General features: G+C 43.7%; 1 pseudogene; it reads right to left on the bottom strand.

The window, feature by feature from the left end:
* Positions 1 to 30,164: 30,164 nt before the first annotated feature.
* Positions 30,165 to 45,576, bottom strand: LOC139241423 (zinc finger protein 345-like; annotated as a pseudogene).
* Positions 45,577 to 68,770: the final 23,194 nt, after the last annotated feature.

Raw genomic sequence — 68,770 nt, 5'->3', positions numbered from 1 at the left:
TTACCCTATATCTGGCGCTCCTACTTTCCCTGATTATGATGCCCTCTCCTAACTTCCCAGTATTTGGAGCTAAGAATTCCATTGTAACTGTAGCTGTCTCGTAATATTCCTGTTTATGGAGCTCTCTAGTAATTTTCAGGTTTCTGTTACGGTCTCCTAATTCACCCGTACCTGGAGGTGCTAATTCCCCTGTTTCTGTTGATCCTAATTCTCCGTGTTTCTGGAGATCCTAATTCAACTGTATCTTGATCCTATTTCCCATCATTCTAGGGCACTCTCATTCCGTTGTTTCTGGAGATCAACCAATGCTGATGTTTCTGGAGCTCCTAATTACCTTGTTTCCGGAGCTCCGAATTCCTGTGATTCCGGAGCTCCTAGTTCCCCTTTTCTGCTGCCCCATCCCAATTCTTTCATTTTATGAATATCCTAACTCCGCTGTTTCAGCAGCTCCGACTTCTACTGTATCTGGTGCATTTAATTCCAGGAATGTACACAACCTGAAGTAATGAAAGCCGTTTGCTTTAACAAGCTGATGGCACATTTTCAACATTGTCGATCTGCTTGCATAGGCAGGACAAGCGGTGAAGTGGACATTCTTGCAGAATATTTTTGTTTGGATGCAGAAAGCAGGACTTTGAATGCCTAGCGTTGCTTCAAACGGGAGAGGAGGTGGCCCAGAGTTTAATGCGAATAACTGCTAATCCATTGTGATCGGCATGCGTGGCTCCGAATCCCATACTCGTCCTTATTGTGCAAAACGTTTGAAGCCTCTTGTTGTTTTGTCAATCACATAAAACCTCATGGGCAAATTTGCATTTTACTGTCAAGGATGCTGTACTTTGGTCATGTCATGTCTCAAATGAATATAGGGCCTGTAATTCCAGCCTCACTGGGCCTGCACGGTGTAAGTACGCAACCGGCAAGGACCCACAAAAGCCCTTCTTTGGCGTGCGATGCACATGCACTGAAAACCAGGTTTTCCAATGTCAACTTCTTGCTTGTCAGACCCAACGTTTCTTCAGGAGAAGGACAATCGCGTGAGTACGTACTATTCGCCCATCAATTGCCCAGCGAATGTCCTTAAATTGCTTGCGCCTGGGAAAAGCAGGTGCATAGCCTGCTTTTATCAGCGTAAGTGTTTTATAACATGTAAAAAATATAAAAACATAAAAACCACTAAGGAAGGTTTATTTTAAACCCTAAATATCAACATTTAAAAAAATCTGAATAATATATTTTTTTCCAACACATTTGTTAACTTAAATTTAAATTAATATTACATACATGAGGTCTTTTTTTTTACTTTTATGTGTGTTTGGGTGATGGGGGCGTTTTCATTCGTCATGCTGAGAATCCCGACTTCCGGAGATGCTATTATTACGAATGATAATACTGTACCTTCATTGGCTGTCCAGAGCCACGTGAATCCAGCTTCTCCCTCCGCAGCACCAAGACGTGAATGCACTGCGAAGCGCGGGAAGAGAAGGTCTCAGATGCGGAGGCTGCAGGAGCAAAAGGTAGGTGTGGAACGTTATCACTATTTGCAGCCGAGCGCCTGGGGTAAGCCGAGCACAATGACTTCAGGCCCAATATATTCATCAAAGGTAAAATTTACGTTCTTATGTTGTTATTCGCAGGACTATGGAGAGGGGAACTAATTTGTCGGCTCTCTCAGAGACACAGCACAGCCACGTTGGGCCGAATAGTTTTCTTTACTACCGTCAGAATATGCCGCTTTAATATAGAATGGGTTACGCACTTTACTGTCGGCTGCTCGTTGGTCGAGGGATATGAACCTCTCTTTGTGATATTCACAGTGGAAATGCGAGAGGTCACCGATCAGTTTGTGTCTGTCTAAACCGATTTGCTGTCAGTCCAGGATCAATCTGTGTCTGTTTTCAAAGCGATTTGCTCTCAGTCCAGGGTCATTCTGGGCCGGTTTAAAATTAAAGAACTCTCAGTCCAAGAACATTCTATATCTGATTCACAGGGATTTGCTTTCAGTCCCACAAATGTCTGTGTCTGTTTAAAAGGGATATGCTATCAGTCCCAGATCATTATGTGTCTGGTTAAAAGGGATGTGCTGTCTATTCCAGATTTCAAATTTCAAATTTCAAAAACTGCCTTTGGAGGGTGTAGGAATTTTAGTTTGTTTGTGAGTTTGTGTAAGAGAGAGAGGGAGAGAGTGCAAACAAATTGTGCGATCGTGCATGGCATTTAATATCATGTGTGAAAAAAGGCATTACATGGAATTTGAACCCATGCCGATTTGCTTGAACACTCCTTCGTGGAAAATCTTACAGGAGAAGAATCTGCTGTGGGATCTTGCCATTCCACATCTGAAAAAAGGCAAAAAACACAAGTTAGAAACAAATGGATTTCAGCCAGGGCTTGCGTGTGGGTTTTGTGACATGATGAGTTTAACCACCTTATTTTCAAATTCAAATCAAATCAAAACAGGACAATACAAGACATGACTGACTGACTGACTTTGTTTTTATATATATATATATTTATAAGTATATAAGTGTGTGTGTGTGTGTGTTTGTGTGTGTGAGTGTATACTTATGTGCAATGTATACCTCTCCGCTTTTTAACTTTCACAATAAATGTGCTTTTTCTGATCTGCCTGCACTGGACTCGATTGCTTTTGTCCACTTTCACAGCACAAGCAGCTGCTGTCGGATCCTGACATTGCACATCTGAAAAACAGCAGACAGACACACGTCACTTTAAAAGTTCGCCGTTGCCTCCCACATCTTCCCTCGAGGCTTGTCTTCCACCATGGGCTGACGGTGCCTGTTGGTATTTACTGCGTGCACACACTTATCTCCAATGGTAAACATCTAGACACAGACGGCCTTCGTTCAAAAAATAAATAAATGATTAATTAATGATATATTTATTGAAATCAAATCAATTTCAATTTTTGTTAACTAAAATTCTTATCAATACATTTCTTAAAAAATTAAGCAGATAAATGTTATTAAATTGTTTTTTTTTCTGGAGGGTTTTACTTCCCTCCGTCCTTCCTGCCTGTCTATCACCTGGGGCTTCAATCACCTTCCCAGCCCCGCGTGGTCCTGAGCCCCACGCTCATTCACGCACAGCACAGTTGCCTTCAGCGATCATAGAAATCCCACTTTATTCTTTTAAAAGAGAACTGCTATCAGTGAAGGGTCATTCTACACCGGTGTAAAAGGGATGTGCTTGCAGTCCCGGATCATTCTGTGTCTGTTTAAACGGGATGGTTGTAAGTTTCGGTTCACAATCTTTCTCTTCAAGACAGATTTTCGCACAGTCCCGGATCTCTATGTATATTTTGAAAAGGAGTCTGATTTCAGTTGTGATGACCGAATTGTTAAGCTGTTGTGTTCCAAGTTCGAAGCCCAGCTAAAGTGCGCACCCAGATCGCAGCGCTTCTGTTCATTTACTTGAAATATGCTCATCTTTTCCAAAACCCACTCCTTTGTACAGCTATTGCCCCGAATTTGCTCCTAATATAAAAAAACAAAATTGTTTTCCCTCATGGCAGCAGCCGCGTGGCGTAATGGATAAGGCATCTGACTTCGATTGTAACCGCGACGTTATCGGAAATTTTCAGATTTGAGTCGTGCCGCGGTAAATTATCTCACTGCACGAAATGTTATATTCTTTGTTGTCATGCTGCCGCAAAAGCAGCCATCTCGTACAGTCACTGACCTGAAGGAAAGGAAGGCTGTTTGCTTTAAGAAGGTAATGGCACATTTTCAATATCGATCCTGTTGCACGGGCAGAACCAGCGGTGAAGTAGACTTTCTTTTACATTATTTCTGTTTGAATGCAAAAAAGAAGCAAATTCAATTGCTGACGTAGCTGTTAATAGGAAACGAGGTGGCTGCGAACGACAGGCGATGGATGTCTATTCCAGTATGCTGTGCAGGTTAAACAATTGACTCCTTCGTTTACTTTTTCAATCATATTTAATGTCATGGCCAAATTCAACATTTCATGACAAGGATGCTGCACCTTGATAATGTAGTGATTCAAATTAATAATATATTGATCAAAGGGAAACATAAGCAGGGCGATGGACATGGGGACGAATTAGATAGGTCTCTGAGAGACAGCACATGAAGGATGGGCCTAATAGTGAACTACCATCAGAGTCTGAGTCATACGCTTCTCGCTGTCGGTGGCTTTTTGGTCTTGGGGTAGGATTGTTTCAAGATTTTCACAATTGAAACATCGGTTGCATTCCTTCTGCATCTAACTCGTCCAGTCCCCTCAGAATCTTCTATCTTTCTATGAGATCGCCTCTCATCCTTCGAAACTCCAGTGTATAAATGCCCAGTTGATCCAGTCTCTCCTCATATGTCAGTCCAGCCATCCCTGGAATCAGTCTGGTGAACCTTCGCTGCACTCCCTCAATTACAAGTAACTCCTTCCTCAGATCAGGAGACCAAAACTGAACACAATATTCAAGGTGAGGCCTCACCAAGGCCCTGTACAACTGCAGTAAGACCTCCTTGCTCCTCTTCTCAAAATCCCTAGCTATGAAGGCCAACATACCATTTGCCTTCTTCACTGCCTGCTATATCTGCATGCAAAATTTCAATGACTGATGTACCATGACACCCATGTCTCATTGCACCTCCCCTTTTCCTAATCTGCCGCCATTCAGATAATATTCTGCGTTCATTTTTTTGTCACCAAAGTGGATAACCTCCCATTTATCCACATTATACTGCATCTGCCATGCATTTGACAACTCACCGAACCTGTCCAAATCAACCTGCAGCCTCTTAGCGTCCTCTTCACAGCGCACAACGCCAGCCAGTTTAGCTTCATCTGTAAACTGAGAAATACTACACGCAATTCTTTCATCAAAATGATTAATTTATGTAGTAAAGAGCTTGTGTCCCAGCACTGAGCGCTGCGGCACTCCAGTAGTCACTGCCTGCCATTCTGAAATGGACCAGTTTATCCGACTCTCTGGTTCCTGTCTGCCAAACAATTCTCTATCCACGTCAGTATGTTACCACCAATATCATGTGCTTTTATTTTGCAGACCGATCTCTTATGTGGGACATTGTCAAAAGGCTTTTGGAAGTCCAAATACACCACATCCACTGGCTCTCCCTTGTCCACTCTACTAGTTACATCCTCAAAAAATTCCAGAAGATTGGTGAAGCATGATTCTCTTTCATAAATCCATGCTGACTTGGAACGATCTTGTCACTGCTGTCCAAATGTGCTCCTATTTCATCCTTAATAATTGATTCCGACATTTTCCCCACGAGTGATGTCAGGCTAACCGGTCTATAATTATCCGTTTTCTCTCTCCCTCCCTTTTTAAAAAGTGGTGTTACATTTGCTACCCTCCAGTCCATAGAAACTGAACCAGATTCGATAGACTGTTGGAAAATTATCACCAATGCATCCATTATTTCGAGGGCCACTTCCTTAAGTACTCTGGGATGCAGAGTATCAGGCCCTGGGGATTTATCGGCCTTTCATCCCATCAATTTCCCGAACACAATTTCCCGCTTAATAAGGATATCCTTTAGTTCCTCCTTCTCACTAGACCCTCTGTCCCCTAGTACCTCTGGAAGGTTATTTGTGTCTTCCTTCATGAAGACTGAACCAAAGTATTTGTTCAATTGGTCTGCCATTTCTTTGTTCCCCATTATGAATTGACCTGAATCCGACTGCAAGGGACCTACGTTTGTCTTCACTAATCTTTTTCTCTTCACATATATATAGAAACTTTTGCAGTCAGTTTTTATGTTCCTGGCATGTTTCCTCTCATACTCTATTTTCCCACTCTTAATTAAACCCTTTGGTCTCCTCTGCTGAATTCTAAATTCCTCCGAGTCCTCTGGTTTGCTGATTTTGCTCACTAATTTATGTTCCTCCTCCTTGGATTTAACACTATCATTAATTTCCCGCGTTAGTCACGGTTGAGCCACCCTCCGAGTTTAATTTTTACTCCAGGCAGTGATGTTCAATTGCTGAAGTTCATCCATGTGATGTTTATATGTTTGCAATTGCCTATCCACCGTCAGGCCGTTAAGTATCATTTGCCAGTCTATTCTAGCCAGTTCACGCCTCAGACCTCGAAGTTACCTTTCCTTAATTTACTGATTTTCACTGCACGGCGAAAAAGTCAGATTCTCGCACCTGAGATCATGAGATCTTTAACTCACACCACTGACGTTGTTAGGACACTGTAATTGCAAATAAAGCTACCGCTTTCAAGTCAGAACTTCAGCCAGTGTGCTGTGTGCAACTGTTACAGTCAATGTGACTTGCGATGTAGGATCCTCATCAGTCTATTTAAATACGCCGCAAATACTGCCTGCTGCACCCTGCGAATGTCTGGTTTTTCAGCCGTTTCCAGGGGAGGGCGTATAATGAGGCGTTAGGGCCTAATTTTCCATCCGGGGTGCTGGCAGAGCACTGCATGGCGATTGACATCATAATTACAGTGAAACTAGAAGGCGGGCCGGTAAGCTTTTGCACCGCCGCAAATCATGAGCTGAATTTTCCGACCTAGTGGTAAAAGCTGGATAAAACATAGCGATTTTAGCGAGAGATTGCGTGCGGGGTGTGTGACACGTTGAACTCCTTCCCCCTTATTTTCAAATACAAATCAAATCAAGACAAGATAAGACAAGGCTGACTGACTGAATTTGTTTATGTATATGCATGTGCAAATATTTATATATAAGTATATTTACATACATTCCCTACTTTTTAACTTTGACTACAAATGTGCTTTTTCTGATCTGCCTGCACCGGGCTCTATTACATTTGACATCTTTCACAGCACACGCAGCTGCTGTCAGATCCAGCAGAAAGGCACTCGCGACTTTAAAAGATCGCCTTTGTTGCCCACATCTTCCCTCGTGGTTTGTCTTACACCATCGGCTTGCTGTGTTTGGGTATTGACTGACTGCACCCGCTGCTTTCTAATGGAATTTGTCCAGTCACTCAGCCTTCGTCCAACCAAAAATATACAGATTATGAAACAATTATTTATTTAGTTAAATCAAATATAATTTAATTTATTGCAAGAAAATTGTAAATTTATTTATTGTTTTATTATGATGAATATATATATATATTTTAAATTGGCTTTTTGTCGGGGTCGGTTTACTTCCCTCCCTCCGACCTGCCTGTCAATCACCTGTGGCTTCTACAACCGTCCCAGCCCCGCGTGGTCCAGAGCCCCACGCTCACTCACGCACAGCCTTCAGGAATGATAGAAATCCCGTTTTATTCTTTGAAAAGGGAACTGCTGTCCGTCAAGGGTCATTCTGAGGCATGTGCCTGCAGTCTCGGATCATTCGATGTCTGTTTAAACGCGATGGATGACAGTTCCCATTCATAATTTGCAACTTTAAGACGTATTTCCTCATAATCCGGATCATCCTGTATAGTTTTAAAAGGAGTTGATTTCACCTGCGATGACCGAATTGTTCAACTGTTATGTGTCAAGCTACATTGACGTTGCCTGTGCCCGTGCGCATCCATATCGCAGCGCATCTATTCATTGCTCGAAATATGCTAATGTTTTCCTACATCCAATCCTTGATTTCACCCTTGTCCCAAATTAGCTCTCTATATAACCAACAAAACATTTTCGGTACCTAGCAGCGGACGCGTGGCTTAATGGTTAAGCGTCTGATTTCAATTATAACCGTCGATGTTATCAAAAGATTGCAGGTTCCCTTCCTGCTGCGGTCAACTAACTCGCCTTGTCGAATTTTATATTCTTTGTTTTTTTCTGCCTCAAAACCAACCATCTCGTACTGTCACTCACCTGAAGTTAAGGAAGGCTGTATGCTTTAAGAAGCTAATGGCACATTTTCGTCACTGTCGATCTGGTTGCACGTGCAGAACAAGCAGTGAAGTCGACTTTCATGCACATTATTTCTGTTTGCATTGCAAAAGTAAGGGATGGATATCTGACGTCGTTGTAAATAGGAGACGAGGTGGCCGAGAGGTTCAGGCGATGGACTTATGATCCAGTGTGCTCACACCCTCGTCGTTATTGTGTTAAATATTTGATCCCTCTGTTTTTTTTATCAATCACATTTAATCTCATTGCAAAATTCAACATTTACTGACAAGGATACTGCAGTTTAATTATGCAATGTAATAATACATTCATCAAAGCGAAAACCTAAGCAGGACTGTGAAGCGGGGGACTCATGAGATCGGTCTCTGAGAGTGAGCACAGGCAGGATGGGCCGATTAGTAAACTACCGTCAGAATCTGACAGCTACGCTCCTCGTTGTCAGCGGCTGGTGTAGGGGTCTGATTCTTGTTTCTGGATGTTCATATTTGAAATGCGAGAGATCCTGGACGAGCGCTGCCAACTTTTAGTCAAAGAACCGCTTCTGAGCCGGTCAAGATGTGATAAAACAGACATATTTTAAATTAAAACGTGTAATTTCGCTCCATTGTTCCCACAGCGTCCAAATTTCAATAACTGCCTTTGGAGAGTGCAGGAATTTAATTTGTTTTGTGTTTGTGTAAGCGAGAGATTGCGAGCAAACGTGCTGGGCGATCTTACTGTGCATTTCAATTCATGTGAGAAAAAAGGCATTATATGCAACTTAAAGCCAGACTGATTTGATTGAAATACGCATTCGAGGACTGCCTGACAGGAGAAGAGACTGCTGTGGGATTTTGCTATTCCAAATCTGAAAGAAGGCAAATTACAAAAGTTAGAAACATCGCGATTTTAGCGAGAGCTTGCGTATGGGCTGTGTGACATGATGACCTCCTTCCCCCTTATTTTCAAATACAAATCAAAGCAAGACAAGACAAGACATGATTGACTGACTGACTTTGTTTATATATATATATTTATATATAAATATTTATATTTACGTATATTTACAAATATTCCCCACTTTTTAACTTTCACAATAAATGTACCTGTTCTGTTCTGCCTGCACTGGGCTCTATTACATTTGACCTCTTTCACAGCACACGCATCTGCTGTCAGATCCAGCAGAAAGGCACTCGCGACTTTAAAAGATAGCCTTTGTTGCCCACATCTTCCCTCGTGGCTTGCCCTCCACCATGGGCTGACTGTGTTTGGGTATTTACTGACTGCACCACCTGATTTCAAGTGAAATTCATGCAGTCACACAACTTTCGTTCAACCAAAAGTATATAGATTATGAAACAATTATTTATTTATATAAATCAAATCAAATTCAATTTTTTGCAATAAAATTGTAAAATTATTTATTTTCTTATTATGATAAATATATATATATTTTAAATTGGCTTTTTGTCTGGGTTGGTTTTACTTCCCAATTTCCTTCCTGCCTGTCTATCCCCTGTGGCTGCAACAACCGTCGCAGCCCAGCGTGGTCTTGAGCGCTACGCTCACTCACGCACAGCAGAATTGCCTTCAAGAATGATAGAAATCCCATTTTATTCTTTTAAAAGGGAACTGCTGAGGTTAAGGGTCATTCTACATCTTTGTAATCGGGATGTGCTTGCTGTTCTGGATTATTCGGTGTCTGCTCAAACGGGATGGTTGTCAGTTCCGGTTCATAATTTGTCCATTTATTACGTATTTTCTCACGATCCGGATCATTCTGTATAGTTTTAAAAGGAGTGTGATTTCAGCTGCGATGACCAAATTGTTAAACTGTTATGTTTCAAGCTGCATTGACGTTGCCTGTGCCCGTGCGCATCCATATCGCAGCGCATCTGTTCATTACTCGAAATATGCTCATGTTTTTTGACATCCACTCCTTGATGTAACTCTTGTCCCAAATTTGCTCTCAATATAAAAAACAGCAAATTTTCTTCCTACAGTAGTGGCCGCATTGTCGAAAGGATAAAGCGTCTGACTTCGGTTATAACCAAAATGTTATCAGAAGATTGCAGGTTCGAGTCCTGTCTGTGTCAACTCACTCGCCGCGTGAATTTTTATATTCATTGCTTTGATTCTGCCTCAAAATCAACCATCTCGGACAGTCATTCACCTGATGTAAAGGAAAGCTGTTTGCTTTAAGAATCTAATGGCACATTTAATCACTGTCGATCTGGTTGCACGGGCAGAACAGGCGGTGAAGTTGACTTCCTTGCACATTATTTCTGTTCGAATGCGGAAAGTAGGGGATGGATGGCTGACGATGCTGTAAATAGCAGACGAGGTGGCCGAGAGGTTCAGGCGATGGACTGCAAATGCAGTGTGCTCCCACCCTCGTCATTGTAGTGTTAAACATTTGACCCCTCTGTTTTTTTCTCAATCAAATTTAACCTCATTGCCAAATTCACCTTTTACTGACAAGGATGCAACTCTTTGGTAATGTAATGTCTCAAATTAACAATATATTCATCAAAGGGAAAACATAAGCAAGACAATGGAGAGGTGGACTCATTTGATATGTCTTTGAGAGTCAGCACAGGCACGATCGGGCGAACAGCATACTACCGTTAGATTCAGCGCTACGTTTCACACTGTCGCGGCTCGTTGGTCAAGGGGTATGATTCTCGCTTTGGGATTTGCATAATTGAATTGCGAGAGATCCCGGACGAGCCCTTCAAAGAACCGCTTCCGAGCCGGTCGACATGGGGCAAAACTGACATATTTCAAATTAAAACGTGTGATTTCGCTGAGTTGTTCCCACAGCGTCCAAATCCTGGAGTTTCCCAGGAGCAAAGTGAAACTCACCTAACTGAGCAAAGTTAAAGTATCTCAGATGTACTCAGCTCTGTGTCTCATTGGACAACCTGAACCCGTGTTTGGTTCCTGCAAATACTTGTTCAGTATATCTTCATTTCTGCATGCATGAACTCACCTCCTTTGGGATAAGCATACATTTTGTTCCAATCTCCACTTCAACGTCAAACATACTCTGCCCTGAATCTGAGTGCGTCCTGTTTCTCTCGTGCCGAAAAGATGTGAGAAGCTGCCTTGTGAATTTGTCCCTTGGCTGCTGAATTCAAACCGTACAGGAAATCAATCCGGGGTAGCCAAGCTGCCTTGTCTGATGAAAGGGCGTTCACACCCTATATTTCAGGCATGCTATAGTCTTCTGTACTCAACATTAAGTTCAACGTGTCGGATCCTAAGCACTTTCTGGTAATGGTTCTGCTGTTCCCGCTAACACCTCCTCTGGATCATCCTTTGTTACTTTATTGCACGCTTACCACCCACTTTGCCTTTTCGCATTGTGCCATTTATTATTTAATCACTCCTAAGCTCCACTGTATCACAGACATTCCCTTTTGTCCTTCCTCGCCGCCTATTTTTTTCCAGGCGCTATTCTTGTTGAAAAAATCTGTAAACTTTACATTTTTCCTAAAATATCGGAATGATCATCTGACTGAACGTGAAACCGGATTCTTCCTCCACAGAATTTGCACGACCTCCTGAGTTTTACAGCTTTTGTTCATTCTGTTTCCGTAGCTCTGTTAAGGTGTTGTGCTGTCTGTCCGGGGTCATTCTGTGACTCTCTGAAATGATGTGCTATCAGTCCCGGATAATTCTATTTCTGTTTAACAGGGATGTGCTGTTTGTCCCGGATTTCAATTTCAAATTTCAAAAACTGCCTTTGGAGGGTGCAGGAATTTTAGTATGTTTGTTTTTTTGTAAGCGAGTGAGTGCGCGCAAACGTGCTGTGCGATCTTACTGTGCATTTCATTTAATGTGAGAATAAAGGCATTCCATGCAATTTGAAGCCATACTGATTTGATTGAACACGCATTCGAGAACTGCCTGACAAGAGAGGAAACTGCTGTTGGATTTTGCTATTCCACATCTGAAAGAAGGCAAATGACATAAGTTTGAAACAAAGCGATTTTAGCGAGAGCTTGCGTATGGGCTGTGTGACATGATGATCTCCTTCCCCCTTATTTTCAAATACAAATCAAATCAAGACAAGACAAGACATGACTGACTGACTGACTTTGTTAATATATATATGTATATAAATATTTATATGTATGTATATTTATATACATTCCCTACTTTTTAACTTTCACAATAAATTTACGTATTCCGTTCTGCCTGCACTGGGCTCTATTACATTTGACCTCTTTCACAGCACACGCAGCTGCTGTCAGATCCAGCAGAAAGGCACTCGCGATTTTAAAAGATCACCTTTGTTGCCCACATCTTCCATCGTGGCTTGTCTTCCACTGTGGGATTACTGTGTTTGGCTATTGACTGACGGCACCCTCTGATTTCCAGTGGAATTCATCCAGTCTCACAGCCTTCGTTCAATCAAAAATATATAGATTATGAAACAATTATTTATTCATTCAAATCAAATCAATTCAATTTTTTGCAATAAAATTGCAAAATTATTTATATTCTTAATATGATAAATATATAGATCTTTTAAATTATCTTTTTTTAAGGGTTATTTTTACTTCCCTCCCTGCTTCCTGCCTGTCTGTCACCTGTGGCTTCAACAACCGTCCCAGCCCCGACTGGTCCTGAGCCCCACGCTCACCCCACCCAGCACAATTGCCTTCAAGAATGACAGAAATCCCACTTTATTCTTTTAAAAGCGATCTGTGTCAGTCAAGGGTGATTCTACATTTTTTTAATAGGGATGTGCTTGCTGTTCAGGATCATTCGGTGTCTGCTTAAACGGGATGCTTGTCAGTTCCGGTTCATAATTTGCCACTTTATGACGTATTTTCTCATAATCTGGATCATTCTGTATAGTTTTGAAACGAGTGTGATTTCAGCTGCGATGACCGAATTGTTAAACTGTTGTGTTTCAAGCTACATTGAAGTTGCCTGTGCCCATGCGCATCCATATCGCAGCGCATCTATTCATTACTCGAAATATACTCATGTTTTCCGACATCCAATCGTTGAAATAACCCTTATCCCAAATTTGCTCTCAATATAAAAAACAACAAATTTTGAGCCAATGGCAGCGGCCGCGTGGCAGAATGGACAAGGCGTCTGACTTCGATAATAACACCGATGTTATCAGAAGATTACAGGTTCGAGTCCTACCGCAGTCAACTAATTCGCAGCGTGAAACTTTATATTCTTTGTTTTGATTCTGCCTCGAAATCAACCATCTCGGACAGTCACTCACCTGAAGCAAAGGAAGGTTGTTTGCTTTAAGAAGCTAATGCACATTTTCATCACTGTCGATCTGGTTGCACTGGCAGAACAGGCGGTGAAGTAGACTTCCTTGCACATTATTTCTGTTTAGATGCAAAAAGTAGGGAATGGATGTCTGATGTTGCTGTAAATAGGAGACGAGGTGTCCGAAAGGTTCAGGTGATGGATTGCTGATCCAGTGTGCTCCCACCCTCGTCGTTATTGTGTTAAAAATTTGATCCCTCTGTTTTTATTTCAATCACATTTAACCTCATTGCAAAATTCACTTGTTACTGACAAGGATGCAGCTCTTTTGTAATGTAATGTCTCAAATTAATAATATATTCATCAACGGGAAAACATAAGCAGGACGATGGAAGAGGGACTCATTCGATCGGTCTCTGAGAGTCAGCACAGGCACGATGGGCTGAATAGTAAACTACCGTCAGAATCTGAGAGTTACGCTGCTCATTTTCGGCGGCTCTTTGGTTTAAGTGTATGATTCTCGCTTTGGGATTTTCACAATTGAAATGCAAGAGAAGCCGGGTTCAAATCCCGGACGAGCCCTGTTAACTTTTAGTCAAAGAACCGCTTCTGAGCAGGTCGACATGTGAGAAAACGTACATATTTGAAATTAAAATTTGTGATTTCGTTCCGTTGTTCCCGCAGCGTCCTAATCCTGGAGTTTCCAAGGAGCAAAGTGAAACTCACCGAACTGAGTAAAGTTAAAGTATCTCAGATGGACAATGCTCTTTCTCTGATTGGACAACCTAAACCCGTGTTTGGTTCCGGCCAATACTTGATCAGTATATCTTCATTTCTCCATGTATGAGCTCACCTCCATTGGGTTAAGCATACATTCGGCGTCCATCCCCAGTTCAACGTGAAACATACTATGCCCTGAATAGGAGGGCGTCCTGTTTCTCTCTTGCCGAAAGGATGTGAGAAGCTGGCTTTTGAATTTGTCCCTTGGCTGCCGAATTCAAACCGTAGAGGAAATCAATCCGGGGTGGCCAAGCTGCCTGGTCTGATTAAAAGGCGTTCACACCCTATATGTCAGGCATGTTATAGTCTTCTGGCCTCAACATTAGCGTATCGGATCATAAGCACCGCTCCCATTGTCTGCTAATGGTTCTGCTGTTCAAACTAACACCTCCTCTTGTCCATCCTTTGTTACTTTATTGCCCGTTAACCACCCAATTTGCCTTTTCGCATTGTGCCATTCATTATTCAATCACTCCTACGCTCCACTATATCACAGACATTCCCTTTTGTCCTTTCTCGCTGCCTATTTTTTTCCAGGCACTATTTTTGTTGAAAAAATCTGTAAACTTTACATTTTTCTTAAAATATCGGAATGATCATCTGACTGAACCTGAACCCTGGATCTTCGTCCACAGAATCTGCACGAATTAGTGAGTTTTACAGAATTCTCTGTTTTTGTTCGTTCTGTTTCCGTATCCCTTTTATGGTGATGTGCTGATCGCCGGGGTCATTCTCTTTCTCTCAAACATGGAATGCTATTAGTCTTGGATCATTCTGTGTCTGTTTGAAAGTGATTGTAGTGACTCTCCCGGATTTCAATTTCAAATTTCAAAAACAGCCTTTGGAGAGTGCAGGAATTTTACTTTGTTTGTGTGTTTGTTTAAGCGAGAGAGTGTGTGCAATTGTGCTGCGCGATCTTACTGTGCATTTCATGTCATGTGAGAAAAAAGGCATCACATGTAACTTGATACCATACTGTTTTGATTGAACACGCATTCCAGAAGAAACTGCTGTGGGATTTTGCTATTCCACATCTGAAAGAAGGCAAATGACATAAGTTAGAAACATCGCGATATTAGCGAGAGCTTACTTGTGGGCTGTGTGACATGATGACCTCCTTCCGCCTTATTTTCAAATACAAATCAAATCAAGACAAGACACGACATGACTCACTGATTGACTTTGTTTATATATATATATAATTATAAACATTCCCTATTTTTTAACTTTCACAATAATGTGCTTTTTCTGTTCTGCCTGCACTGGGCTCTATTACATTTGACCTCTTTCACAACACACGCAGCTGCTGTCAGATCCAGCAGAAAGGCACTCGCGACTTTAAAAGATCGCCTTTGTTGCCCACATTTTCCATCGTGGCTTGTCTTCCACTATGGGTTTACTGTGCTTGGGTATTTCTGACTGCACCACCTGATTTCCAGTGGAATTCATCCAGTCACACAGCCTTCGTTCAATCAAAAATATATAGATTATAAAACAATTATTTATTTATTTAAATCAAATCAAATTCACTTTTTTGCAATAAAATTTTGAAATTATTTATTTTCTTATTATGATAAATATATATATCTATTAAATTGTCTTTTTGTCTGGGTTGGTTTTACTTCCCTCCCTGCTTCCTGCCTGTCTATCATCTGTGGCATTAAAACCGTCCCAGCCCCGCGTGGTTCTGAGCCCCACTCTCACTCAGGCTCAGCACAATTGCCTTCAAGAATGACAGAATTCCCATTTAATTCTTTTAAAAGTGAACTGCTGTCAGTCAAGGGTCATCCCTTTGTAATAGGGATTTGCTTGCTGTTCAGGATCATTCGATGTCTGCTTAAACTGGATGGTTGTCAGTTCTGGTTCAAAATTTGCCCCTTTATGACGTATTTTCTCATAGTCCGGATCATTCTGTATAGTTTTAAAAGGAGTGAGCTTTCAGCTGCGATGACCTAATTGTTAAACTGCTGTCTTTCAAGGTACATTGACGTTGCCTCTGTCCGTGCACATCCATATCGCAGCGCATCTATTCATTACACAAAATATGCCCATGTTTTCCTACATCCACTCCTTGATATAACCCTTGTCCCAAATTTGCTCTCAATTTAAAAAACAACAATGTTGTGCCGGTGGCAGCGGCCACGTGGCCTAATGGATAAGGCGTCTGACATCGGTTGTAACCAAGATGTTATCAGAAGATTGCAGGTTTGAGTTCTACCGCGGTCAACTAACTCGCAGCGTGAAATTTTATATTCTTTGTCTTGATTCTGCCTCAAAACCAACCATCTCGTACAGTCACTCACCTGAAGTAAAGGAAGGCTGGTTGCTTTAAGAAGATTATGCTCATTTCCATCACTTTAGATCTGGTTGCACGGGCAGAATAGGCGGTGAAATACACTTCCTTGCACATTATTTCTGTTTGGATGCAAAAATTAGGGGATGGATGTCTGACGTTGCTGTAAATAGGAGACGAGGTGGCCGAGAGGTTCAGGCAATGGACTGCTGATCCAGTATTCTCCCACCCTCGTCGTTATTGTGTTAAACATTTGAGCCCTCTGTTGTTTTTGTCAATCACATTTAACCTCATTGCCAAATTCAGCTTTTACAGACAAGAATGCAGCTCTTTGTTCTGTAATGTCTCAAATTAATAACATATTCATCAAAGGGAAAACTTTAGCAGGACTATGGAGAAGGGGACTCATTAGATCGGTTTCTGAGAGTCAGCACAGGCACTTGGAACACAACAGCTTAACAATTCGGTAATCACAACTGAAATCGCGCTCCCTTTAAAAATACACAGGATGATCCGGAAGTATAAAGAAACCCGTTTCGAAGGGACAGATTTTGAACCGGAACTGACATCCTTCTCTTTTAAACAGACACAGCATTCCAGGTGTGGAAGCAGTAACATGACATTTGGAAAAGCATAAATTGGTCAGGCAGAGACAGCACGGATTTATGAAGGGGAAATTATGTTTGACAAATGTGCTGGAATTCTTTGAGAATGTAAAGAACAAGGTGGGAAAGGAAGGAACCAGTGGCTGTGATATATTTGCACTTCCATAAGTTGCCACATAAAAGGTTACTGCACAAGTAAAAAGCTCACGGGGTTGTGGGTATTATATTAGCATGGCTAGAGGATTGGCTAACTAACAGAGAACAGATAGTCGGGATACATGGTTAATTCGCTGGTTGACAACCAGTAACCTGTGTGGTGCCGCAGAGATGAGTGCTCGGACCCCAACTATTTCCTATCTATATTAACGACGGGGAAGAATGGCCTGAGTGTAACGTAGCCAAGTTTGCTGACGATATAAAGATGGGAGGAAAAGCAATTTGCGAGGAGGACACAAAAAATCTGCAAAAGGACAAAGGCAGGCTAAGTGAGTGGGCAAAAATTTAGCAGATAGAGTATCATGTTTGAAAGTGTGAGATCATACACTTTTGCAGAAAATTTAAAGAGCAAGTTATTGTTTAAATGGGGAATGATTGCAAAGTGCTGCAGTACAGCGGGAACTGAGAGTACTTGCATGAAACACAAAAGGATAGTATGCAGGTACAGCAACTGATCAGGAAGGCCAATGGAATATTGGCATTTATTGCAAAGGGGATGGAGTATAAAAGCAGGAAGTCTTGCTCCAGCTATACAAGTTATTGGTGAGGCCACACCAGGAATATTGCGTGCAGTTTTGGTTTCCATATTAATGAAAGGATATACTTGCTTTGGAGGCAGTTCAGAGAAACTTCACTGGGTTGATTCCGGGGATGAGGGGGTTGACGTATGAGGAAAGGTTCAGCTGGCTGGGCCTCTAATTTTTGGAATTCAGAAAAATGAGAGGTGATCTTATTGAAAAGTATAAGATTATGAGGGGGCTTGACAAAGTGAATGCATAGAGGATCTTTACACTGATGGGAGAGACGAGAACTAGAAAGCATGATCGTAGAATAAGGGGCCGCCCATTTAAAACAGAGATGAGCACTGTTCGGATATAAATCCAGCCTCTCCCTTTAAAATGAAGGGAACACAAAATTATGAGAAATTGCCGAAACCCAGAATTGAACCATGGACTTTGAAATCTAACGCTCTCCAAAAGAGCTATTTCCACTCGACAGCAAACGTACGAAAACTTTCTCACACATTTCTGAAAGAAAACCTAACCCCTGGATGAATTGCACTGCCCACTCAATCCTCACTTCGGGGCAATTTGTCCCAAACAAATCTCAGAGCTCAGGTTGTGTTCATCTAAAGTAAAATGATAATGAAAATCTCTATGCTCAGGTTAAGTTATCATTGCCTATGGCGCAGGCACTCTCAGATTACAATCTTGTACACGATGCTAAGTTCAAAATGATGCATATGTCCACACTGGCAAGGAATTGCCTGACAGCCGTGCTGTAATGAGCGAGGTTGGTTAAGGTGATCCAGCACCAGAACGTACATAGAAGACTAATGAAATTGTGATTGTTCTCACACTGCAGTTAAATGTTGGCAAAACTTACAGTGTCAATCAGCAATGTTGAGAGAGGTCGATTTGTTTACTGTTGAACTTAAAACAATAGTGGGGGAAGTATTTTATATAGCTGCAACGAATGATGCGCTGCTGATGTTAGGGGCAGCAGCAGTGTGGTGAGCTGCACGTTGTTCAGGAGCGGTCACAGTGCGGCTCGGCATCTACTGAAATCTATTTCATTCTGTCCTTTTCACTGGATTTTTCACTCTTGGAGCCGGTAAGCATTTGATTTGGTTTGCCCGTCTCGGGGACAGAGCTGTTCTGTCTGTCTATTCCTGCTTATGACTATTTACGGGACCAGGCCGCTGCTTCACCTTTTATCAGCATCCCAGCAACACAAATAAACAGAAGGTTTGCCTCTCCGCCCCAGCGGCAAACAAGAAATGGATGTTATTCCAAATAATTCCCAACCCTTGGGATTCTGTGTGGATTTGTTTCTTTTGAAAGATTGGATTTTAAATGTTAGGAAGAACTGAAAAAATTATGAGAAATATTTGAACGCGTAAGGGGATATCGGCGTTATTAGTACCAACTGAGCTAACCAGTCACAAAGTGTGTTGAAGGTCGGTGCCAGCCCAACCTGAGGGGGTTGTGTTTCCGGCTCACACTGGGTGACCGAGTTACTGCAAAAAACATTGAACACATGATATCGCTTAAACATTGTTCACTGTTCATATATAAAACTGGGCAGGGTGTAAATAAGAAGTAACAGAAAAACAGCGCATGAATCCAACAATTCATTGTAGAAATTATTATCATGCAAGCGCTGAGCAGCCCATCTCTCAAGCACTGTCCAGATATAAAACTATCTTCTCCCATAAAATTAAGGGAACACAAAATAACCAACAATTGCCGAAACCCGGGACGTTGAAATCTACAGTCTAACGTTCTCCCAACTGAGCTTTTTCGGCCCGACAGCAAATGAAGAAAAATTTTCTCACAGCTTTTTGAAGGACAAGCTAACCCCGGGAGGAATTGCCCCGCCCACTCAGTCCTCATTTCGGGGCAATGGTTCCAAACACTTTTCGGAGTTCAGATTGTGCGAATGTAATATATAATGATAATGAAAATCTTAATGCTCAGAATACGTTATCAGTGCCCATAGGCTAGGCATAATCTGATTCCAATCTTGCACACGTTGCTAAGTTTAAAATGTTGAATTTTCCATACTGGAAGTGCATTGACTGAAGCCGTGCTGTGATAAGCAAGGTTGATATGGTGCAAAAAGGTACATTGAAGACTAATGATGGACATGACTGTCAACATTTACAGTGTCAATCAGCAATTCTAGTTTCAGTTGTTGAGAGAGGTCTAGTCATTGACTCCTGACTTTAAAACAGCAGGCAGAAAGTGAATGTTGTATAACTGCAACAAATAATGCGCTGCTGATGGTTGGAGCAGCAGCAGTGTGTTGAGCTGTAAATCTGTTCAGGAGTACCACTGTAAAGAGCCAAAAATACACTGTTCTCTGACCGGAAATCAAACGCAGGCTGCAGCGGTGAAAGCACCAAATCCTTATCACCAGTCCACCTGGGAAGCTGCTGCAAATATATTTGCCAGCAAACAGTCTGCTATGCATGTACGCCTACAATGTTATGATGTAATGTTATGATGTACTGTAACACTGAATGTACCTTCACCCTGTACACACCTTACCTGTACACCAGAGGCTGCTGCTGGAGACCTAAGAGTCACCTGCACACTGCAGGAAACACTGTATAAAGGGGAGATCACCTCTTGGTGTCATCACTCTAGGTGCTGCAATAAAGAACTACAGTCTTCACATTAAGTATCATACCCCTGCATCGTGGAGTCATTAACAGAATACCTACCTACACAATAACTGGCGAAGAGGTCATGAACTTCACGCACATCATTTCGAATATCATCAACTTTCAACTATTCACCGATGGGGAAGATATGGACACCTTCATGGAAAGGTTAGAACACTTCTTCATAGCCAACGACCTGGATGGGGACACACCGGCTACACTGCCGCACAAGTGCAGGGCCGTCCTGCTTAGTAGTTGTGGGCCCACTATCCATGGCCTTGTCAGGGACTTGCTAGCCCCAGCGAAGACAACAACTAAGAGCTATGGGGAACTTGTCACCTTAATACAGCAGTAACTAAAACCCAAAAACAGCATCCTCACAGCCAGGCACCGGTTCTACACTCACTGGCGACCTTAAGGCCAAGAAATTGTAAGTATGCTGCAGATTTAAGAAGATCACCATGTGATTTTGGCGACCACCTTAACGAAGCACGAAGGGACATATTTGTTATCGGAATCGGCCACAAGGGCCTCCTCCACACACTGCTTTCTGCGGACATCGCAGTCACCAAGTAGAATGCAATTAAATTGAGCCGGGCCTACGAGATTTCAGTCGGCGACTCCAAGCGAATAATGACCCACACCCAGAACTCTAAACTAACGAATGCAGTGAACTGAATGGCTACTTCTAAAGGCAGAAATGCTGCCCTGAGTCCCACAACCCTGAGTCCACCACATGGGGCAAATCGCCAGCCCCATGCTGGCGCTGTGGAGGAATCCACAGGTCCCAGCAGTGCCGCTACAAAGACTATAGATGCAAAAGCTGCAATGCGAAAGGGCACCTTCAGAGAATGTACAGAAAAATCTTTACTCAGCACGTCGCTGAAGAATTGTCTGATCACCTGGGCTCCGACATAGATGAAGACGATGATGCTCAACCCCTAATGTAACGTTGAATTGTGATGCCGGAGTAACTGATGAGAAAATGTAATGAATGCTTCTGTAAGTGATGTTGAGAACAAGTTTGTAACGCTTAATGATGATGACAGAAATTTAAAAATGACAAATACAATCATGTATGGAGAGACCAAGATACAAGAAATTGATGTAAATGCTCTAAGTGACAATATAAAGAGAGAAAGCAGTGTAGATTGGACTAGGTATGACAGGAGCCAATCTGTCATGTATACAAGAAATATACTGTTAAAGGTCACTGGGTTCAACAGGGACAATGTTTATGCCAGAGGAATCCACCAGTGGCAGACCCCCAGGTCCAGCGGGCTACCTGACCATGTTGCCTGGACTTTTGGGACGAATGTGATGCCCCAGGAAGGGCTTATACACATACAGTGTGTACAGACCCACTGCAGGGACAGGGACAGCGATCATTGGGCAGCACAGCCACCAATACTGGCAACGTGCCCCAGATCGGCCATACACCCCCGGTCACCAGGGCCAACACCAGGAACGAGAGGCCAGTACCCTCCAGCATTCCTGCCGGACCCTGGAATGAGCAGACTTTCATCACAAACGGAGGGCAAGAAGCCCACACAGCCATGTGGCCATGCCCACCACCATCATCATCCATCATCATTGGCAGTCCCTCTTATCCAGGATGACTTGCTTCCACGTCAAAAAGTTCACAGGTGTTTCAATGAAGCACCTAAAATTCCAGGTCCGAACTAAACCTTGAAATTTGGACGTTGCCTGTACGTGGAATTTTTTTTAACGTGTGGTGGCCGTTGCTAGGTCTTGACAGAGCTCGCTCTTGGTCCAGTGGCAAGGATTAACCAAGACGACTGGAGACCAGTTCTGCTGCACAAATCGCAGTGTGGGCTGATCGTTGCTGCCCCTCGGCCTGCGCATCTTCTGAGCCCCGAACTCGCGCCACTCCTGGGTCCCGATCATACCCCTCTGCAATCTCTCGCCAATCCTTCGCCGCGACATCGCCGCTCCTGCAGTAACTGCCCAAGCTCCAATCACCGACCTGGACATTGGTGACGTCACTCTGCACTGCCGTTTCTCTCCTGCTCCAGAACGTGCTGCTCCCAGGAGTGGTATTCCGCCACACTGCTCCTTCCGCTCCTCGGCCTGTTCCGCTGGTGCTCACAGGACTGGTGCCGCTCAGCCTACTAGGCCAGGCCGCCACACTGCTCCTTCCGCTCCCCGGCCTGCTCCGAAGGTACTCGCAGGCTGCGGGCCACTCAGCCTGCATTAATGCATTACAGTCGGCACAACATGCACCCTCGCTGCTTATCCCTGCCCACCATTACACACTTACCCACTCGACAGATTATGTATCCTACCCACTGCTGCACTGGCACCCCCACTGAGGGATCCCACAAATGTGACACCCAAATTGGCTGTGCGTGAGGGGGAAAATATATGAGACCAGCTTCGATCACAGGGATCACATCTGGCACCAACACAGCCCTCAACAAACGCTCCCACTGCCCACGACTGATCACATCACCACCTTCACCATGCACAGACCTTACCCGTACACCAGAGGGTGCTGCTGCTGGAGGCCTAAGGGTCACCTGCACACTGCAGGTAAACCAGTATAAAAGTGTGCTCACCTCTTAGTGTCCTCTCCCTAGGAGCTGCAACAAAGGACTACAATCTTCATAGTTTAAGTACCAGACCACTGCCTCGTGGAGTCATTAAACGGGTGCCTACATACAATACAGACCAACGCAGTCTTTCCTCGTTGCTCCTTCGAAATTCATATCACATTCGTGCAACGTAAAACTGTTTGTAGCAAATGGTATTTTTGTTGAGACATAGATGACCTGGAAGAGGGGACAGAGTGTAGTGTAACAAAATTTGCAGATGAAACAAAGATTATTGGGAAAGCAGGTTGTGCAGAGGACACAGAGAGGCTGCAAAGATATTTAGATAGGTTAAACGAATGGGCTAAGTTTGGCAGATGGAATACAATGTCGGAAAATGTGAGGTCATCCACCTTGGAAAAAAAAACAGTAAAAGGTAATATTATTTGAATGGGGAGAAATTACAACATGCTGCGGTGCAGAGGGACCTGGGCGTCCTTGTGCATGAAACCCAAAAAGTTAGTTTGCAGGTGCAGCACGTAATCAGGAAGGCGAATGGAATGTTGGCCTTCATTGCGAGAGGGATGGAGTACAAAAGCAGGGAGGTACTGCTGCAACTGTACAGAGTATTGGTGAGGCCGCACCTGGAGTACTGCATGCAGTTTTGATCACCTTACTTAAGGAAGGATATACTAGCTTTGGAGGGGGTACAGAGACGATTCACTCGGCTGATTCCGGAGATGAGAGGGTTACCTTATGATGATAGATTGAGAAGACTGGGTCTTTACTCGTTGGAGTTCAGAAGGATGAGGGGTGATCTTATAGAAACATTTAAAATAATGAAAGGTATAGATAAGATCGAGGCAGAGAGGTTGTTTCCACTGGTCGTGGAGACTCGAACGAGGGGGCACAGCCTAGGGGGAGCCAATTTAAAACCGAGTTGAGAAGGAATTTCTTATCCCAGAAGGTTGTGAATCTCTGCCCAAGGAACAGTTGAGGGTAGCTCATTGAATGTCTTCAAATCACAGATAGATAGATTTTTAACCCATAAGGGAATTATAGGTTACGGGGAGCGGGCGGGTAAGTGGAGCTGAGTCCACGGCCAGATGAGCCATGATCTTGTTGAATGGCGGAGCAGGCTCGAGGAGCTCGATGGCTTACTCCTGTTCCGAATTCTTATGTTCTTATATTCTGATGAAAGACATGTCCGCACAACCACAATATTAAGTGCGGGTAGGCATCCACTTAAATCTATTTCGCCCTGTCCTTTTCTCTGGTTTGTTCACTATCGGTGCCGTGTGAACATTTCATTTGAAGTATTTGTCCTGAACTGAAGCCATTTGCCCATCTCTGAGCGTTCTGTCTAACCGTTCCTGCTTTTGACCATTAACGGCAACAGGCCGCCAGTTCATCGTTTGTCAGCGGACCAAGAAATAGAAATAAACAGAAAGATGTGCCTCATCGCCTCAGCGGCAAGGAACCAATGGAAGTTATTCCAAATAATTCGCAACCCTTGGGATTCTGTATGAATTTGTTTCATTATAAATATTGGATGAAATTTACTCTCTGATGCCAGTCTTGCACACCTTGCTAAGTTCAAAATGTGTATTTGTCCATACTGGCAATGAATTGTCTGATCGCCGTGCTGTGATCAGCTAGGTCTGTTAGGGTGATGCCGCGCCAGAACGTACATGGAAGCCTAATGATAATTGTGATTGTTCTCACACTGCAGTTAAATTTTGGCAAAACTTACAGTGTCAATCAGTAATTCTAGTTCCATATGTTGATTTAATGTTCTGCTGAAGTGTTCATAAAGATGCAAAGCTCACCAGGCTACATCTCACAGTGTTGAAGACACAATGAAATATGCTGTTGTGTTTATTCAAATTTCAGAGTATAAAATTTACCTAAATTTCCCGTTCTTTTGATGGCACTGATAGGTTGTGAAAGGGAGATGGGCCGAAGTCACACTGAGCCGCACTGAATTCGAGCGAACGTGAAATTACAACAGGTTCAGTCCTTAGCCGTGAGATGCTGAAGAGAGATAAGAGTCGTGAAACAAGGAGAGAGTTAACGATACTGATGTTGAATCTCTTTGAGATCAAACACGCCATGAAGTTTTTGCTGGGGAATTCAGATCTGGGAAATCGCCTGTGAAACTTAAACATAGACATAGTGAGCCAATGTGCAATACAGGACGGGCCAGGCCAAATGGATATCTTAATGTTCAGGATAAGCCCATGGCCCAGGCATTCACTGATTACAGTGTTGCACAAGTTACTAAGATTACAATGTTGAAAGTTTCCACACTGGCAATGCTTTGATTAATAGCCGTGCTGTGATAAGCGAGAGTGATGTGGTGCAATAATGTACATGGAAGACTAAAGATGGACATGATTAGAAAGATTTACAGCATCGATCAGCAATTCTAGTTCCATTTGTTGAGAGACATCTAGTTATTTACTGCTGACTTTGAAATAGCAAGCACAGAAGTATTTTGTATCGTTGCAACGAATGATGCGATGCTGAAGGTTGGGGCAGCAGCACTGTGGTGAGCTGTAAATTTGTTCAGGAGCAGCCATTTACCTTGCAGTTCAAACAGCGCAAAATACACTGTTCCCTGACCGGGAAGCAAACCCTGAGCACGAACAGTGAAAGTGCAAATCCTAGCCACTAGACCACCAGGGAAGCTGCTGCAAGTGACTTTGCCAGCAAGCAGACCAACGCAGTCTTTCCTCCTTGCTCCTTCGAAATTCACATCAGATTCGTGCCAGGTAAAACCGTTGGTAGGAATGGGATTTTTGCTGAGAACACGAAAGGCATGTCAGCACAACCACAGCATTAAGTGCGGGTAGGCATCCACTGAAATCTATTTCATTCTGCCTTTTTCTCTGGGTTGTTCACTCTCGGTGCCGGGTGAACATTTCATTTGGCGTGTTTGTCCTGAACTGAAGCCTTTTGCTCATCTCGGGAGATAGGACCGTTCTGTCTGTCCATTCCTGCTTATGACCATTTACGGGAACAGGCCGCCAGTTTATTTTTATCAGCTGACCAAGAAACACAAATAAATTGAAAGATGTGCCTCTCCACCCCGGCGGCAAAGAAGCAATAGCTGTTATTCCAAATAATCCCAACCCTTGGGATACAGTATAGATTTGATTCATTATAAAGATTGGATTTTAAATGTCATAAAAAAACGAAAAAAGTATCAATTGCATTCCAATGGCCCGTACAGGAACTGAAACTACGACCTCCACGTTATGAACATCATGCGCTCAGCAACTAAGCTAACTGACTACAAAGTACAGCAAACGTTCGTGCTTCCGGCTCGACACTGGGTGACAAGGTTACAACACAACCATTGAACACATCACATCGCTTAAACATTTTTCACGATTCATATGCAAAACTGGGCAGAGTGTACATTGAAAGTAACAGAAAAAGAGCACTGCATCTAACAAAATTCATTTTGAAAATTGTCATGGAACCGCTGAACAGCCCATCCCACAAGCACTGTCCGCATCCAAAACCAGCCTCTCCCCTTCAACAAAATAATCAAAAATTGCGAAAACCCAGAATTGAACCAGATACTGTTTGAGTTTTAAAGCGAACGCTCTCCAAACTGAGCTATATCAGTCCGCCAGGAAGAAAACCATAACTTTCTCACACCTTTTTAAAAGAAAACCTAACCCCAGAAGGAATTATCTCGCCCACGCAGTCCTCACTTCGGGGCAATGGGTCCCAAACAGATCTCGGAGATCAGATTGTGTCAATGTAATGTAATGTATAATGAAAATGAAAATCTTAACGCTCAGATTAAGTTATCACTGCCCACGGCCCAGGCACTTTCTGATTCCAGTCTTGCCCAAGTTGCATAGTTCAAAATGTGCATATTTGCACACTGGCAATGAATTGCCTGATATATGTGCTGTGATGAGCTAGGTTTGTTAGCGTGATGCAGCGCCAGAACGTACATGGAAGCATAATGATAATTGTGATTGTTCTCACACTGTAGTTAAATGTTGGCAAAATTGTAGTGTCAATTAGCAATTCTAGTTCCATCTGTTGAATTAATCTTCTGCTGAAATGTTCATAAAGATACAAAGCTTGCAAACCAGGCTAGTGTTGTGAAGTGTTCAGAAAGATACAAAGCTTGTACACCAGGCTAGATCTCACTGTGCTGAAGACACAGTGAATTACATCAAAAACTGCATGAATTCAGAGCTGGCAAATGGCCTGCGAATCCTCAATATCTGAAGTTTTGCCTCGATAACGCCATATGTTGTAGTCAATAATTCCGCACATCTCTGTGGTGCAATCGGGTGGCATGCTAGTTTATTAACGAACTGTTAACTGACAGGGTGATGATTCGAGACCACCGAGGATTGTGCTTTCACTTCCTGGTCTTCAATATCTGTGGGTTTGTCTGCAAGAAAATGGGGGGAAACTGTGCCAGCTGGTCTTCAAGTCGGAAAGTGTGAGATCCTCCATTTGGATCAGCGAAAGCCATTCTGTATCACCGATGGTGCTCGCAGGGCCATGGAGTACTGGGACAGGCCTCCACGCTGCTCTTTCCACTCCCGAACCTGCTCCGTTGGCTCAGCGGCCCACAGCCTGCGAACCTTTAAAGATGTGTGTGCTAGAATACCCCAATCTCTCTCTGTCTCAACTTTCTTTCGTGCTTATCCCTGACATATGAATGACTGTTGAGCACGTGCACTTATCTAAGTTGCACATAATTTGCCAGTAATGAGACCAATCTCCCAAAATAGTAAGATCTGCCTGAAGCAGATGAGACCCGAATACTCGCACAAATCTCTATATCCTTTGCAAATTTGCAGGTTGTCCCATCACCTACATCCTGATCATTAATAAAATTAGTAAAAAGCAACGGATCATACAACCCCTGCGGGACCTCCAACCCAACCCATATCCATCTGTAACAGCTTACTGCCAGCCCCCTCAACACCAAATCCTGCAGGACCTCACTGCTGACTGGTATCCAAACCAACACAAATCCATCTGTACAGCTTGCTGCCTACACACTGCCATCCAGGTCAACACCAACTGCTACGCAACTTCACTGCTGACCGGTATCCAAACCAACCCAACTACATCTACAACAGCTTGATGCCGACACACTGCCATCCCGCTCAACAGCAACTTCTACGCAACCTCACTGCTGACTGGTATCCAAACCAACCCATTTCCATCTATAACAGCTCACTCACAATCCAGCTCACTATATTATGACTGATATCAGGAAAAAAATGGAAAAAATCTGGCTAAGATAAATGTTGGTCCCCTGGAGAATGAGACTGGGGAACTAATAATGGGGTGCAGGGAAATGTCTGAGACATTGAATAAATATTTTGTATCGGTCCTCAGATTAGAGAATACTAAAAACATCTCAATAGTAGATAATCAAGAGGCTATAGAGAGGGAGGAACTAAAAACAATCACTTTCACTAAAGAAGTAGTATTTGGTAAAATAATGGAACTAAAGGTGGACAAGTCCCCTGGAACTAAAGGTTTGCATCCTCGGGTCTTTAAATAACTGGCTGCAGAAATAGTGGATGCATTGGTTGTAATCTACTAAAATTCATTGGATTCTTGGGAGGTCCCAGAAGATTGGAAAACCACAAATATAACACCCTATTTAAAAAAAGTTGGAGACAGAAAATAGCCTAACTTTTGTCATTGGGAAAAAGCTGGAGTACATTATTAAGGAAGCAGTGACAGGACATTTGGAAAAGCATAATACAGATAAGCAGAGTCAGCATGGTTTAAAGAAAGGGAAATCATGTTTGACAAATTTGCTGGAGTTCTTTGAGGAAGTAATGTGCAAGGTAGATAAGTGGGAACCAGTGGATGTGGTGTATTTGGATTTCCAGAAGGCACTCAATAAGGTGCCACATAACAGGTTACTGCTCAAGATAAAAGTTGACGGTTTTGGGGAGTAATATATTCTCATCGATGGAGGGTGGGCTAACTAACGGAAGACAGAGAGTCAGGATAAATGTGTAAGTTTCCGGTTGTCAAATGGCAACTAGTAGGGTGTCACCGGGATTATTGCTGGGGTCCCAACTATTTCAATATATATTAATGACTTGGAAGAAGGGAACGAATGTAATGTTTCCAAGTTTGCTGATGATACAAAGATGGGTGGGAAATCAAATTGTGTGGAGGACAGAAATAATCTGCAACGGTATGTAGACAGGCTAATTGAGTGGACCAACAAATTGAGTATAATCTGGCAAAGTGTGAGGTTATCCACTTTGGCAGACACAATAAAAATACAATTTATTATTGAAATGGAGAAATATTACAAAATGCTGCAATACAGAGGGATCTCGGGGTCCTTGTGCATGAAACACAAAAAGTTAGTATGCAAATACAGCAAGTAATTATGAAGGCAAATACATGTTGGCTTTTATTGCAAAGGGAATGCAGTATAAAAGCAGGGAAGTCCTGCTACGATTGTACAGAGTATTGGTGAGACCACACCTGGAGAACTGCTTGCAATTTTGATCTCCTTATTTAAGGTGGGATATACTTGCATTGGAGACAGTTCAGAGAATCTTCACTAGTTTAATTTCTGAGATGAATGGGTTGACTTATGAAGATAGGTTGAGCAGGTTGGGCCCTATACTCATTGGAGTTTAGAAGAATAAAGATTAACTTATTGAAATATATGATGCTGAGGGGGCGCGACAAGATAGATGCAGCGAGGATGTTTCCACTCGTGGGGGAATCTAGAACTAGGGGCATAGTTTCAGAATAAGGGGTAGCCGATTTAGAACTGTGATGAGGAGAATTTTCTTCTCTCGAAATGTCGTGAATTTTTGAATTCTCTACCGCAGAGAGCTGTGGAGACTGGGTCATTGAATATATTTAAGGTGGAGATAGAAAGATTTTTGAACGATAATGGAATGAAGGCTTATGGAGCGTATGCGGGGAAGTGGAGCTATGCCCAAGGTCAGGTCAGCCATGATCTTATTAACTGGCAGAGTAGGTTTGAGTAGCCGATGGTCTACTACTGCTCCTATTTCTTACGTTTTTTAAAGTGTGAAGTATAGATGCAAACATAATCAGCATAATATTTTTATCTGACCATTTTTCCATTGATTAATTTGTCAAATATCGCGAATATTAAACTCCAGCCCAGTTATAGGGGCAATCAGTATCAGCAGAAAGAAAGCCCAACTGTCAGAATGGACACTATTCAGCCTGGGACAGCAGCAGAATCCAAACCCTGCAGTCAATTTTGAACTCGCTGGTGTCTCAGCAGGCTGGATGATTAAGTGCATCCCTTCTCACACTCGGAGCAGATGAATGGCCTCTCCCCAGTGTGAACTTGCTGGTGTGTCAGCAGGTGGGATAACTCTGTGAATCCCATCACAAACACAGAGCAGGTGATCGGCCCCTCCCCAGTGTGAACTCGCTGGTGTCTCAGCAGGATCGATGATGTAATGAATCACTTCCCACACTCGGAGCAAGTGAACGGTCTCTCCCCAGTGTGAATTCGCTGGTGTGTCAGCAAGGTCAATGATGTAGTGAATCTCTTCCCACACTCGAAGCAGATATACGGCCTCTACCCTGTGTGACATCCCTGGTGTTGCAGCAGGCGGGATGACTGAGTGAATCCCTTCTTACACTCGGAGCAGGTGAACAGCGTCTCCCCAGTGTGAACTCGCTGGTGTTTCTGCAGCTCGGATGATTAGTGAATCCCTTCCCACACTCAGAGCAGGTGAACGGCATCTCCCCAGTGTGAACTCGCTGGTGTGTCAGCAGCTCGGATGATGTAGTGAATCCCTTCTCACATTCGGAGCAGATAAATGGCCTCTCCCCAGTGTGAAATCGCAGGTCTCTCAGGAGGATCGATGAAGTAGTGAATCGCTTCTCACATTCGGAGCAGGTAAATGGCCTCTCCCCAGTGTGAAATCGGAGGCGTCTCAGGAGGATCGATGAAGTAGTGAATCGCTTCTCACATTCGGAACAGGTAAATGGCCTCTCCCCAGTGTGAAATCGCTGGTGTCTCAGCAGGATCGATGATGTAGTGAATCTCTTCCCACAGTTGGAGCAGGTGAACGTCCTCTCCCTAATGTGACTGCGCCGATGAATTTCCAGATTAGACGGGTAATTGAATCCATTCCCACAGTCCCCACATTTCCACGGTTTCTCAGTGGTGCGGATGTCCTCGTGTCTCTCCAGGTTGGACGATCAGTTGATGCCTGGTCTGCACACAGAACACGTGTACATTTTCTCCCTGCTGTCAATGGTGCAATGTTTTTTTCAGGCTGTGTAACTGGTTAAAGCTCGTTCCACAGTCAGTGCACTGGAACACTCTCACTCGGGTGTGTGTGTCTCTGTAGTTTTCCAGTATCATTGATGTTTGAAATCTGTTCCCACAGATAGAACAGACAAACTTCTTTCCTTCCATATTCAAAAAACGATGATATTCTTGTCCTGAGGAGTCGTGTGATTCTCTCAGATCTTGACGTGTTGGTTGGTTTGATTTTCCCGTCTGCAAATTCTGCTCATTGAATACTCTGGAAAAGGAGTTTACAAAAATTATTACTGCAAGTACAGGACAGAAATTCAGAACGGACAATTCTAGATTCTATGGAACATTCTTTGCTCTCTTGTTCGTCCCAAAGCAGTAAATCCCCGCCCCATACACTTCCCTCTGCCTGTCTTGAAATTCAAAACATATCGCACGTTTGAAGGCAGCATGTCTTCCGCTCCCAATTATCATCACCAACTCTGGCAGGGTTCATTTCTACACTCACTGGTTCCCCTCCCTCTCCTCCCCTGAAGGTGCTGACTGACTGGGTTCAGTTCTACACTCACTGGTTCCCCTCTCATTAAGGTGCTCACTCTGGCTGGTTGCAGTTTTACACTCACTGGTTCGCCTCCCCTGAAGGTCTGACTCTGGCTGGTTTCAGTTCTACACTAACTGGTTCCCCTCCACTAAAGGTGCTGACTCTGGTTCGGTTAAAATTCTACATTCACTGGTTCACCTCCCTCTGCTCCCCTGAGGTGCTGACTGACTGGGTTATGTTCTACACTCATTGGTTCCCCTCTCACTGAGGTGCTGACTCTGGCTGAGTTCAGTTCTACACTCACTGGTTCCGCTCCCCAAAAGGTGCTGAATCTGGCTGGGTTCATAGACACAGAGAAAATAGGTGCAGGAGTAGGCCATTTGGCCCATCGAGCCTGCACCACCATTCAATAAGATCATGGCTGACCGTGACCCCGATCGAGACTTGCTTTGAAATAAAAGTTTGCTTTGTTTAAGGCAGAAACGGTATTCGACTCAGTAATTTCGCTGAACCAGATTGAGGGAAAATAATCCATTTTTATCAATGTCTCCACAAGAATCGACAAATCCCCTGGGAGGACAGACGCACCAAAATTAGCGTCGTTGACCAGGCCAACATCCCCAGCATTGAAGCACAGACCAGACTTAATCAGCTCTGCTGGAAGGGCATATTGTTTGCCAGATACGAGACTCCCAAAGCAAGTGCTCTGCTCGGAACTCCTTCTCGACAAATGAGCCAAAGATGGGCAGAGGAAACGTTAAAAGGACACTCACAAAGCCTCCCTGATTAAGTGCAATATCCAAAGACTGCCCTAAGTGGAGGAAGTGTATCCGGGAGGGAGCTGAGCACGTCGAGTCTCGCCGCTGAGAGCATGCAGATATCAAGCGCAGGCAGCGGATGGAGCGTGCGGCAAACCAGTCCCACTCACCATTTCCCTCAATGACTATCTGTCCCACCTGTGTCAGGGTCTGTGGCTCTCATAGTGGAGTGTTCAGCTACCTAAGGACTCATTTTTAGAGTGGAAGCAAGTCTTCATCGATTCTGAGGGATTGCCTATGATGAGCAGGCCAGCATCGAGATAGCGGGCGGCACAGGAGGATAAAGGGCGGTGGCAGCGAGTGGGAGCAGCGGTGGATCGGAGAAGGCCAGCATCGCGAGAGCGGGTGGTGCAGGAGGATAAAGGGCGGTGGCAGCGAGTGGGAGCGGTGACAGATCGGAGGAGGCCAGCTGGTGCAGGGGCAGAAGGTTAACAAAGAAGCAAAAAGAAATCGAAGTGTGATGTCACAGTCAAGCGGGTAAGTGATTGGCTGGTGGATTGGTGACTATTTAATCTTTCTTTTGCTTTTTATATCCTTAGCAGTAAGAAACCTTGCCATTGTTGCCAAATTAAATTAATTCAGAGGTTAATTTACAGCAGGGGAGCCCAGACCAGTGTCATGCTCCTCCTGTGCTATGTGGACACATCCGGTGTCCCAGACTACTACGTGTGCAGGAAGAGTATCCAGCTGCAGCTCCTGACAGACCGCATTGCAGCACTGAAGCTGCAAATGGATTCACTCTGGAGCATCCGCGATGGTGAGGATGTCGTGAATAGCATGTTTAGTGAGTTGTTCATACCGCAGGTAAAGTTTTCTCAGGCAGGTAGGGAATGGGTGACCATCAGGCAGAGCAGTGGAAGGAAGGTAGTGCAGGGGTCTCCTGTGGTAATCTCCCTCCAAAACAGATACACCTTATTCGGTACGGTTGCAGGAGATGACTCATCAGGGGAGTGCAGCAGCAGCCAAGTTCATGGCACCATGGGTTGCTGTGCTGCACAGGAGGGCAGAAAAAAGAGTGGGAGAGCTATAGTGGTAGAGCATTCTATTGTAAGGGGAAGAGATTGGCGTTTCTGCGGCTGCAACCGAGACTTCAGGATGGTATGTTGCCTCCTTGTTGCAAGGGTCAAGAGTGTCTCGGAGTGGCTTCAGGGCATTTTGGAGGGGGAGGGTGAACAGCCAGTTGTCGTGGTGCATAAGTACCAACGATAAAGATAAAGAATGGGATGATGTCCTGAAGCAGAAATTAGGGAGATAGGAGTTAAATTAAAAAGTAGGACCTCCAAGGTAGTAATCTCAGGATTGCTACAAGTGCCACGTGCTAGTCAGAGTAGAAATAGCAGGAGAGTTAAGAAGAATACGTTGCTTGAGGAATGGTACAAGAGGGAGGGATTCAACTTCCTGGGACATTGGAACCAGTTCTGGGGGAGGTAGGACCAGTACAAACCAGACAGTGTGCACCTGGGCAGGACTGGAACCAATGTCCTAAGGGGAATGTTTGCTCGTGCTATTGGGGAGGTTTTAAACTAATATGGCAAGGGTATGGGAATCTATTAAGGGAGACAGATGGAAGCAACATGGGGACAGAAGCAAAAGGTAAAAAGGAGATAAGGAAAGTAGGAGGCCAGAGAAATCAAAGGTAAAAATCATAAAGGGCCACATTAGAACATAATTCTAAAAGGAAAAAGAGTGTTAAAGAATCAAGCCTGAAGGCTCTGTGTCTCAATGCGAGGAGCATTCATAATAAGGTAGATGAATTAACTGCGCAGATAGCTGTTAACGGATATATTGTAAATGGGATTACTGAGACACGGCTCCAAGGTGACCAAGACTGTGAAATCAACATCCAGGGGTAATCAATATTCAGGAAGGATAGACAGAAAGGAAAAGGAGGTGGGGTAGCATTGCTGGTTAAAGAGAAGATTAATGCAACGGTAAGGAAGGACATGAGCTTGGATGTTGAAACTGTATGGGTAGAGCTGCGGAACACCAAAGGGCAGAAAACGCCGTTGGGATTTGTGTACAGACCACCACTGTAGTAGTGAGGTTGGGGATGGCATCAACCAGGAAATTAGGGATGCTTACAATAAAGGTACAGCAGTTATCATGAGTTACTTTAATCTACATATAGATTGGGCTAACCAATCTTGTTACAACACGGTGGATTTTTTGGAGCATATAAGGGATGGTTTTCGAAACCAACATGTCGACGAATGCACGAGAGAGCCGGCCATTCTAGACTGGGTCTTGTGTAATGAGAGAGGATTAATTAGCAATCTTGTTGTGCGAGACCCCTTGGGCAAGAGTGACCATAATATGGTAGAATTCTTCATTAAACTGGAGAGTGACACAGTTAATTCAGAGACTAGGGTCCCGAACTTAAAGAAAGGTAACTTAGAAGGTATGAGACGTGAATTGGCTAGGATAGACTGGAAAAAGATACTTAAAGGGTTACCGGTAGATAAGCAATGGCAGGCATTTAAAGATCGCCTGGATGAATTTCAACAATTGTACATCTCTGTCTGGCGTAAAAATAAAACGGTGAAGTGGTTCAACTGTCATGAACAAGGGAAATTAGGGATAGTTTTAAATCCAAGGAAGAGGCATATAAAGTGGCCAGAAAAAGCAGCAAACGTGAGGACTGGGAGAAATTTAGAATTCAACAGAGGAGGACAAAGGGTTTAATTAGGAGGGGGAAAATCGAGTATGAGAGTAAGCTTGCAGAGAAGATAAAAACGGATTGCAAAAGCTTCTATAGATATGTGAAGAGAAAACGATTCAGGAAAACAAATGAAGTTCCCTCACAGCCAGTATCAGGTGAACTTATAATGGGGAACAAAGAAATGGCAGACCAATTGAACAAATACTTTGGTTCTTTCTTCACTGAGGAAGACACAAATAACCTTCCGAAAATACTATGGGACGGAGGGTCGAGCAAGAAGGAGGAACTGAAGGAAATCCTTATTAGTCTGGGAATTGAGTTAGGGAAATTGATGGGATTGAAGGCTGATAAATCCCCAGGCCCTGATAGTGTGCATGCCAGAGTACTTAAGGAAGTGGCTCTCGAAATAGTGGATTTATTAGTAGTCATTTTCCAACATTCTACAGACTCGGAATTAATTCCTATGGATTGGAGCATAGCGAATGTAACCCCACTTTTTAAAAAGTTGGGAGATAAACCTAGGAATTTTGACCCGGTTCGCCTGATAGCGGCAATGGGGTAATGTTGGAATCAATTATAAAATACTTAATAGCAGCGCATTTGGAAAGCAGTGACAGGATCGGTCCAAGTCAGCATGGATATATGAAAAGGAAATCATGCTTGACAAATATTCTAGAAGTTTTTGAGGATGTAACGAGTAGAGTGGACAAGGGAGAATCATTGGATGTGGTGTATTTGGACTTTTTCAAAAGGCTTTTGACAAGGTCCCACAGAAGAGATTAGTGTGCAAAATTAAAGCACATGGTATTGGGGCTAATGTATTGAAGTTGATAGAGAATGGGTTGGCAGACAGGAAGCAAAGACGAGGAATAAATGGGTCCTTTTCAGAATGGCAGGCAGTGACGAGTGGGGTGCCGCAAGGTTCAGTGTTGGGCCCCCAGTTATTTACAATATACTTTAATGATTTGGATGAAGGAATTGAATGTAATATCTCCAAATTTGTAGATGACACTAAGCTGGGTGGCAGTGTGACCTGTGAGGAGGATGCTAGGAGGCTGCAAGGTAACTTGGACAGGTTTGGTGAGTGGCTAAATGCATGACAGATGCAGTATAATGTGGATAAACGTGAGGTTATCCACTTTGTTGGCAAAAACAGGGAGGCAGAATATTATCTGAATGGTGAGAGATCAGGCAAAGGAGAGGTGCAACGAGACCTGGGTGTCATGGTACATCAGTCACTGAAATTTGGTATGCAGGTACAGCAGGCGGTGAAGAAGGCAAATTGCATGTTGGCCATTTTAATGAGCGGACTTGTGTATAGGAGCAGGGAGGTCTTGCTGCTGTTATACAGGGCCTTGGAGAGGCCACACCTTGAATATTGTGTAGAGTTTTGATATCCAAATCTGAAGAAGGACATTCTTGCTATTGAGGAAATGCAGCGAAGGTTCACAAGACTGACTTCCGAGATGGCAGGACTGACAGATGAGGAGAGACTGGATTGATTCGGCTTATATTCACTGGAATTTAGAAGAATGAGAGGGTATCTCATAGAAACATGAACAATTCTGATGGAATTGGACAGGTTAGATGCAGGAAGAATGTTCCCGATGTTGAGGCTGTCCCGATCCAGGGGTCACAGTCTAAAGAAAAGGGGTAGGACATTTAGGACTGCGATGAGGCGAAACTTCTTCACTCAGAGAGTTGTGAACATGTGGAATTCTCTTCAACAGAACGTCGTTGAGGTCAATTCGTTAGATTATATTCAAAAGGGAGTTAGATGTGGCTCTTATAGCTAAACGGATCAAGGGGTATGGAGAGAAAGCAGGAATGGGGTGCTGAAGTTGCATGATCAGCTATGATCATATTGTTGGTCAAGGGGACGAATGGCCTACTCCTGCACCTATTTTCTATGTTTCTTTGTTTCTATGATGATGATGGTGACCCAGAATTGGACACAATACTCCAGTTGAGGCCGAACCAGTAATTTATGCAGGTTCATCCTAATATCCACACTTCTGTATTCTATACCTCTATTCATGAAGGCTATAATCCGCTAAGTCTTTATAACTGCTTTCGCAACCAGCGCTGCAACCTTCAGCAATTGGTGCACATCGACTCCTGAGTCTCTCTGCTCACGCACCACTTTATAATTGTACCCTTTAGTTTATATTTCCTCTCCTCTTTCTTCCGACCAAAATATATCACTTTTGAACTTTTCTACGTTAAATTTCATCTGCCACATGTCCGCCCATTCCACCAGCCTGTCAATGTCTTTCTGAAGTCTATCACTACCTCCTCACTGTTCACTGTACTTCCAAGTTTTGTGTCATCTGCAAATTTGGAAATTGTGCCCTGTACACCCAAGTCAATGTCATTAATATAGATCAGGATAAGCTGTGGCCCAACTACCGACCCCTGGGGAACACCACTTCATCCAGTCTGTAAAACTACCGTTCACCACTACTCTGTCTGTATCACTTAGCCACTGTCATATCCATGCTGCCACTGTCCCCGTTATTCCATGTGCTTCGATTTTGCTGGTATTGGTAACACGCCCGGGATCACTAAACACAAAACCCAGTCTGTTAATCACTTTCAGCTACTGGACATAGCATGTGTCCCACAGCATCTCTTCTACCTTCAATATGTGAATAGAGCATCATGCCTGTAAACCTGGTTTAAATTTATATCCACTCAGCAAATCTATTTAAGAAAAGCCTGCAGGCCAATAAGACACTGTTAAGGTGCCAGTGTGCTGCTGGTTTGCTTGGCATTTTGCCTGTAATGGACTCCGTATTTTGGTCTCCGTATTTACAAAAGGATTTACTTGCCTTGGAGGCTGTTCAGTGAAGGTTCACTCGGTTGATTCCAGGGATGAGAGGATTGACTTATGAAGATAGGTCGACGAGATTGGGCCTAAACTCATTGGAGTTCAGAAGAATGAGAGGTGATTTTATCGAAACATAAGATAATGAGCGGGCTCGACAAGGTGGATGCAGAGAGGATATTTCCACTCATAGGGGTAACTAAAACTAGGGGACATAGTTTTAGAATAAGGGGCCGCTCATTTAAAACTGAGACGAGGAATTTCTTCTCTGAGGGTTGTAAATCTGTGGAATGCTCTGCCCAAAAGAGCTGTGGAGGCTGGGTCTTTGAATATATTTACGGCAGAGAGAGATAGATTTTTGAGCGATTAAGGGAGTAAAGGGTGATGGGGAGCGGGCAGGGAATTGGAACTGAGTCCATGCTCAGATCAGCCATGATCTTATTGAATGGCGGAGCAGGCCCGAGTGGCCAAATGGCTACTCCTGCTACAATTTCTTATGTTCTTATGTTGTAACTGAACATTTCTCCCAGTGTCACCTTGTCTGTAATGAATGAGGGGTGATTTTATCGAAACATAAGATAATGCGGGGGCTCGACAAGGTGGATGCAGAGAGGATATTTCCACTCATAGGAGAAAATAAAACAAGGGGCTATAGTCTTAAAATAATGTGCCACCTATTTAAAACTGCGATGAGGAAACATTTCCGCTCTCAGAGTTTTGTTAAACAATGCCCCAGAGCGCTGTGGAGCCTTGGTCTGAATATATTTAAAGCGGAGATAGATAGCTTTTTGTACAATAATTGTGGAAAGGATTATGGAGTGTGGACAGGGAAGTGGAGCTGATTCCATTATCAGATCAGCAATCATCTTATTGAATAGTCGAGCAGGGCCAAAAAGCCTACTCCTGTTCCTATTTCTTAAGTTCGTATGTTCCAAATACAACACATCTTCTGGCAACGGCAGTGGGATGTGGCCCAATGGATGAGGCGTCTGACTTCGGTGCTAACCATGTCCTGTCGGGGCTGTATAACTCACCGGGTAATACCTTTTCTATTCTGCTGTGAAACTGTCTCAAAACTGGCCATTTCTGATACTCCCTCACCTGAAGATTTGGAAGGGCTTTTGCTGACATAAGCTGATTGTAGACTTTGAACTTTGTCGACCTGGATGCTCGGGCCATACAAGTGGTGAACTGGACTTTGTCGCAGGGTATATATGTTTGGATGCAAAAAACAGGAAACCGAAGGGCAGATCACACTTTAGGCCTCAGACGAGGTGGCCGTGTGGTTAAGTCGATGTACAGCAAATCCCTTATGCACTGCACGTGTTGGTTCGGATCCCATTCTCGTAGTTTTTTTGTGGAATGTTTCATGCCCCTGTTTTTTTTTTCATTGTACTTTTACCTTGAAGCTCATGTCCAAATTCATCTTTTTCTACCAAGCATGTTACACTCAGCTCATGAAATTTCTCAAATTAATAAGCGAGCCTCGCTGGCTTTTGTATAAAAGTAAATATAAACTAATGAATTTGCTCCATTTTCCCCACATTTTCCTAAATCTCAGAGCTTCACATGAGCAACTAATGAAAACTAATCAACTGAGTAAAGATACATATTTCCCGGTGTATGCGTCGCTGTGTCGACTTGACGTCTGACACCCGTGTTCCATTCAGCACGCAGGAGCTCGCCTGGTTTGGATACATTTAAATTCGGCGTCAATCTCAAAATAATCTTGAAGAATCCACAGCACTGTATTTTAGTCAGTGCCCATTCTCTAGTGCTGAAGGTTTGAAGGAGCTGGCCTTTGAATTAGAATCATGTGTGCCGAATGCATACGATTATTTAGGATATACAGAGCAGCAGCAGGCCATTCGACCCAACCAGTCGATTCCCACCTTTATGGTCCACTGGACATCCTCTCATCAGAATAAAGCTATATTCCTTTTTCGCACATATATTTATATAACTGTCCCTTAAATGATTATATCCTACTTGCTTCAACAAATCCCTGTGATAGTGAGTTCCACATTCTTAATCTCTGATAAATAAGTTTCTTGTGAATTCTTTATTGGATTTGTTGGTGACGATCTTATATTGATACCCTCCAGTGACGGTCCTCTCCACATGTGGAATCTCTCTCTCTGTGCAGTTAACCTATCAAACCCTTTCATGTCGAGCATACCTCTTTTAGGTCACCCTCAGACTTCTCTTTTCAAGTGAAAAGAGACGCGGCCTGTTCATCCTTTCTGATATATATCCTCGCATTTCATGTATCCTCCTTGTACATCCTCTCTTTACCCTCTCCAGTTCCATTATATCAATTTTGTAAATAATATGGCGACCAGATTTGCACACAGTACGCCAAATGTTGTCTCTCTGTGGAGGATTCTGTAATGACTGAGAATGAACACGGCGTCGCCAGGCTGTCTAATCAGTGTAAAAGGCTTCATTCCATGAGGTAGTTTATAGCATTCCTGAAGGTATTTTGCTTGCAGAATCTGATTCGACATTTTGAACTTTGTCAATCTGGGTGCACGGGCAGAACTTTGAAGATGAGGGGGACCTTTTAGCAGAGTATTTATGGTTGGAGACTAACAGCACCAGATTGAATGGCTGAGTTGTCTTAGACAGTAGACGGGACGTTAAGGCGATTGCCGCCTAAATCGTTGTGCTCAATTATTGTAAACTTTTGATGCTGATGAATCATCCCAGAATTTGATTGAAACTTACAAACAATAGGCTTTGAATCCAAATCTCCTTAAAACCACTTGTCTCTGTCCCAGCATTGTTCAGGTCTTGTTAAAATGAACACTGACTATTGGAATTGTTCACTTCTTGAATGAAGGTGGAACAGAGATCCGGATCGGAGATGGAAATTTTCCCCACTTCTTCCTTCAGATCATTCGTCGGGAGTGAACTGACAAAGATTTTTTAAGAAATGACATTCAAAGATAAAACATGCACGACAGTTCTCTTTACCACAAGACCTGCCCGTGCACCCCGATCAACAATGTGAAAAACTTACAGTCAGCTTCTGTGAGCAAAATTAATTTTGCTAAGTCCGTTACGTAAGGTCAGAGACTGTTAGAAATGGTCGGGTAAAAACTGTTCCTTTCCATGTTGGAAGCCAGTGGGCAAACCGACCTCAACAGACTCGAAACCGCAATGTAATGTTCCATGAGGAGAGGTTGAATAGACTAGGCCGATATTCTACAGAGTTTAGAAGAATAGGAGGTGTTTTCATTGCGGAACAGGCTCGAAGGGCAGAATGGCCGACCCTTTCTACTCATGCTTATTTTCTTATGTTCGTCCCAAGCCTTGCCGGTGCCCCCAGATCGACAATGTGGAAAACGCAGAATCAGTCTCAGTCAGCAGGCGTTTCCTAACTTCAGTTGAGTAACTGTCAGAATTGGTCACTTTTTGGGGAGATTCGGAACACAGAAGAATAAGTTTTGCCCGGTGAGTTAAACAACCGTAGCACAACCCGAACCTGCAATCTTCTGACAACATCACGGTTATCACTGAACGCGGATGCCTTATCCTTTCGGCAATGCGTCCACAGCTGGTCACTTTGTTGTTGAGAGAATTGGGAGTTTTTCAGAGCTTCAGCTATGATTAGAGAAAGGGTTTTACTCAGATATAAATACATTTTGAATTATTCAACAGACGCGCTGTCAACTGGGTTCGCTCCTACGGTAGGAAACCCACTTCGCTTTCAAATATATCACCTTAGAAATTCGGTCTTCATAGCTGTAATCACACTAATATTAAGTAGACACACGCACAGAATGATCCTGGACAGACAGCACATCCCTTCTATACTGACAAAGAATGAACTGAACTGACAGCATATCCATTTAAAGAGACACAGAATGAATCGGGACTGACAGCACAGACATATTTAAACACATATTGGTCTACTTTGCAAATCCTAAAATTCCCCCATCATCATGGGCAGTCACTCGGAATTGAGGAGGAGTTGCTTCCACTCCCAAGGTGAGTTATTTCATGGCTGAACAGTCCGATACGAGAGCCACAGACTCTGTCACAGGTGGGACAGACATTCGACGGGGGAAGGGGTAGGTTGGGCTGGATTGCCGCTCGCTCCTTGCGCTGCGTGCGCCTGGGCTCTTCATGCACTTTGCGTCAAGCCTTAAAGAGCACAACGCCCGCCCGGATGGACTTTCTCCAACTCGGGCGATCTGCGGCCAGGGTCTCCCAGTTGTCAGTGGTGATGTCGCAGTTTACCAGGGAGGCTTTGAGGGTGTCCTTATAGCGTTTATGCTGTCCTCCTTTGGCTCGGTTACCATGAAGGAGCTCCGCCTAAAGCATTTGCTTCGGGATTCTCGTATCTGGCATGCGTACTATGTGGCCTGCACAGCGAAGCTGATCGAGTGTGGGCAGTGCTTCATTACTGGGGATTTTAGCCTGGTCAAGGGCACTGATGTTGGTGTGCCTGTCCTCCCCGGAGATTTTCACGATCTTGCAGAGACATCTTTGGTGATATAACTCCAGCGACTTGAGGTGCCTTCTGTACATCGTACATGCCTCAGACCCATACAGGAGCGCGGGTCTTTCTACAGCCCGAGGAACCATGAGTTTGGTAGTAGTTTTGTTAAGATCTGATCTTAAAAGTCTTATTTCTGCAGGCGGCCAAAGGCTGTTCTGGCGCACTGGAGGCGATGCTGAATCTCTGCATTCCCATATGCCTTTGTTGATAAGAGGCTGCCGAGATATGTGAAATGGTCCACGTTATCCAGGGCCGTGCCTTGGGCCTTGATGATTGGACGACAGTGCTGTGCGGCGAGGGCAGGCTGGTGAAGGAATTTTGTCTCACGGATATTCAGCGTAAGGCCCATGCTTTCATATGCCTCAGGGATTGCAGTGATTATACCCTGGAGTTCAGCCACTGAATGTGCACAGACGCAGGCGTCGTCCGCATAGTGCAGCTCAATGACAGAGGTAGGGTAGATCTTGTATCTGCCCTGGAGACGGCATTGTTTAAACAGCTTCCGACTGGTCCTGAGTTTCAATGGGGAGTTTGTTGATTGTGAGCTGGAGCATGGCGGCGAGGAAAATTGAGATACGCATATGAGGGAGAAGGGAATGGAACATTAGGCTGATAGAGTTGACGAGGAAGACAGGATAACATCATTTTAATTCCAGATGTATTTAATGAATTCAATTTAAATTCCACAGCTGCCATGGTTGAATGTGTACACATGCCTCTGAATTACTAAACAAGTAACATAACCACAGTGCAACCGTTCTCTTAACTTCATCCTTTACCTATGCAAATGGATCAAGGAGGTGAATAGCCTCCTGAACTCTTATGTTACAGGCTTGAGCGGCTGAATGGCCTGCTCCGTTTCCTAAATACAAGGGTCGAGGGCTTGAATCGCCTCCTCCTGGATCGACTGGCTTATATTAACTGGAATTTCGAAGAATTAGAGGGGATTGCATGGAAACAGATACAATTCTGACGGCTTTGGTCAGGTTAAATGCAGCAAGAATTTTCCCGATGTTAGGGAAATCCAGAACTAGGCGTTAGAGTCTAAGGATAAGGGATAAGCCATTTAGGATTGAGATGAGCAGAAACTTCTTCGCTCAGAGAATTGTGAACCTGTGGAATTCTCTATCACAGAAAGTTGTTGTAGCCAGTTCGTTAGATGTAGTCAAAATGGAGTAAGATGTGTCACTGACTGCTGAAGGGATCAAGTGGTATGGAGAGAAAGCAGGAATTGTGTACTGATTTGAATGATCAGCCATCATCATGTGAATGGTGGTGCAGGCTCGAAGGGCCTAATGGCCTACTTCTGCATCCATTTTCTATGTTGGTATGTTTCTATGTGTCCTGTTGATGTCTAATAGGCTGAATAGCGTTTAATCATCCCCTCTATTGCAATGTAAGTGTTTTGAGGGGCCGAATAGTGTGCTTCTGTGTAACAATTTATGGGGATGAATGGCTTCCTCCTATTCATGTGTAACAAGCTCGAGTGGCTGAATGCCCTCCTGCTGTCTTGTCTAACAAGCTTGAGGGAGTGAATTAATTCCTCCTGTTCCTGATTAACTAGCCTCTGTGGATTGAATATTCTTCTCCTGTTCCTCTGTAACCGGCTCTGGAGATTGAATGTCTTGCTCTTTTTCTAGTGTATGAGCATCTATGGGCTTAATGACAACCTCCTGTTCCTATGCAACGGATTCGAGTGGCAGAATTGCCTTTTCCTACAACTATAAAACTGTCTGGAAAGTGCCGAATGACCCACCTCCTGTTCTTATTTAAAACGCTTGAGAAGTTGAATGCTGGCCACCTATTACTATTTAACATGTATGTGGGGATGAATAGCCTGCTCCTGCGTACAAGGTTTAAGGTACTGAAAGGCTTCTTCCTGTGCAATAGCCTCACATCATCATCATCATCATCGTAGGCAGTCCCTCGGAATCGAGGAAGACTTGCTTCCACTCTTAGCATGAGTTGGTATGTGGCTGTACAGTCTAATACGAGAACCACAGTCTCTGTCACAAGTGGGACAGACAGTGTTTGAACTAAAGGGTGGGCGTGGAGTCTGGTTTGTTGCACGATCTTTCCGCTGCCTGCGCTTGATGTCTGCATGCTCTCGGGGATGATACTCGAGCAGCTCAGTGCCCCCCGCGGATACACTTGCTCCACTAAGGGCGGTCATGGGCCAGTGACTCCCAAGTGTCAGTGGGAATGTCACACTTTATCAGGGAGGCTTTGAGTGTATCCTTGTAACGTTTCCACTGCCCACCTTTGGCTCGTTGGCCGTGGACGAGTTGCGAGTAGGTCGCTTGCTATGGGTACCTCGTGTCTGACATGCAAACTATGTGGCCTGCCCAACGGAGCTGATCATGTGTAGTCAGTGTTATAATGCTGGGTATGTTGGCCTGGGCGAGGATATTAAATTTGGTGCGTCTGTCCTCCCAGGGAATTTGTAGGATCTTTCGGACAAATCGTTGATGGTATTTCTCCAGCGACGTGCGGTGTCTACTTTACATGTTCCACACCTCTGAGCAGTACAGGAGGGCGGCTATTACTACGGCCTGTCGACCATGAGCTTGGTGAAAGTGTTGAAGTTCTGGTCTCCAAACACACTTTTTCCACAGGCGGCCGAAGGCTGCACTGGTGCACTGGAGACGGTGTTGGAACTTGTCTTCAATGCCAACTATTGTTGATAGGAGGCGCCCGAAATAATGAATTGTTCCACGTTGTCCAGGGCCGTACCATGGATGTTTATGACTGGGGGGCAGTGCTCTGCAGCGAGGACTGGTTGGTGCAGGACCTTTGTCTCACTGATGTTTAGCGCAAGCGCCATGCTTTCGTATATCCTGCAGTTTAGCCTCTGTGTGAGCACAGACGCAGGCGTCATCCGCGCACTGTAGCTCACGACAGAGGTTGGGATGATCTTGGACCTTGCCTAGGGATGGAGAAGGATGAATAGGTTTCCCCTGCTTCTGTAATTTAGTCCCACTCCAGCGGGGAGCTTGTGGACTGTCAGGTGGAACATGGCAGCGAGGAAGAATGAGAAGAGGGTTGGAGCGTTGACGCAGACTGCTTGACCCCCGGTCCGGAACTGGATTGCGTCTGTGATGGATACTTTGGTATGGATCACGGCCTGCATGTCATCGTGGAGAAGGCGGAGGATGGTGATGTACTTTTGGTCGTGTCCGAAACGGAGGTGGACGCTCCTTCGGCTCTCGTGGTTGAGAGTGGGAAAGGCATTTGTAAGGTCGAAGAAGGCCATGTTACCTGTATTTTTCCTGCAGCTGTCGTGCTGCAAAACATCATGTCCGTTGGTCCCCAGAGGGGACGAAATCCGCTCTGCAACTCCATGAGGAGCTCCTCGGCCACAGGGAGAAGTCAGTTGAGAAGGAGGCTAGCGACGACTTTCCAAGTGGCTGATAGCAGGGAGATTCCCCTTTAGTTGCTGCAGTCGGACTTATTGTCTTATTAAAGATGTTCACGATCACTGAATCACTATGATCTCCCGGCATGCTTTCCTCCCTCCAGATGAGAGAAAGAAGGTCAGGTATTCGCGCCAGCAGTGCCTCACCACCATACTTTAATGCCTCAGCAACGATTCCGTCAGCCCCCGTAGCCATTTTATTTTTTTAGCTTTCTTATGGCGTTTTCTACCTCATGCAGGGTTGGGGTCTCATTCAGGTGGTGGCGGGTAGCATTCTGCGGAATGGAGTCAAGTACACTCATGTCAAGCATTGGATTACATCGGATATACAGCACTGAAACAGGCCATTCGCCTCAGCCAGTCTGTTATGCTCCACTCGAGCCTCCGCTCAACATTCCTCAACTGCCTAACGCTCTATTCCCTTCTCTCTCATACGCCTGTCTAGCTCCTCCTTAAATACTTCCATACTATTCTCTTCAACCACTCCCTGTGGTGCCGAGTTCCACAATCTCACCACATTTTGGGTAAATAAGTTTCTTCTAAATTCCCTATTTTGATTTCAAGGTGACTATCTTATATTGATAGCATCTAGTTATTCCGTTCCCCACAAGTTGAAACATTCTAACTGTATCCACTCCATCAAAATCTTTCATAATTTTAAATGTCTGTATAATGTCACGCCTCAGCCTTCCTTTTTCAAGAGAAAAGATACACTGCCTGTTGATCCTTTCCTGATTTTTATACGCTGGCTTGAGGAATCTCTTCTTGAGGTATCATCCTTGAAAATCTTCTCTGCATCCTCTGAAATGCCTCTATGTCCTTGTTATAATATGACGACCTGAACTGTCCGTAGTACTCTAAGCGTGATCTAATGAAGGTTAAATAATGGTATGCATAATATCGCTACTTTTCAATTCTGTATGTCTAGAAATAAATCAGCGTGTTTGGTTTGCTTTTTTATGGCCTTGCTAACTTATGCCGTTATTTTTTTAGATTTTTTGTATTTGTACTCCGAAATCTCTTTGTTCCTGTACACCACCCAGACTGGCAACTTCCATTAATAAGTGACGTCACTAAGTCTCCTACTTAAATGTAACACATCACATTTATAAGGTTTGAGATTCATTTGCCAATTATATGCCCATTCTGCAAGTTTCTTAATGTCCTCTTGTATGTTGTTGTAGTATTCCTCCGTATTAACTATCCCTCCTAATTTGGTGTCACCCGTACATTTAGAAATGTTGTTTTTGATTCCAAGGTCTAAATCTTTAATATTAATTTTGAACAACAGTGGTCCCAGCACCGATCCTTGTGGAACGCCACTACCCACCTTCTGCGTCTAAGAAACGCTAACTTTTACACATACTCTTTGATTTCTTTCTTGAAGCCAGCTCGCTATCCATTCTGCTAGTTGTCACCTGACCTCGCATTCTCTGACCTGGCTTGAGGCTCTTCTTGTTCCGATGTTACAATCTATTTTTTTTATTTCATTCATTCAAGCATGTCGACATCGCTAGCAAGGGCCGGATTTGTTGCCCATCTCCATCTGCCCCTGTGAAATTGTTGGTGAGTCACATTACGCAACCGACTGGCTCGCCAGGCCATTTCAGAGGTCAGTTAAGAGCCAACGACATTGCTGTGGGTTTGGAGTATGATATAGGCCCAGACCGGTAAGGACAGCAGAATTATTTCCCGAAAGGAGACAAGTGAACCAGATGAGGAGTTTGTTACAATGGTCATCATTATTGATACTTTTAAAATTCCAGATTTACTTAATTGAATTTAAATTTCCCTACTCTCGTGGTGGGCTATGATTTATTCTCTCTGGATTATTAGTCCAGTGACATAACCATCATGCTACTATGATTGAACTCCATCTGTGTAATGCGCTCAAGGGGTTGAATGACACCTCTTATTCCTTTGCAATAGGTTGAGGGAAGGAATGGTGTGCCCTGTTCCTACGCAACAGGATCGGGAGATTGATTAGCCTCCTCCTGTTCCTGTATAACAGGTTCGTGATTCGCAAATGCCTCATCCTGAGCCTTTCGAATGGCTACCTGCACTTCTACTCTTCTTATAGATATGTCTCAAGGAGCGGAATGGCTTCCGCCAGTCCGATGCCTCAGGCTCGAGGGGCTAATGGCCTTCCCCTGTCCTTGTGCAACAGACTGGAGAGGTTCAATTACATAGTCCTATTTCTGCTCAATAGCTTCATTGGATTGGCAGTGCCTTATGATCAACTATGCGAAAAGTTCGAGCGACCGAATGGAGTTCGACATTTCTTGTAAAACAGGCGCACACAACTGAATGGCTTCCTCCTGCCCTTTGCAATTGGTTTGAGTGGTTAAGTGACTCATTGGCCTCCACCTGTCCCTGTGTAACAGGCTCGATTGCTTGCATCTGTTACCGTGCAAAATATTCAGATGATACTTGGGAAGGACTGGAGCCACTTGTGCAACAGAAAGTGCAGGGACCACAGTTAGCCTTGTCTGAAGTATTGCTTTGATGCAAAGTTCACTGTGCGGCCCAGACTCAAATCCTGACTCTGGTGGGAATCGAGACCAAAAATTTTGAATGTTTAATATGCCAAGAATTAGAAAAACAACGTGATATCCATTGCGCCGCAGAGTCGCCAAATTGTGCATCAATACAAAAGTAAAATAGTGTTGATACGTAATCTGAGCTGAAAAAAATCTGGAAACACTCAGCAGATGAGGCAGAATCTGCGGACAGAGAAACAGAGTGAATGTTTCAAGTCGATGAACATTCATCGCCACTGGATCAATATCCGCCGTCTAAAACGGATGCCCTGTCAGACCCGAATCATCATGTTTCTGTTTGAAAGGGATGTTTTGTCATGGACTCGTAGAACCTTTCAGCACGGAAGGAGGCCACTTCGGCCAGCGTGTCCGCACCGTCCGAAAATTGCTATCCCTCCTAATCCCACTTTCCAACTCTTCTTGTAACCATGCAAAAATCTATTATTTTATTTTATTCATTTAAGCATGTTGACATCGCTAGCAAGCGGTTAATGGCCTTCTCCTGTTCTTGTGTAACAGACTGGTAATGCTCAATTGCCTCCTACTATTTCTGTGCAACAGGTTCGTTGGTGTGGCATTGCCTTCTCCTCATCTGTGCAACAGAATTTGTTGCAGTCATCCTCAGTTTTGAATATCCAACTAATTTGGCATCATCCGCAAATTGAGAAATTGTGTTTTTGATTCCCAGGTAGAAGTCATTAATATAAATTGTAAACAACAGTCTTCCCAGCACCGATCCTTGTGGAACAGCACTGCCCACATTCTGCCACTCTAAAAAGCTAACTTTTACCCCTACTCTCTGCTTTCTGTCTTAAAGCCAGATAGCTATGCATTCATCCAGTTGTCTCCAGACTCCACATTCTCTGACCTCTCTTGCGGTTCTTCTTTTTCCTGTGTTACAATCTCGAGATCATATTGTTTCTTTTATTCATTCTATTATGTGGACAATGCTCGCAAGGGCAGCCTTTATTGCACTTCCCTAATTGCCCTTGTGAAGGTGATGGTTCACCACCTTATACAAATGAGTTTCTCGCTGGGCCTTTTCAGAGGGCCGCAAAGAGCCAACCACGTTGCTCTAGATCTGGGGCCACATTTGGCCCAGAGCAGTAAGGACTGCAGATTTCCTTCATTAAAGGAGACTTTTGAACGAGATGGTGTGTTGCGTCAATGGTAAATATTATTAAAACTTTTAAAATTCTAGATGTATTTAATTGAATTTAAATTGTCCTACTCTCTTGGTGGACTGTGATTTTCTCTCACTGAATTACTAGTCCAGTGCCACAGGCCTCCGGCTGTGCAATGTGCAAGAGGGGCTGAATGATTCAGGCTGTTCCTGTGCAATAGTTTGAGGGACGGAATGTCATCCCCCGCGTCCAATGTAACAGGTTCTAGGGGTTGATTAGTCTACACCTGTTCCTGTATAATAGGTCGGTGTGTCTGAAATGCCTCGTCCTAATCCTGTGCAACATCTTCTATTAAGGGGAGAGCGGAGTGGGGGAGGGGAGGCGGTGGGGAGGACGGTCGCAATGCAGAGAAATCTAGACTGCTAAAGAGAAATGAAAATGAAGCAATGCCGGAAAGTGATTGTTGTAATGTATCCACATTATGTCAAGAAGGGACTGAGTATACAATCAAAAGAGTGCACTAAAAAATAGGATCCTGATAAGAAAAAAAGCGATAAGATAAATCGGGCTATAGTGCAAAACAATGTTATGATCTCTAATGATGTTAAAAAGACCAATTTAAAAGCATTGTATCTGAATGGACGAAGCATCTGTAATAAGTTAGAAGAATTAACAGCGCAAACAGATGTAAACAGATACAATATCGGAGCAATTACAGATATTTGGTTGCACGTTGACCAGGGTTGGGAACTGAATATCAAATGAATTCGGTATTTAGAAAGGACAGGCAAAAAGGAAGAGCGGGTTGTGTTGCGGTGTTGGTAAAGGACGATATCAGTGCAATAATGAGAAAGGTATTCGGCTCAGAAAGACAAGATGTAGATTCAGTTGGATGGCACTAAGGAGAATGAAGGACCAGAAAAGATTGGTGTGAGTTGCCCAGAGGCCTCCAAACAGTTGTGGTAGTGTGGAGGATAACATTAACAGGAAATCAGAGCTGCATGTAACAAAGGTACTACCATCATCGAAGGTGACTTTAAACTACATATAAATTAAAGTGATAATAATGTGGCCGATGAATACATGGCGTTTATACCAGTTGTTTTTTTAGCCCAATATTTTGCGGAGCGTACTCGGGAACAGAATATCCTAGATTGGGCCTTATGGAAAGAGAAGGGATTAATTAAAAGTCAAGTTGTCTGGGGTCATTTAGCGAGGAGTGGCAATAACTCGATTCAACTCGTTATTAAGATGGAAAGTGAAGTAGCCCAATCCAAATCTATGGTCCTAAATCTAAGCAAAGGATACAACGAATGCATGGGAAATGAATTGCATGGGGTATGATAGATTGGGAAGAGTCAAGAAACGTCATGTTGGTGGACGGGCAAGGAATGAAATTTCAGTAACGAATGTATGAATTGCGGCAGTTATACTTTCCTTTCTGGTGTAAAAAAAAAGGATGCTGGCCCAACCATGGTTAACAAAATAAATTAAGGATAGTCTTAGATTCAAAGAAGAGTTATACAAAGTTGCCAGAAAAAGTACAAGCCTGAGGATGGGGAACAATTTAAAATTCAGCAAAAATGTGCCAAGAGATTGATTGAGAGGCGAGGAATAGAGTATAACAGTGAACTTGCAAGGAACATAAAAACAGGCTGCAGTAGATTCTACAAGCTCGTAAAAAGGAAAAGATTAGTGAAGACAAATGTATGCCCTTAACAGACAGAAATGGGGGAATTTATAATGTGGAACAAGGAAATGGCAGGACAATTAAATAAATACTTTGGTTCTGTCTTCACGGAGGACATTAATAACACCCCAAAAATGCTTGTGAACCAAAGGTCGAGTGAGCAAGAGGAATTAACGGACATGATTATTTGTAAGAAAATAGTGCTGAGGAAACTAATGGGAATGAGGGCCGATAAAGAACCAGGGCCTTATGATCTGCATCCCAGAGTACTAAAAGAGGTTGCAATGAAAATAGTGCATGCATTGGTTGACAACTTCGAAACATCTATATGTTATGGAACAGTTCCTGCAGTTTGAACGGTGGCAAATGAAACCCCACTGTTTAAAAATGGAGGGAGAGAGAAAAAAAGGAACTACAGACCGGTTAGCCGAACACCAGTTGTAAGGAAAATGCGAGAATCTATAGTAAAGGATATTATAACAAAACACTTAGATAATACCAAAGGGATTAGACAAAGTCAACATGAATTCCGAAAAAAACACCATGTTTGACAAACCTCCTCGAGTTTTTGAGGATGTAACTGATAGAAAAGTAAAGGGAGAATGAGTGGATATAGTGTACTTGGATTTACAGAAGGCCTCTGATAAAGTCCCACGTACGATGTAGTGTGCAAAATTAAAGCATATATGATTGGGGGTAATATACTAGCATGGATTGAAAATTGGTTAATGGACAGGAAACAGGATCGATGGGCAGAGGGAGCTGATGTCCTTGTAAAATAGTCTATTGGAAGCATACATGCAGGTGCAGCAAGCATATAGGAAGGCAGATGATATGTTCGCCTTCATTCCAAGAGGATGTGAGTAAATGAGTAAAGATGTGTTACTACAGTTCTACAGGGCCTTTGTGAGACCGCACCTGGAGTATTGTGTGCAGTTTTGGTTTCGTTATCGAAGAAAGGATATACTTGCCATAGAGGGAGTGCAGCGAAGGTTCGCCAGATGGATTATTGGGATGGCAGGACTGTCGTATGAGCAGAGATTGGGTCGACTAGGCCTGTATTCTGTAGAGTTTAGTAAAATGAGAGAGGATCTCATTGAAACGTATACCATTCTGAAAGGGTTGAATAGACTGGATACGGGGAAGATGATTCACCTGTTTGGGAAGGTTATAACAAGTGGTCACAGTCTCAGAATACGGGGTAGGAAATTTGGGAAGGAGAAGGTGAGATTTTATTTTCATTCAGAGAGTAGTGCAGCTGTGGAATTCCCTTCCACAGAAGGCTTTGAATGCCGAGTCACTGAATATATTTAAGAGGGAGATAGATTTACAGACACAAAAGAGAACAAGTGATATGGGGGGAAAGCGTGAATATGTTGTTGAGATAGAGGATTAACAATGATCATATTAAATGGCGGTGCAGACTCGAAGGGCCGAACGGACTATTACTGCTCCCGTTTTTTATGTTTCCATGTTCTAGGATCTAAATGGACTTATACTCTTCTTGTAGAGCAAGCTCAATGAATTGATCGCCTTCTGCCTCTCCTAAGGCTCAGATTTGAGGCGTTAATGGCCTCCTCCTTTCCCTGTGCAACAGTGCAGTGAGGCTGATTGGCCTCCAGCTAATTATGTGTAACAGGAAAGTGTGCCTCCTCGTCATCTATGCAGCAGGTACGAGCGGCCGAATGGAGTTCTACTCTTCTTGTATAAAAAGCCCAAGGATCTGAATTACTTCCTCTTGTCCTTTGCAACTGGCTCGAGGGGCTAATGGAATTCTGCTGTCCTTCTGTAACAGGATCGATGGCTTGCTCTTGTTCCTGTGTAATAGTCTCAGGTTCTAAGTGAGCTCAATGGAAAAGTGGGTAGGATTGGAACCACTTGTGCAGCAGGAATTGCAGGGAACGCAGTTTCCCTTCTCTGAAGTATTGATTTGCTGCAAAATGCACTGAGCTGCCGAAGAAACACCAGATCATGACCTAAATTCCGACTAAAATCCGACATATCCAGACTAATGCCACTTTCCAGCTCTTATTCCATAGCCTTTTAGGTGACTGGAATTGAAGTGCATATTCAAGGACTTTTAAAAGTGGTGAGGACTTCTGCCTTTAAATCACTTTCAGTAGTGAGTTCCAGACTCTCACTACCCCTGGTTGGAAACAGTGTCCCTCAAATTCCGGAAAACCTCCTAGCAATTACTTTAAATCTATGATGCCTGGTTGTTGGCCACTCTGCTAAGGGAAATAGATCCTTTCTATGCACTCGATCGAGGCCACTCAAAATTTTATTCACTTCAATACGGATCCCCTTAGCCTCATCTTTTCCAAGGAAAACACACCCAGCCAATGCAATATTTACTCAGAGCTAAATTCACCATCCGCCTAAATCTAACCTTTATGCTCACGAGTGCTGTCTGAACATTCCTGTAATGCGGTGACCAGAGAAGCATGCAATAATTTAGCTGTGGCCCAACTAGAGTTTTACACATTTGAAGCTAACTTCCCCGATCTTATATTCTATGGCTCATCTAATGAATGCAAGTATTCCGTGTTGCTTCTCAACATGTAAACATCGAAAATAGATTCAGCAGTACGCCATTCGACACTTAGAGCCTGCACCACCACTCAATAAGATCATGGCTGATCATTCCCTCAGTACCGCTTTCCTGTTTCCTCCCTACCTCTTGATCCTTTTAGCCATAAGGGCCACAATAATTACCTGTTCAATATACCCAATGAACTGGCATTAACTACTCTTTGCGGCAGGGAATTCCACAGGTTAACAACTCTCTGAGTGAAGAAGTTTCTCCTCATCCTCGTTCAAAATGGCCTACCCCTTATCGTAAAACTGTGTCCCCTGGTTCTGGACTTTCCCAACATTTTGAACATTCTTCCTGCATCGAACATGTCCAGTCCAGTCGGAATCTTACATGTTTCTACGAGATCCCCTCTCATCCTTCTAAACTCCAGTGTATAAAGGCCCAGTCGATTCAGTCTATTTTCATATGTCAGTCTAGCCATCCCTGGAATCAGTCTGTCGAAACCTCGCTGCACTCCCTCAATAGCAAGGACTTCCTTCCACAGATTAGGAGACCTAAACTGAATACAATATACCAGGTGAGTCTCACCAATGCCCTTTACTACTGCAGTAAGACGACCCTGCTCCTATACTCAAATCCCCTAGCTATGAAGGCCAACATACCATTTGCCTTCTTCACAGCCTGCTGTACCTGCATGCCAACTTTCAATGACTGATGAACCATGACACCCAGGTCTCGTTACACCTCACCTTTTCCTAATCTGCCGCCATGCAGATAATGTTCTGCCTTCGTTGTTTTGCCATCAAAGTGGATAACCGTACATTTATCAACATTATACTGCATCTGCCATGTATTTGCCCACTCACCTAACCTGTCCAAGCCAACCTGCAGCCTCTTAGCGTCCTCCTCAGGGCTCACACCGCCAGATAATTTAGTTTCATCTGCAGACCTGGAGGTATTACACTCAATTCCTTCATCTGAATCATTAATGTATTCTGTGAAGAGCTGGGGTCCCAGCACTGAGCCCTGAGGCACTCCACTAGTCACTGCCGGCCATTCTGGAAAGGAGCCGTTCAACCCGACTCTCTGCTTCCTGTCTGCCAACCAATTCTCGACACTTTTGTTCTGTCTTCACAAAGGAAGATACAGATCAACTTCCGAATGTAATAGGGGACAATGGGTCTAGTGAGAATGAAGAACTGAAAGATATCCTTATTAGGTGGGAAATTGTGTTAAGGAAGTTGATGGGATTAAAGGCCGATAAATCCCCGAGTCCTGATAGTCTGCATGTCAGAGTACTTAACGAAGTGGCCCGAGAAATAGTGGATGCATTGGTGATAATTTTCCAGCAAGCTATCGACTCTGGATCAGTTCCGATGGACTGGAGGGTAGCTGATTTAATGCTACTTTTTAAAAATGGAGGGAGAGAGAAAGCGGGTAATTATATACCCGTTAGCTTGACATCCGTAATGGGGAAACTATCGGAATCAATCACTAAGGAGTTAATTTGGAAAGCAGTGACAGGATCGGACCGAGTCAGCATAGATTTATGAAAGGGAAATCATGCTTGACGAATCTTCTGGAATTTTTCGAGGATATCGCTAGTTGAGTGCACAAGGAGAAGCAATGGATGTGGTGTATTTGGGCTTTCAAAAGGCTTTTGACGAGGATATTGGTATACAAAATCAAAGCTCATGGTGTTGGTGGTAATGTAATGACGTGGATAGAGAGAGTCGGGATAAACGGCTCCTTTTCAGAATGGCAGGCAGTGACTAGTGGAGTGCCGCAGGGCTCAGTGCTGGGATCCCAGCTCTTTACAATATACATTAACGATTTGGATAAAGGGATAGAGTGTAATATCTCCAAGTTTGTGGACGACACTAAACTAGGTGGCGGTGTGAGCTGTAAGGAGGACGCTCAGAGGCTGCAGGATGATGTGGACAGATTAGGTGAGTGGGCCAATACATGGCAGATGTGGTATAATCTTGATAAATATGAGGTTATGCATTTTGGGGTCAAATACACGGAGGCAGAATATTATCTGAATGGTGGCAGACGAGAAAAAGGGGAGGTGCAGCGAGACCTGGGTGTCTTGGTTCATCAGTCACTGAAAGTGGGCACGCAGGTAGTAAAGAAGGTGGTAAAGAAAGCAGGTGGTAAAGAAGGCAAATGCTATGTTGGCCTTCGTAGCTCGGGTATTGAATATAGGAGCAGGGAGGTCTTACTGCTATTGTACAGGGCCTTAATGTGGCCTCACCTGGAATATTGTGTTTAGTTTTGGTCTCTTGTCTGAGGAAGGACGTTCTTGCTATTGAGGGAGTACAGCGAAGGTTCACCAGACTGATTCCAGGGATGGCTGGGCTGTCATATGAGGAGAGACTGGATCAACTAGGCCTTTACTCACTGGAGTTGAGAAGGATGAGAGGGGATCTCAAAGAAACATTTAAGATTCTGACAGGACTGGACAGGTTAGATGCGGGAAGAATGTTCTTGATATTGGGGAAGTCCAGAACCAGGTGAGATAGTCTTAGGATGAGAGGCAGGCCATGTACGACTGAGATGAGGAGAACCTTCTTCACTCAGAAAGTTGTTGACCTGTGGAATTCCCTGCCGCAGAGAGTTGTTGATCCCAGTTCATTGGATATATGGCCCTTACGATTAAGGGGATCAAGGGGTATGGAGAGACAGCAGGACAGCGGAACTGAAGGAATGGTCAGCCATGATCTGATTGAATGCCGGTGCAGTCTCGAATGGACGAATGGCCTACTCCTGCACCTATTTTCTTTGTTTCTCTGTTTCTATCCAAGTAAGTACATTACACCCAATACCAGGTGCTTTGATTTTGCACACAAATCTCTTGTGTCGGACCTTATCAAAAGCCTTTTCAAAGTCCAAATACACCACATCCATTGGTTCTCCCTTGTCCACTCTGCAAGCTACATATTCAGAAATTTCTGGAGCTTGATTTTCCCTTCATAAATCCATGCTGACTTGGACCGACCCTGTCACTGCTTTCCAATTGCGCTGCGATTTCATTTTTAATAATTGATTCCAACATTTTCCCCACGACTGATGTCAGGCTGACCGATCTATAATTACCCATTTTCGCTCTCCCTCCTTTTTTAAAAAGTGGTGTTACATTACCAACCCGCCAGTCCATGGGAACTGACCCAGATTCGATAGACTGTTGGAAAATGATCACGAATGCATTCACTATTTCTCGGGACACTTCCTTATATACTCTCGGATGCAGACTATCAGGCCCCGGGGATTTATCGGCCTTCAATCACATCAATTATCCCCAACAGAATTTCCCATCTAATCAGCATATCCTTCAGTTCCTCCTTTGCACTCGACCCTCGCTCCCCTAGTACATCCATAAGGTTATTTGTCTCTTCCGTCGTGAAGACAGATCAAAGTGTTTGTTCAATTATTCTGCCTTTTCTTTGTTCCCCATTATAAATTCACCTGAATCCGAATGCAAGAGACCTACGTTTGACTTCACTAATCTTTTTCTCTTCAGATATATATAGAAGCTTTGGCAGTCATTTTTATGCTCCTGGCGCACTTCGTCTCGTACTCTTTTTTCCCCCTCTTAACGAAACCCTTAGTCCTCCTTGGCTGAATACTAAATTTCTCCCAGTCCTCAGGTTTGCTGATTTTTCTGGCCAATTTATATAAATCTTCCTGGGATTTAACACTATCCTTAATTTCCCTTGGTAGCCACGGTTGAGCCATCTTCCCCGTTGTATTTTTACTCCAGACAAGGATGTACAATTGGTGAAGTTTATCATGTGGTCTTTAAATGTTTGCCATTGCCTATCCACCGTCAACATTTTAAGCATCATTTGCGAGTCTATTCTAGCCAATTCACGCCTCATAACATCGAAATTACCTTTCCTAAAGTTCAGGTCCCTAATTTCTGAATTAACTTTGTCACTCTCCATCTTATAAAGAATTCTATCATGTTATGGTCACTCTTCCCCAAGGTGCCTCGCACAACAAGATTGCCAATTAGTCCCTTCTCATTACACATCACCTAGTCTACGATGGCCAGCTCTCTTGGTCGTTCCTCGACATATTGGTCTGGAAAACCATCCCTAATATGCTCCAGGGAATCGTCCTCCACCGCATTGCTACCTGTTTGGTCAGCCCAATCAATATATAGATTAAAGTCGCCCATGGTAACTGCTGTACCGTTATTGCACACACCCCTTATTTCAAGTTTGATGCTGTCCCCAACGTCACTACCACTGTTTGGAGGTCTGTACCCAATTCCCACTAGCGTTTTCTGCCATTTGGTATTATGAAACTCCCCCCATACCGCTTCCAAATCATCTAAGCTAATGTCCCTCCTTATCATGCATTAATTTCCTCTTTAACCAGCAACGCCACCCCGCCTCCTTTAGCTTTCTGTCTATCCTTCACAAGCATCTTATCTACCTGCCCTGCTATCGTCAAGGATTCTGTGGACATGCACTTCAATGTCATTTGCACCTCTACACTTATCAGTGGCCGAACATTTAATGTTTATTCGCTTTCCCTATAAGCACTCCCCAAATGCATTATCTAACACTTCTCCGGGCTGAATTCCATTAAACCCCTGACCAGTTCTTTGAAATCTACCTGCAATGTACAGCTTTCTTCCTCATTATCAAGCATAACTGGTTGACCAATCTTTTAGTCACCTGCGCTAATTTGTATTTAGTGGCTCGGTGCCAAATTTGTATCGCATAATACTCTTGCGAAGCGCCTTGGACGTTTCGCTAATTTCAAGGTGCTAATTATATATAAGTTGTTGTTGTTTAACATGAGTGTTACATAACGTTATGTAGAGATTGCATCACAGAAAGAGACAATTGTACCTAACTGGTGTTGCTAGAGTTAATGCTGCACACTACCCTATTTCACTTGATCCTATCAGCATATTGTTCTGTTGCGTTCTCAGTCATCTGCTTACGCAATTCCCTTTAAAATGAATCTGTGCTATTCGCCTCAACTACTGCTCGTGTAGCATCTTCCACATTCTAACCACTTTTTGGTAAATAAGTTGCTCTTGAATTGTCTCCTGATTTTATCGTTGACCTCCCGTTCTGAACTCCTGCACAATAGCAAACATTTTCTCCACATCAACTGGATCATATACCTTCATAATTTTAAAAATATATCTCACTTGTTTTTCGAGAAAGAAGCTCTCAAGACTGTTCAGTTTTTGCGAAATGTAAATTCTTTCAGTTCTGACCAAAATTTTTCCTTCTTTGCTGTAAGATTCTGCGATTCTACGATTTAATTTTCACATCGACTGGGAGATCCAATCGGGCAAGCATGCAGGCGGTCTCTCTGATAAATTGTACCAACGATTCGACTATTAAAGCAGCTCGACTGTAAAGCTGCGATGGCCGAGTGGTTAAGGCGTTGGACTCGAAATCCAATAGGGGTTTCCCTGCTCGCAGCGATTCTGCAAGTGATTTTTTTTTATCGACTCACGATGGATCTCATTGGAATCTGATCACAATTCCCTCCACTGCCCTTTGTTGCACTAATTGACGCGAAGCTGTTGTTCAAACTGGAAACATGAATATCTTTTCGGTATTAATTGTTGGTTTGTTGGACACTATCTCCAAAAATCAGTGAGCAATATACACAGCATGAAAAAATGCCTTTTAATAAAGATCATTGCATTGTTTGGATGGAACTCACCTTAATGAGTGCGAACGTGGTTTGGTTTTATAAAGATGAAGATGTTTTGCCAAAATAACCACGGCAGCATTTGACGTTGCAATTTTCTGATAACATCAGTGTTTGCATCAAAGCAGATGCCTTATCCATTAAGCGACGTGGCCCCTGCTTTTGCAGCAGACTAATGTACAGCAAAATTCTAAAGGGTCAGAATGTAATAAAAAGGCAAGCATGAAATCTCGGTGCCGCAATGCAAGGAGTATTCGGAACCCAGGAGAGGACACAGAGCTAGTTAGAGTGGGTGAGAGCTCAGATCACAGGACCCCAAGAAAAAATGCAAAAAGCTGGAGGCAGTAAAGCAGACTAGCACTGGGGTAAGTGTAAACGACAAGGTGATAGGAAGGGAAAATATGTATGAATATAAAGGGGCTGCAGGAGGTGTCAAAACTAAAAATCATGGATTAAAAACTATTTTTAAAACACTCTACCTAACCGCACGCAGCATTCGAAATAAAGTAAATGAGTTGACGGCACAAATCATCATAAATGGGTATGATTTGGTGGCCATTGCAGAAACGTTGCAGGTTGGCCAGGACAGGGAATTAAACATCCAGGGGTATCTGACAATTCGGAAAGATAGACAAGAAGGGAAAGGAGGTGGGGTAGCTCTGTTAATGAAGGACGATATCTGGGCAGTTGTGAGAGACGATATTGGCTCTAATGAACAAAATGTTGAATCATTGGGTGGAGATTAGAGATAGTAAAGGGAAAAAGTCACTGGTGGGCGTAGTTTATAGGCACCCAAATAATAGCTTCATGGTGGGGCGGGCAATAACCAACGGAATAATGGAGGCATGTGAAAAAGCAACGGCAGTAATCATGGTGGATTTTAAACCTACATATCGATTGGTCAAATCAAATCGCACTGGGAAGCCTTGAGGAGGAATTCATAGAATGCATACGGGATTGTTTCTTAGAACAGTATGTTACAGAACATGCAAGGGAGCATGCTATTTTAGATCTAGTCCTGTGCAATGAGACAGGAATAATAAACGATTTCCCAGTAAAAGATCCTCTCAGAATGAGTGATCACAGTATGTTTGAATTTGTAATACAGTTTGAGGGTGAGGAAGTAGTGTCTCAAACGAGCGTAGTATGATTAACCAAAGGTGACTATAGTGGGATGAGGGCAGAGTTATCTAAAGTAGACTGGAAACACAGACTAAACGGTGCCACAATGGAAGAACAGTGGAGGACTTTTATGGAGCTCTTTCATAGTGCTCAACAAAAATATATTCCAGTGAAAAATAAGGGCGGTAAGAGAAGGGATAACCAGCCATAGATAACCAAGGAAATAAAGGAGAGTATAAAAATAAAAACCAATGCATATAAGGTGGCCAAGGTTAGTGGGAAACTAGCAGGTTGGGACCATTTTAAACGACAGCAAAGAATGATGAAGAAAGCAATAAAGAAAGGAAAGATAGATTACGAAGGTAAACTTGCACAAAATATATTAATAGTTCGTAAAAGTTTTTACCGATATATAAAACGGAAAAGAGTGACTAAAGTAAATGTTGGTCCCTTAGAAGATGAGAATGGGGATTTAATAATGGGAAATGTGGAAATGGCTGAGACCTCAAACAATTATTTTGCTTCGGTCTTCACAGTGGAACACACAAAATCCATGCCAAAAATTGCTGGTCACGGGAATGTGGGACGGAAGGACTTTGCGATAATCACTATCACTCGCGGGGTAGTGCTTGACAGCTAATAGGACTCAAGGTAGACAAGTCCCCTGGTCCTGATGAAATGTATCCCAGGGTATTAAAAGAGATGGTAGACGTTCGAGCAGATGCATTCGTTATAATCGACCAAAATTCTGTGGACTCTGGGGAGGTACCAGCGAATTAAAACGCAGCAAATGTAACGCCTCTGTTTAAAAAAGTGGGCAGACAAAAGGCAGGTAACTATAAGCCGGTTAGTTTAACATCTGTAGTGGGAAAAATGCTTGAAGCTATCATTAAGGAAGAAATAGCGGGACATCTAGATAGAAATAATACAATCAAGCAGACGCAGCATGGATTTAGGAAGGGGAAAGCATGTTTAAATAATTTACTGGAATTCTTTGAGGATATAACGAGCATGGTGGATCGAGGTGTACCGATGGATGTGGTGTATTTAGATTTCCAAAAGGCTTTCGATAACGTGCCACACAAAAGGTTACTGCAGAACATAAAGGTACGCGGAGTCATAGGAAATGTATTAGCATGGATAGAGAATTGGCGAGCTGACAGAAAGCAGAGATTCGGGATAATTGGGTCCTTTTTCGGGTTGGAAATCGGTGGTTGATGGTGTGCCACAGGGATCGGTGCTGGGACCGCAACTGTTTACAATATACATAGATGACCTGGAAGAGGGGACAGAGTGTCGTGTAACAAAATTTGCAGATGACACAAAGATTAGTGGGAAAGCGGATTGTTTAGAGGACACAGAGATGCTGCAAAGAGATGTAGATAGGTTAAGTGAATGGGCTAAGGTTTGGCAGATGGAACACAATGTCGGAGAATGTGAGGTCATCCACCTTGGGGAAAAAAAACAGTAAAAAGGAATGTTATTTGAATGGGGAGAAATTACAACATGCTGAGGTGCAGAGTGACCTGGGGGTCCTTGTGCATGAAACTCTTTTAGAGTCTACCTACAAAACATAAAACATTAAATCGTGCCACCCGACCAAATTGTTAGTTTGCAGGTGCAGCAAGTAATCAGCAAGGCGAATGGAATGTTGGCATTCATTGCGAAAGGGATTGAGTACAAAAGCAGGGAGGTCCTGCTGCAACTGTACAAGGTATTGGTAAGGATGCACCTGGAGTACTGCGTGCAGTTTTGATCACCTTTCTTTAAGAAGGATATACTAGCTTTGAAGCGGGTACAGAGACGATTCATTAGGCTGATTCCGGAGATGAGGGGGTTACCTTATTATGATAGATTGCATAGACTGGGTCTTTACTCGTTGGAGTACAGAAGGATGAAGGGTGATCTGAAAGCAATATTTAAAATAATGAAAGGGATAGACAAGATAGAGGCAGAAAGGTTGTTTCCACTGGTCGGGGAGACCAGAACTCGGGGGCACAGTCTCAAAATACGGGGGAGCCAATTTTAAAACGAGTTGAGAAGAATTTTTTTCTCCCAGAGAGTAGTGAATGTGTGGAATTCTCTGCCCAAGGAAGCAGTTGAGGCTAGCTCATTGAATGTATTCAAATCACAGATAGATACATTTTTAACCAATAAGGGAATTAAGGGTTACGGGGAGCGGGCGGGCCAGTGGAACTGGGTCCACGGCCAGGTCAGCCATGATCTTGTTGAGTGGCGGATCAGGCTCCAGGTGCTAGATGGCCGACTCCTGTCCTATTTCTTATGTTCTTATAATGAGTGATTACGCAGTGAAATTGTATTTAGATCAGTTCCATACTTTGCACTACAAACCAATCAGCGGCAGTGAGCAATTCACTGATTGAAATACGAGAAGTCACAAATCCCCGCATGATATGGAATTGTTCATTTAATGCTGGAAGCACTCGGCAGGGCCACCAGCTCTCGGCAGAGCTAATGTATTGCAGCATTGCTTCAATGTATTACAGGTTTAGTGTGAGTTTCGTCCCTGAATGTTTAAGCTGCTCTAAAATACTTGCAGCCCAACCGCACCACCAAAAATAAAATAAATGGCCCGTAATGGGCTCGAACTCGCCAATTTGGCATTATTAACACCAAACGCTAACCGAGTGAAGCAACCTGTCTTCATGCCAAGTACTTTCTAATGGCACTTTCACATTAAAATGATAGCATTCCTATAGCAACTTTCACCTCAGCACTTCCCAAAGCAGTTCAGAGCAAATTCATTACTTTTAAAATGTGATCACTTTGTAGTGCAGGAAATGCAAACATGTACAGCATGGAAGGAGTCCATTTCAGCCAATAGTGCCCGAGGAGGCCGATCAAGAGCTTTCCAGCCTAATTCCCATTTCCCAGCTCTAAGTCCGTCAAATGGATTACAGCAATTTAAGTGGCATTCAAGTATTTTTAAAATGTGTGAGGGTTTCTGCCGCTACCACCCATTGAGGCATTGAGTTCCCGACTGCCAGGACGCCCTGGGTAAAGACATTTATCCTCACAGCTCATCTAAACCTCCCCCTAATTCATCATCATAGGCAGTCCCTCGGAATCGAGGAAGAATTGCTCTCACTCTTAGCATTTGTTCTTCGATGGCTGTACAGTTCAATGCGGGAACCACAGTTTCTGTCACAGGTCAGGCAGACCGTCGTTGAGGGAAAGGATGGGCAGGGAGTCTGGTTTGCCGCAGCTCCTTCCGCTGCCTGCACCTGATTTCTGCATGCTCTCGGCGACGATACTCGAGGAGCTCAGCACACTCACGCAGGCACTTCATCCACTTAGGGCGATCTATGGCCAAGGACTCCCAGGTCACAGTGGGGATGTCAGACTTTATCAGGGAGGCTTTGAGGGTGTCTTTGTAATGTTTTCTCTGTCCGCCTTTTGCTCATTTGCCGTGGATGAGTTCCGAGAAGAGCGCTTGCTCTGGCAGTCTCGTGTGTGGCATATGGCCTGCCCAACGGAGCTGATCAAGTGTGGTAAGTGGTGCAATGCTAGGGATGATGTCCTGGACCAGGACGCGAATGGTTGCGCGACTATCCTGCCAGGGATTTGCAGAATCTTGAGGAGATATCGCTGGTGGCATTTCTCCAGCGAATTGAGGTGTTTACTGTACATAGTCCACGTCCCTCAGCCATACAGGAGGGCGGGTATTACTACAGCCTTGTCAACCATGAGCTTGGTGAACGTTTTGAGGGACTGATCTTCAAACACTCTTTTCCTCAGGCGGCCGAAGGCAGCACTGGCGTACTGCAGGCGGTGTTGGATCTCATCATCAATGCCTGCTCTTGTTGATAGGAGGCGTTCGAGATCGGGAAATTGGTCCAACCAGAAATTAGTTTAAATCGATTCCCCCTGGTTGTTGACCACTCTGCAAAGGGAAACAGGACCTTCCTACCAACTCTATCTAGAGCCCTCATAAAGTTATGCACCACAATATTGTCTCCCCTCAGCCTCCTCTGGTCCAAAGAAAACAGACTCAGCATTTCCAATCTTTCCACATCACCAAAATTCTCCAGTCCAGGCAACTTTTTTTTTAAAATCTCCTCAGAACCCTTTCCAGTGCAATCGCATATTTTTGTTTTGAAATGTGGTGACCAGTACTCCAGCTGCGTCCTAACCAATGTTTTATAAAGTCAAGGACAATGTCCTTGCTGTAACCAGCAGAGTTATGGACCGAAAGCTGGTAAGTGGGATTAGGCTGGATAGCCTCTTGTTGGCTGGCGCATATACGCTGGTAAGTACTGTAGGGATTCCAATAAGACCAAGTTGATCTCTTGGACTAATTTTGATCGCGTAGATGGAGAGTAATTTTAACAGATGTCTTTTCCCACAATTAGCCTGGGGTTTTTTCTGTTTTTTGCTTCTCCCATGCATTCGCATGGCTCGGGTTGGGGTGGGTGTGTATAATTTTTCGGTGCAAGGGGTGTAGAAGTTGTGTGGGGCGGACTTATTGGGCTGGGCGTTCTTTATCTTTTCGCCATTGTCATACTTCACAGGTTCATATATAGTCTTCAGGGTTGTTGATCAAAGGGCCTTGTTGCTCTTCGTCGGCTGGCACGTATACTATCGGTCGAATTGGCCTCCTTCAGCGCTGTGGATTTCTAGATTTCTATGTACTTTCACAGCCCCAGACTATTCTTTCACAGAGCCAGACAGCTGCAACACATATTCAGACGACTCTTTCACAGTCCCAGACTCTACCTTCACAGATTCACAATCTTCCGACACAGTCCCACAATCTACCTTCACAGATCCAGACTTTTCCTGCACCGACCCAGACAGCGGCTCAACAGACACAGGCAGCTCCCGTACAGAGGAGTACTGATTCTACACTGAGCCAGACATTACTGCACAGATCCAAGCACTCCAGTGCAGACAGGCAAAGCGCACACACCGCATCAAAATGCTTGTGGACAGACTCAGACAGTTCCTTTCACAGACCCAGCATCATCTGCACAGGAGCAAGCATGTCCTCATCAGCCGCAGACAACACCAACACATTTCCAGAGAGCTTCGACAGCGACACTGACATTTCCTTCGCGAAAGCAGGCAGCTCCTGTACAGAACCAGGCAGGTGCTACACTGAAGCAGGGATCAACAGCACAGGCCCAAACATCCTATACAGACCCATACAGCTAGTTTCAGAGACATAGGGAGCTCCGAGACAGATTAATTCCCTCCTACATAGACATTGACAGCTCTACCCTGGTCAAGGCATCACCAACACAGGTCCAAGAGCTCCTACACAGATATAAGCAGTTCTTACACGTGCGCAGACTGTTCCGAGAAAGGGCCAGACTGCTCGTTCAACGAGCCAGACAGCTCGCTTCGGAGATGCAGACACCTCATTTAAAGCTCAAATGGGAATGAATCAAAAAGCTCAATACAAACCACACTAACCCAGGGAGATCAATAACAGACCGACACACTCCAACACAGACGCAGTCTCTCCGGCACAAACAGAAACAACTCTTGCACAGACCCAGTCAGCTCCAAACCTGACACATAGAACAGCAACACAAACCCCGACGCTCCTACGCAAACCCAGACAACACTTAGACAGACACAGTCAGCTCATATTCTGACAAAGGCAGCTGCAACACAGACCCGGACAGCACCTAAAGAGATCCAGAAACTACTACACAGAAACAGAAAGTTCTTACAGTGACCCAGGCACTCCTACATATATCCAGAGAGGTTGTCATTGAATCCAATGCATAATGCTGCAGATAACTGAATTAAATAGGCTTACAAAGGACAGCATAGCGGATATTGCCTTTCTGGCTATTCTGACAATGCCAGCGTGTATGTTCCACTCGAATATTCTGGAGTCTTTCTTGATTTAAATCTATCAGCATAGCCTTCTATTCCTTTGTACCTCATATGCTTGTATAGCCTCTCCTTTAATGTATCTATACTATGCGTTTGAACCACTCCTGCGCTTTTGAGTTCCACATTCTCGTCACTCTTTCCAGAAAGAAGTTGCTTCTGAATTCTCTATTTGATTTCTGGATTTCTTAATGGCTATCGTATATTGGTGGCCTCCAGTTATGCTCTTCTCCACATGTGAAAACATTCTCTATGTAAACAATCTATCAAAATCTTTCATAATTTTATATAAATCTATTAGGTCACCAGTATAGATCAATCTTCAAGAGAAAAGAGACTCAGATTGTTCATTATTTCCACTTATGAATAACTTCCCATTGCTGGTAGCATCCGTGTAAATCTTCTCTGCACCCTCCCAAGTGCCTCTATATCATCTTTATAATAGGATGACCAGAACTGCATTCAGTACGCTAAGTTTGGTCTAAACGAGGTTCAATACAGGTTTAGCATAACCTTCCTATTAAGGCAATTCTATACCACTAGAAATAACCTTCACTGCTTCGTTACCTTTATTTTTCCTTGCTAAACTCTGTCACAATTTTTGTGATTTGTGTAATTGCACTCAGAGATCCTATTGTTCCTCTTCCGTATCTAGAGTCCTTTGCGCCAAGTAATAAGTGACCTCCATATTCTTCCCGCCAAAATGTGATACCTTACATGTATGTGTGTGGAAATTAATTGAAAATTATATGATCATTCTGCTTGTTTATTAATGTTGTCCTTAGTGTGTTGCAGTCCTCCTCAGTATAAATTTCCTCCAATTTGGCATCTTTGGCAAATTTGGAAATTCTGTTTTTAGTTCCAAATTCTAAATCGTTAATATAAATTGTGAAAAATAGGGGTTCCGGCATTGATCCTTTTGGAACACCACTACCCATCTTCTGCCAATATGAATATCTGCCTTTTACCTCCAATCTCTGATTTCAGTCTTGAAGCTCGCTCGCTATTCATTCTGCTGCTTATCCCCTGACTTTGCTCAGCAGGCTATTATTGGGTATCATAGCGAGGGTCTTTTGAAAATCTAGATACATTACCCTTATTGCATGATCAATGTCTACCCACTCTATAACCTCATCAAAAATTATGAGTTTGGTCCAGCAGTACTTTCCCTGTTGAAATCCATGCTGATGTTTCATTTTTATACTTTTGGTTTCTAGATGTTCTTCTATTTTCTCCATTAGTAAGGGTTCCATTATTTTCCTATATAAGTGACTATCATACCCCTTGACCAACGAGCTGATTAGCTGAGACAAGCTAATTCCCGCCGAAAGCGATTCAGCCATTCCCGCTTTCTGTTGTGTAATACAGCGATATCAAGTTGTTGTACTGTCAGTCTAGCATCAGTCTTAATCTGTTTAAAAGGTTTGCGCTCTCAGTGCTGCTTCATTCAGTGTGTGTTTAAAAAAAGGCGACGTGATAGCTGCCGTGGCTGGGTGGTTAAATCGTTGAATTAGGAATGTAATCGAATTGCTTCTGAGTAAATTCGTGCCCTGTTCACATGAATCAGTAGCTGTCGGCATTGGCACGTAATCCGCTCTGTTTGGAGGTCATTTGAGGTGCAATTGTTCTGAAGTATTTTGCAGCAACTTTTAAGCCTCCTATTCCGTCACGCTCACCAAATCATCCACTCGTGCGAGTCCAGAGGATTGGGACATTTTTATAATCCAGCACAGAACGACTAAAAATATGATTAAAAGAGGGTAGCTTATGAATGTTAACTTGAACGAAATATAAAAACAGATAGTAAGAGTTTCTACAGGTAAGTAAACATGAAAAGAGTGAATAAAGTAAATGTTAGTCTCCTGGAGGATGAGACTGGGGAATTAATAATCGAGAACAGGGAAATGTCAGAGACTTTGAACAAATATTTTGTTTCAGTTCTCAAGGTAGATGTCAGTAAAAACATCCAAATAGTGGATAATCCAAGGGCTATATGGAGAGAGGATCTTAATTCTATCATTATCACTAATGAAGTATTATGAGGTAAAATGATGGGACTAAAGGCGGACAAGTCCCCTGGACCCGATGGCATATATCCTATGAATGCATTGGTTGTATCCACAGGATATAAGCCATCAGGTCCATGGGTCCTATGGAGGACTTGTTTCCACTCACAAAGTGAATTCTTTGATGGCTGAGCATTCCGATACGAGAGCCACAGACCCTTGCACAGTTGGAACAGACATTCGTCAGGGGAAGGGGTCGCTAGTTCTACTTCTGCTGCGTGCACCTGGGCTCTTCATGCTCCTTGCATCGAGCCTCAAAGAGTTCAATGCCCTCCCGAATGGATTTTCTCCACCTCGGGCGATCTGCGGCCAGGGTCTCACAGCTGTCAGTGGTGATGTCGCACTTTATCGGCGAGGCTTTGAGCGTGTCATTATTACAATTCCGCTGTCCTCCTTTGGCT

The sequence above is a fragment of the Pristiophorus japonicus genome, unplaced genomic scaffold (genome assembly GCF_044704955.1).
Source record: "Pristiophorus japonicus isolate sPriJap1 unplaced genomic scaffold, sPriJap1.hap1 HAP1_SCAFFOLD_107, whole genome shotgun sequence".
Taxonomy (NCBI): domain Eukaryota; kingdom Metazoa; phylum Chordata; class Chondrichthyes; family Pristiophoridae; genus Pristiophorus; species Pristiophorus japonicus.
This window is presented reverse-complemented; position numbering and strand designations above follow the sequence as displayed.